Source organism: Pyrus communis, chromosome 10 (genome assembly GCF_041283825.1).
Source record: "Pyrus communis isolate YQ-2024b chromosome 10, ASM4128382v1, whole genome shotgun sequence".
Classification (NCBI taxonomy): domain Eukaryota; kingdom Viridiplantae; phylum Streptophyta; class Magnoliopsida; order Rosales; family Rosaceae; genus Pyrus; species Pyrus communis.
In genome coordinates this window covers 3259310-3324465 of record NC_142574.1, presented here as the reverse complement: position 1 = coordinate 3324465, position 65156 = coordinate 3259310, and the positions used below count along the sequence as shown (strand labels likewise).

General features: G+C 36.7%; 6 protein-coding genes across 15 annotated transcripts; 3 read left to right on the top strand and 3 right to left on the bottom strand.

Annotated features, from left to right (window-relative positions):
* The first annotated feature begins 5753 nt into the window (after positions 1-5753).
* Positions 5754-14287, top strand: LOC137729260 (truncated transcription factor CAULIFLOWER D-like). 2 transcript variants are annotated; one of them, XM_068468133.2, is made up of 7 exons: positions 5754-6145; positions 12197-12278; positions 12463-12527; positions 12596-12695; positions 13312-13353; positions 13810-13851; positions 13971-14287. In XM_068468133.2, exons 1-7 carry the CDS (start codon positions 5961-5963, stop codon positions 14055-14057), a joined length of 603 nt encoding a protein of 200 aa, XP_068324234.2. In that variant the 5' UTR covers positions 5754-5960; the 3' UTR covers positions 14058-14287. The 2 variants fall into 2 exon arrangements, with proteins under 2 accessions (XP_068324234.2, XP_068324235.2); XM_068468134.2 differs by lacking the exon at positions 13312-13353 and having other exon boundaries at positions 5760-6145.
* A 956-nt stretch (positions 14288-15243) lies between these two features.
* LOC137729259 (F-actin-capping protein subunit beta) lies at positions 15244-18322 on the bottom strand. Its single transcript, XM_068468130.2, has 8 exons — positions 18050-18322; positions 17811-17881; positions 17373-17486; positions 17056-17138; positions 16887-16960; positions 16637-16756; positions 15832-15927; positions 15244-15602 (listed from the first exon to the last, which is right to left on the bottom strand). The coding sequence occupies exons 1-8, from the start codon at positions 18176-18178 to the stop codon at positions 15522-15524; spliced, it is 768 nt and encodes a 255-aa protein (XP_068324231.2). The 5' UTR covers positions 18179-18322; the 3' UTR covers positions 15244-15521.
* Positions 18323-28580: 10258 nt separating this feature from the next.
* On the bottom strand, positions 28581-33312 carry LOC137729060 (TMV resistance protein N). The gene is made up of 6 exons (XM_068467882.2): positions 32724-33312; positions 31240-32335; positions 30717-30992; positions 30180-30602; positions 29469-30087; positions 28581-29059 (listed from the first exon to the last, which is right to left on the bottom strand). Exons 1-6 carry the CDS (start codon positions 33182-33184, stop codon positions 29043-29045), a joined length of 2892 nt encoding a protein of 963 aa, XP_068323983.2. The 5' UTR covers positions 33185-33312; the 3' UTR covers positions 28581-29042.
* Positions 33313-38916: 5604 nt separating this feature from the next.
* LOC137727789 (TMV resistance protein N) lies at positions 38917-50111 on the top strand. 3 transcript variants are annotated; one of them, XM_088678367.1, is made up of 11 exons: positions 38917-39057; positions 39153-39685; positions 42009-43104; positions 43565-43843; positions 43959-44786; positions 44909-45405; positions 45939-47196; positions 47245-47792; positions 48433-48522; positions 48623-48857; positions 49543-50111. In XM_088678367.1, the coding sequence occupies exons 2-8, from the start codon at positions 39201-39203 to the stop codon at positions 47389-47391; spliced, it is 4590 nt and encodes a 1529-aa protein (XP_088534493.1). In that variant the 5' UTR covers positions 38917-39057; positions 39153-39200; the 3' UTR covers positions 47392-47792; positions 48433-48522; positions 48623-48857; positions 49543-50111. The 3 variants fall into 3 exon arrangements, with proteins under 3 accessions (XP_088534493.1, XP_088534492.1, XP_088534491.1); XM_088678366.1 differs by having other exon boundaries at positions 45939-47792; positions 49543-49648; positions 49780-50111; XM_088678365.1 differs by having other exon boundaries at positions 45939-47792.
* A 392-nt stretch (positions 50112-50503) lies between these two features.
* LOC137727658 (F-actin-capping protein subunit beta-like) lies at positions 50504-55900 on the bottom strand. Of its 7 annotated transcripts, none has more exons than XM_088678393.1 (7): positions 55604-55900; positions 55363-55433; positions 54934-55012; positions 54666-54748; positions 54458-54577; positions 51696-53942; positions 50504-50903 (listed from the first exon to the last, which is right to left on the bottom strand). In XM_088678393.1, the coding sequence occupies exons 2-5, from the start codon at positions 55376-55378 to the stop codon at positions 54507-54509; spliced, it is 249 nt and encodes an 82-aa protein (XP_088534519.1). In that variant the 5' UTR covers positions 55379-55433; positions 55604-55900; the 3' UTR covers positions 50504-50903; positions 51696-53942; positions 54458-54506. The 7 variants fall into 7 exon arrangements, 2 of the variants coding, with proteins under 2 accessions (XP_088534519.1, XP_088534520.1); XM_088678394.1 differs by having other exon boundaries at positions 54934-55009; XR_015952559.1 differs by lacking the exon at positions 54934-55012 and having other exon boundaries at positions 55604-55891.
* A 3233-nt stretch (positions 55901-59133) lies between these two features.
* Positions 59134-63289, top strand: LOC137729087 (TMV resistance protein N). Its single transcript, XM_068467913.2, has 5 exons — positions 59134-59834; positions 60709-61810; positions 62031-62309; positions 62428-62850; positions 62939-63289. Exons 1-5 carry the CDS (start codon positions 59374-59376, stop codon positions 63041-63043), a joined length of 2370 nt encoding a protein of 789 aa, XP_068324014.2. The 5' UTR covers positions 59134-59373; the 3' UTR covers positions 63044-63289.
* Positions 63290-65156: the final 1867 nt, after the last annotated feature.

Sequence of the window (65156 nt, the reverse complement as noted above, 5' to 3'; positions counted from 1 at the left end):
ACATCCCAGCCCGGGGCGAATCACTTACCAGGTCCGCTCCACCACCGTAGCACGATATCGTCCGTTTTGGGCTTACCATTCCCTCACAGTTTTGTTTTTGGAAACTCACAAGCAACTTCCCAGTGGGTCACCCATCTTGAAAGTGCTCTAGCCCCCTTCTTGCTTAACTTCGGAGTTCTTAAGCCAGTGAGCTCCCAAAAGGCCTCGTGCTAGGTAGGGATGAGAATATACATATAAGGATCACTCCCCTAGGCGATGTGGGATGTCACACTAAGACCATCTCCAATGATGACTTATAACCTAAAATTTCCCCTTCCCCCCCCCCACCCACCCCAATCCCAAAAATCCACTCCAACCCATGACCCAAAATTAACCTAAAATCTAAAACTCATTTGAGGGTCAAATACCAGCCCAGTTTTAAGCCACAAACCAAAATGGGCCCCACCAACTGAGATTGAAACTGGGGCTGTGAAGCCCAGTTCCCTTTCCTGACTCGCCCATGCACGAGGCATCTTCAGCCAACCGACAGCCCCACGTGAGGGTGTTCCCTCAGTAGTCAATGCAAAAAGCAGCCCAACGGCTACTTTTTATAATCCAACGGTGACATTTAAATGGGCCGTTGGTTAATCCAACGGTCCAGGTTCAATTTTTTTTTTTTAGTTTTATATTTATATATTTATTGAATCCAACGGCTTAGATCAAATATAATTAAATATAACGGTAAAAAAAAGATCTAACGGTCCGAATTTAAATCCAACGGCTAGAATAATTTTAAAAAATTATTTAACTTAAAATTCAACCAAAAACTCTATAAATACCTATGTATTTGTTCAAACATCCACACAAAACTCACTTTTCTCCTACAATTCTTCCAATTTTTCTTTATACCATTTATTCTCATTTCTAGAATTTTCAAGATGGCAAAAGAGCATGTTAGAGGTCATAATTGGACCTTTGACGAAGATATTGCTTTATGTTTGACATGGATTTCGATTAGCGAAGATGGTGCTGTCCGCACCAATCAAAATAGAAAGGTTTTATGGGGTAAAATCGTTGATAAGTTCCAGGAAAACTCCAACGCCGGTCGAAGGGAAGTTGGTGGTGTTTATGATCGGTGGAAGATTATCAACAAAGTGTGCACTTTGTGGAAAGGAAGCTTGGAGAGAGCCATGGTTGACATGCCTAGTAGAAGGGGCGCTTCAAAAATTGTGAGTTTATTTGTTGATATTTTAGTTGTCATGTACATAATAGCATTTTGCAACTAATTGTTTTTATGTATTTGTTGCATAGGGTGACAAAACAATGGCAATTTACAAGACAAGAACTACACCAAAAAATCAAGCTTTTAAGTTGCATCATGCTTGGAACATCCTCAAGGATTGTCCGAGGTGGGGAACCGATGCGAACCAACAATGTGGAAGATTATTTCATAATGAAGCCCCACCCCTAAACGATGTCAATGAAGGTGTGAATTTTGTCGACAATGAAGGTGTCAAATAAATGACCCCAACTTCTTCTTTTGCAAGGCCCCCGGGTAGAGATAAGCAAAAGGAAGTAAAGAGAAAAGGGAAGTCCTAAGATCCGACACGTGCACAATTTGCTAGCAAAATGGCAATAATGAACGAAAACCAGTGTCGTCGGCAAGAAGAATCGGCCCAAATGCTTTTGGCCATGAAGGAAGAAGGGGATAGGGAGCAAGAAAGGTACGAAACTAATTTGATAATGGAGGACCTCGACAAATACACTCCAGAGAGGAAGAGATACTTACATGGTAAGCAAAAGGAAATTTTACGAAGGAATGGCACAAGGAGTATATTTCAAGATGATGATTCATCTCAAGACTATCACCCAAGTCTATCACCAAGTCAAGATGGTGGATATCATTATTAAGTTTATTTAGTCTATGAGTTTTCGATTGTATTAAGTTTATATGGTTTATTAATTGTCTTTTTTATTTTTTAAGTTTATGTGGTTTATTAAATGTCGTTGGTATTAAGTTTATGTGGTTTATCTTGATTTTCATGTATTGATTTAGTGATTTTTCAAAATTTATCGGAATTTAAATATTTTTAGGTTAAAATGTTCATAAAATTAATTTATGATAGTCTACATAATTTTTTTTTTTTAAAGTTAATTTAAAAAAATAGCCTTAATTCATTATTTGATAATCTAGGGCTAAAATTTTAGGTCAGAAAAGTTGGAGTAGAAAAGTTGTTTTTGGGCTAAAACCTAAATTTTATGGGCTAAATATTTTTAGGTTTTAGGTTATCATTAGAGATGGTCTAAGACCTACTCCAACCCCCTGAAGTAAAAGTCAAATTTTAGGTTCTAAACTTACCCCAACTTGCTTTAACGCTTAGAGAAAATATGAGTTTTAACCCAAAACTCATTTCTAGAGCAAATTTAGCCCAGGATTCCCCTGAGTTAGTGGAGCTGGGCCACCATATACGTGTAATTTTTTTAGTTTTATATTTATAAATTTATTGAATATAACGGATAAGATTTAATATGATCAAATCCAACGGTAAAACAAAAGATCTAATGGTCTAAGTTTAACTCTAACGGCTAAACTAATTAAAAAATATATATTTTATATGTTTCATATTATTTCATAGTGTTCCATGATTTTCATAGTGCCAGTTTAGAGATTTTTGAATATTTATCGGAATTTAAATATTTTTAGGTTTAAATGTTCATAAAATTAAATTAGGATAGTCCACATAATTTTTTTATAAGTTACTTTAAGAAAAAATTATTCTAAATTCATTATTTAATACTGTCGGGCTAAAAATTTAACCCATAAATGTTGAAGGAGAAAAACTGTTTTTGTGTTGAAACCTAAAGTTTTTAGGTTAAAAATTTTAGGTTTTGGCCCAAGGATTGGAGATGGTGTAAGTGTTTTTTTTGGAAGAAGCACTATATTTAGTGCTTATTGCAGGAAACACTATATATGTACTTTTTGCAAAAACATGTGTTTCTTATAGTAAACACTTAAAATATTTTTCAAAATCTATTGAAATTTTTACTAAGAATTTATTTTAAAAATATTTTCACTAAAAATATTTTTAATCATTTTTAAAATACATCAAAGCGATCTAAGAATTTTTAATCCCAGGAATTCAAGTGGGGTGGTTCCCAACATTGGATAAATTTTTAGTTGAGACGGGAATACGGATAGTACACCATGTGTTTTTAAGAAATTAGTGTGTGAACACGAAAGATTCCTTGAAACAAGAAACCAGAATAACGTGTACAAAATAATATTTTTGTGTTTATGATTTTGGGGTTACGATCTCTCTCTAATTTGGTCCTCTGATTCTATCTTCGTAGGGTGTAGGTTTGTGGATGAGTTGTTGATCCAAAGGGCCGTCGGGGCTTGATCTAAGGATGAACAATTGATGAACGGTTGAACACTTTCTTCAAGGGCCGTCGGGGCTTGATCTTGAATAATGGTTGTGTGGATTTCTTCAAGGGCTTTTGGGCTTGATCTTGAAGGTTGATGGATGAGCGGATCTTCAAGGGCTTTTGGGCTTAGTCTTGAAGAACGATTGGATGTGTGGATTTGTTGAGGTTGTTGATCCAAAGGGCCGTTGGGGCTTGATCTTAGGATGAACAGTTGATGAACAATGAACACTTTCTTCAAGGGCCGTCGGGGCTTGATCTTGAGTTGGTTGTGTGGATTTCTTCAAGGGCTTTTGGGCTTGATCTTGAAGGTTGATGGATGAGCGGATCTTCAAGGGCTTTTGGGCTTAATCTTGAAGAACGATTGGATGTGTGGATTTGTTGAGGTTGTTGATCCAAAGGGCCGTTGGGGCTTGATCTTAGGATGAACAGTTGATGAACAATGAACACTTTCTTCAAGGGCCGTCGAGGCTTGATCTTGAGTTGGTTGTGTGGATTTCTTCAAGGGCTTTTGGGCTTGATCTTGAAGGAGGATTTGACGAAGAAACGAAGAGTGCTTTCTTGATCCTTCGGGATTTTCTTGAGAGCTTTAGAACTTTAAGGCTTCAAGGTTTTGGTGTGTAGAGAAATGTATTTGTGAATTGGTTTTGGTGTGTGTTGGCTTTTCTTGGGAATTTGGATGGTTGGAAGCTTTGGAGTTTCAAAGCTTCAAGGATTTGGGGAATTCTCTTCCAATTTGGGAGTAGAGAAATGTATTTGTGAATTGGTTGATGCTTGATACCTTGATGGAGAAGCCTATTTATAGGCTTTGAGAATGAATCACCACCACAAAATATTTTTTTCCTTTCCAAGCACCATTGCCTAATTTTCCCACTTAATGCAATATTGAAATTGAAGTGGTGTAACTTATGGCCTAATTTCCCACTTAATACCATTTTAAACTTGAAGTGGTCTAACTTATGGCCTAATTTCCCACTTAATGCAATATTGAAATTGAAGTGGTGTAACTTATGGCCTAATTTCCCACTTAACACCATTTTAAACTTGAAATGTGTATGCTTTGTCATTGCCCAAATGAGAAAAACTTGTTTTGATCCGTAATGGATTGAAGTGTGCTTGCCTTGTCATTGCCCAAAATGAGAAGAAAAACTTGTTTAATCCTTCAAGGGTATTTCTTCCTATTTTGTTGAGTCACACGCCATGTGTACAATTTGTACAACACGTGGCGTATGCCATGTATGCCTTGACACGTCAAAACTTTAATGCATTGGTGAACATTTTTTTTTTACTGAAATTTCGATGTCTACATAGTGAAATTTTTTAATTTTTAAGTTATTAACCTTTTAACACATATAATTCAATATTTATATAAAAACACATGATGTACCACTTCGTGTAACGATCACATTGAAAGATGTCTTCCAACTCCGCCAATATGGATGGTTCAGGAAGGCAGACGTGCTCTGCGAGGAGCCGCACATCCAACGTCAATCCTAAAAGAGGATAGGTTTCCATAAAATAATGATGTGGACATGGTTGATGCGACAAAAGCAAAAGTGGCCTACTGATTACCCTAAACGTTCAGACAGGATAAACTCTTCTGGATGTGTGGTCCCCAATATTACCAAATTAGGGCAGAGCGTTAAGTACTATTTATAGAAAATAAATAAATTTCTATAAATAAATTTTAGTTACCTAATTTTGGAATCAAAGTGAAAATGTAAGAAACAAAAGCGTTTAATTGATTGAACTAAGAATGGATTGAAAATTAAGTACTAATTTTATACGTCGCTTAATATTATAGTTTAATGAATTTTTTTTTTATTATAGTTTAATGATTTATTTTTAAATGAAAATCTTATAAACGATCATTCATCGTAATAATAAAAAATAATTATCTCTACATTTTAATACAAAATTTGAACTTATTTAACATTGATAAGTAAATGATTAACATTACATCACCATCTCTTGGGGCGTTGTGAGCAAAAACATATCTACTAAAACCAAAATACAGGGTTTACATTTTAATAGAATAATCTTATTTTGTTTTGAAAATGGCTGAAAAATATGGAAAAGGATTCAAAAAGGGGATGGTAAGAATTCCGTGATTATGACTATTCATCGTACAATCATTTCATTTAAAATTTAAAATTAAATAAAATAATACCTAACAAAAACTGACTGCATCATGTACAATGAACTATTACGACCAAGGATTCTTAGGATCCCCCGAAAATGGATCCCGCCTTTTCCGAAAATTATGTCTTGCTGACGTGTGCACCAAAAGTAAAACGATTCTCTTTGGTTCTGATACATTTCCTATTTTGTCCTATAAGCAAAATTAGTAATATCCATAAATAAAAAAAAGTAAATTCCTTAAATGGTAGTGGGGTGAGAGGAGTCGCCGACGACTGAGAAACCCCTCATTTGGTTGTCTTTCGAATTCGCTGCTGCTGCTTCTAGGTTAGGGTTTTACAGTCGCTCCCGGAAACTAGAGTGAGAAACAAGAGAGAGAGAGAGAGAGAGAGAAATTGAGATCAAGCAAGAGCAAGTAAATGGGGCGAGGGAAGGTAGAGCTGAAGCTAATCGACAACAAGCTCAGGCGGCAAGTGACGTTTTCCAAGCGGAGAAGCGGGCTGATCAAGAAGGCACGTGAGCTGTCCGTGCTCTGCGGGGTGGAGGTCGGCCTCGTCATCTTCTCCGCCAAAGGGAGGCTTTACGAGTTCTGTAGCGGCGAGAGGTACGCCCCCCTGTAATTTCTTCTTCCTTTAGCTACGTTTTAGCTTAATAGGAACCGGGATCTCGACCCAAAAAAAAAAAAAAAAGGCTTAATAGGAACCGGGGCTGGGTACAGTAAAGTGTGGTTGGGGTAAAATCGGAACTGAATTTATTGTGGTGCAGTTCGATTTGAGGGTGGAAACCGTAGTAAAATCGAACCATTCGGTTTTAGTTCAGTTCGATTTTAAATTATTTTGATTTCGATTTGAGTCTAACAAGTAGGCCCGTTAAAAAATTGCGCTTACCTTACAAGTTTTTTTCGGTTTGGGATTCTGGATTTTTATTTTATTTTATTTTTAAGTAATTGTTATTAGTATTTTAAAATTTTTATTTTATACTCGTATTTTTTTTTAATAATAAAAAATTTGAAATTCCAAATAAGATTTTTAGAATGTTAATAACAATTTCATACTTTTATAATTGTTTTCCGTTTATTTTGGTTCCATACAGGAGAAAGAACAGTTTAAGCGGTAAGTAAAATCATAATTGATAAACATCGTACTAAAATCTAAGGAAATTCTTTTTAAGTTTGTTTCAAAATAAAATAGAAAAACAAATCGCAACAACGAATAACTGCTACACTAAAATTTAAGGATCCAAATTTAAATCCACGTATGAACTTCACCAAATAACCAATTATACGCCAACATTTAATTTGCTAACTAAATTAAATATTTTGTATATATTGTTGTCCGGTTTAGGATCGGTTTCAAATATTAAGAAGAGAAATTAAACTGTTATTTAATTTGCGCTTCGGTTCACATTAAAACCGTTAAAATTGAAATGACTGAATCATTCGGTGCGATCGAAGTTGATTTATGTTTAATTTCGATTTTATATCCCAAGTGCCCGCCATATTAACTGGACAGCTGGCTCCCGAAATTTCGTTTCTTCCTCCTTTTTGTTTGTTTGTCTTTGCATTGCTAGGCTGCTAGCTGGCTACCATCTTGTAATTAAAAGTTGGAAAATGATTCGTGTTGGATTTTTTTTCTGGGATATTTTTGGAATATTAGGATTGTAACCGTTTATCATATATTTTACGATCATAAATTATTTTAAAATTTAAAATTAAATATAAATAATAACTGATTGCATGATACGATAAATGATTATGATTACGAATTTTTTCTAAGATCTTCAAGAAAAAGATCCGATGCTTTTCCTTAAAAGTTCCATTTATTTTATTTTATTTATTTTTAGTTGATGTATGTGCTATCTTTTCACATCTTTTGTATAATTTTAAGGGGTTTATAGATCGAGGTCTAAAATTGCAGGCTACTTTTGAAGTGATAATTTTTATGCTTCTTTCGCCTTTTGAGGTAAAAAAAAATATATATATTTGAATTACTTTACATAATTTTGAACTTTAATTATTTAAACACATTGAAACTTAGTATTAACTAGGAAATTATTTGTTTCTAAAAATTAAAATAAAATAGTTAAAAGAAAACTCGTATGTGGTTTTATACCTCAGGTTGAAAACAATGAAAACATAAATGAAATCTCCAATTTAGCGTTGAAAGACAACATGTATAAATACGTTTAGCTCTCGATATTCTTTGTCCTTTGCTTACAAAGAGGAGGGTTTCGAATTTTGAGTTTCCAGCCTTCTCCTACCCATTACGCTTCCAACGCTCGACATTGGACCAAATTTCCCATTGACTTATTATTATTACACAATGCAAGAGATTAATTGGAGTGACTACTTCCATCATCCACCGTTACTGACGAACGAACACCTTAAGACAACCTTTAGCATCAATCTCTTCAAAGGGCATGGGGAGGACCCGAGTTGTTGTATATGAATACTATATACATATTTATATATTATTCCTTTTCTTCGTCGATATTGTTAGTATTTGATGGGAAAAAAGTGGATGCTGTTTTCCCTAACTTAGGAGAATATGTAAGTATAGATGCCTCCAATAAGATAAAAACGCCTCCCTTCTCTCTCCCCTGCCATTTTGCTCCATCACTCACTGATGGTAGGCTGGTAGCTTACCCTATCTCTCCAAGGATGATAGCTCGCCTGAATCCTCGAATTTCGGTGGTAGTGGGCCTGAGCTCGGTCTCGGGTGCATTGTCCCTATTCTTTTGGTTTTCCGCTCACCTCTTCTAGATATTTAGCTTGTTGCACCAGATTTAAGTTAGCCCTAAAATTATCTATAATCCCTAACCGTAACAACTACTTGGATACCCTTCCTCTGTGCATCACACAAATGCTCTCCTATACCCTCCCACTCCGCAGCCCACAAATCCTGCATTTGTTTGTTGGATAACCTGCTTTCGATTGAGAAGCCTCTTCTAGCCATTGTGTTTGCTACCCACTTCAAGAGCGAGTCGTAGCTCACTTAGATGAATGTGTGCAAAACCGCTGTGCAGCTAATTTGGGTATCCGCACCGCCTCCTTCAACGGTTCTGATGGTGTTTTGTCTTCTTGTTTGGTTGGCATTACCAGTTTTCCCTTGCTGGTGCTGGCTGCTTTGCTGAGTATTTTAGAGGCAAATTTGTGTATTCTTTGTGCATCTTTGTTGGTGTGAAAATGGGGATTAGATATGTTCTTCAATTAGGACTTATTTGCGTATGTGGTTTGTTTTTTGGCCCTTATGTTTTGTTGGTGCTGACCGCATATCAACTGATCTGAACGGAGGATTGGTGAGGTATATGGTGGTTGTGGCGAAGACAACTTGCGTCAACATAGTCTAATTGGGCATCATGTGCCTTGTGCTTCTTGGTCCACTTGGCCTACTAGCAGCTTTTCTTTAAGTTTATCTCATCTCATGTAACATTTTCTTCTATTAATGAAGTTTATGTTTGATAAAAAAAATCCAACTTATGTTCGATATATATTTACTTGACGTGAAATGTATTATTGCCAAACCATTTGGCAACATAAGATACCAAACATTGAATTGATCAAGTTCTGACCTGAATAACATGTGATTCATATGCACAGTTTGATTGTCGGGTTCAGTAGGAAAATAGAACATTGCACCTCAACTTGAGAAACAATCACATACCTTATCTTATCATCCACTAGCTTATGTTTGAAGTTTATGTTCGATATATATTTACTTGACTTGAAATCAATATAATCACCATTTGATCCGATAGAGTTGTGTGTGACGGTTGCTATTGTTGTCGAGATTTTGGTACGCACTCATGTATATCAATAGTTGCACGCATTGTATTGCGAGTGAGTTTGTGAGTGAATTTGTAACACCACGTTAACTTGTCAAGCAGTGTTTCCATCCCATGAAAGAATTTCTTAAAGAATTCAGTGAAAAATAGTATAGCACGATAAGTTGAGATGGTAAGGAAAAGTTTCCATGCATAAGGAGTGATATGGTCCTAGTTAGAGTAATATTGGTTAAATTTCCATGCATGTCTGAGATGAAGTTTTGTTTGGCGAAGCACTATATATAGAGTAGACTATATATTGGATCATCAGAGTCCCAAAGTATTTGCATGATTATTTGGTGATTTTTGCGTCTAAGAACTAATTAATTAGCTTGCTCGGGTTTGTGTCTTCAACTTAAAAAAAAAAAAAAAAAAAAAAAAAAAAAAAGAGGAAAAAAAAATATCAGTAGTTCCCTGTAGTCAGTATATTTGTATTTGTATCATCACTCCATGGGAAGGACCATGTTAATTACAAGAATTTAACACCCTGAACTCTTACTGCAGAAAGAAGAAAGGTGTAGTCTGCTCCATAAAGGGCGAAGGTACATAAGTTTATAAAGTTCAATAAAATCTAATGTGGTATTATATATAATTAAATATAGGAAAGAAAGGACCAAGATCAAAATATTCGTAATAATATACCTAAAAGAAGGACCAAGGTCAAAATCTATGGCATCGCAGATGGCGTTTTATCGCAATGTCCAAAAGTAATCATGCATATGTACTCTAGTGTGAATTCCCCTTCACCCTAACAATTAACAATCTAATGACTAACATTATCATTTGCTAAAATAAAAACATCTATCGCATCATTGTTAAAAAAAATTCACCTCTATAAGAAAATTATGTTGTTATAATTCCTTTTGAAATTTTGTTCATTTATTCCATATGATCTGACTATAAATGTGAAATTAACTAGTATTGATATGAGAGAACGTTACGATATATGCTTCATAAAATAAAATAAATATGTAGATAAGTTCTGCATGCATGTAAATAAAATATGCGTATGATAATCCACTGACATACTTACAGTCCTAGGTTAACCTCCTAGTTTGCCATCTGGCTTCGAGTTAAACAAAATCGGGAGAAGTCCAACTCCTTCGAAGCCCTTACAAAGTTTATTAAATTTCTGATGCGAGACATACAATGCTTCACACCCTCAACGATAATCAATTGCATATCATGCACATCCTTTTGTCTACTATGTATGTTACATTATTGTTGTCCCGACTTAGGGTCATTTTAAAATGCTTCTCTGGAAAGTACTTCTGGTTATAAACACTTTAATTAGCAACAATCAAAATGTCTATAAATTCAATTGTTTCTTGATAAAGCACTTGGAACTCTTTAAGAAGCACTTGCTAGATATTTTTCATGAACGCACTTAAAAATGCTTTTACAATTTTGAAGGATTTTAATTTTTTACGTTAAACATTGTCAACACTGGTTAGTTTTTTGAAAGAGGTTTTAGCTATTCCTAAAACTCTTCCAAACATGCATTTTAGCTGCAATAAGAAGTTTAACTTTGATGTTTATTTCTAGTAGTGGTGCAGTATATAAGGGTAAGGCCCAACTATTTGATCCATCAGTTCTCTCTTGTGTCAAGTTTTCATCGATCCTTGAGCGTCCATCTTGAAGTGTTGTCGAACTAGGAATAGGATCCTAAGGATCCCGGGAATCACTTCATCGTACCCGTTCATCTGTCATCATGCGGTCAGAAATTATTTTGAATTTTTTTTATTTAAAATTGAAATAAATAAATAAATAATTCAAAAAGATTTTTGACAGCAAACTGACGGCACAATGTATGATGAACGGACACGATGAAGTAATCCCCAAGATCCTAGGATCCGAAGAGAATCCTCATCCGTTGAAATAACCATGGCATGCATCTTACATTGAGAGTAAAATAGTAAATGTCACTCGTTTAACCTTCTAGGGGGATTTATTCTTCTATTGGTTTGGCTTTCCTATAAGTTCATAACTTGGGGTGAAAGGGTTATATATCTTAGTAGTTTAAATTTATGGGTGCATTTTTGCTCATCATCTTATTTATCACCGTTAGATAAGTTTAAATTTAAAATTTGTGTACATCCACTACACAGATTTCAAAATGTAAACATATTGAACAATGATAAATAAGTCGATAAGCATCACAATCACTTGGGGATGGTGAGCAAAAACATTCTCAAAATCCAGAGAGAGAAAGCTAGCTGCCCCCAGGAGGACAACTTTAAGCCTACATCAACAAGAATACAAAAAAGAGCTCCCATTAAAAAAAAAAAAAAAAAAAAAAAAGGGAAGGTGTATGAAAAACAAAATGCCATTCTTTCGGGGACAAAATTCTACTTCTATCCCTGTAGTTTCAATTTTATTCAGTTTTTGGTCCCTATTGTTTTCTATTGTGTTTCAGTTCAAGGATATGTATTAACTTTAGCTCTGATACCATGTTAGATTACGAATGTTCAATGAAAAATCAATTGGAAATACGTGGAAACGCCAAGTTCTTTTAAGCCCTTAATGAAAAATCAATTGGTACTTGAGTATGCTATTATGAAGTCCTATCATCACCCAATACGTTTTTCACGTGTTAGATAGACTCTTAATCTCCACACGAGAGGAGCCGCTTTGATTTTTTTTTTTTTTAACAATAGAAAGAGGGACCTTTGCCCTAGTTTTTTAAATTTTCTAAGCCCCTACCTCCTATTTCCAGTTTAATCTAATTTTCTAGATGAATTATATTCGTACAAATGGCATCTTTTCTACTGTAAGTATATCATGGATGGTTTATTTCTTTCACACAATTAATGCACATAATTATCTACTTCAGTTTGGGAAAGCTTCTGGAGCGTTACCAGATGCATAGTGAAGAGGAAATTAGTGCTTCCAAGAATGCTGGTGGTACTGACAAGGTTAGCATCAAAGGCACCTGCCAGGCACCATCTGGGCTACCCCGAGAAGATTGGATTTATAACTTCAATTTACTGTATTTGTTAGGACTTCATGTTTTGTATCAGTGTCGAAATAATTACAAACACCAGTAGCAATACTAGCAGCCTATCGTCTCTTCTCACATTCTGCTAATCTCGGGTGCAGAAGCATAATGCGGAATGTAGTGATCTCCGCGCAGGCGCTAACCTCTCTCTGAAAATGAGTCAAAGGTAAGTATCATGTACAGAAGCTTCGTTACATTCACCCACGTGACCGGGATCTGATTATGTGTTTGCAGTGGTATGGAGGCACAAGACATTGATAATCTAGATGTTCCAGAGCTCACCCAGCTTGAGAAGGAATTGGATGCACTTTTAAGACAAACAAGATCAAGAAAGGTTGTTTCTTTATGCGCAGACCATTATTAATTAGTTCATATTCTGGTTTCACTTAGACTGGTTTCAATGGATCTTTTAATTAAGTGAAGTACCTATTTTCGGAATATAAACCTGCATATATAGTTTCTTTTTCTAGCTGTGATTGCGTTGAAGATCAATAATGTTTGAAACGTCTGTTCTCTTTTGTTATGTTTTTGTCCTTGAGTTTTGGAAGTTGGCAAGTTCTGTTGTTTCCATGATATCAAGGTATTTTCTTCATGTTTTGAGTGAAGTTTAAGCTACAAAATATATGATTCGTCTATGAAACTGCAATTTCATGTGTAACAATATCGACAAGTGTTTTACGACACAAGTTTACTGATATTTGATCATTTCAGTAATTCCTGAGATTAACATATATGTGCACTAATATAAATTCGATGGTGTTCCTGTGTCACAAATAACTAGGAATATGAAGAAAGAAAAAATGGGTTCGAGTCACTCAACTATCATTGAAATAACCACACAGTAGTAACAGATGCAGGAAGCGTTTATATAGTTTGTGTAGTGTATTGGAAGTACAGTAAGTCTAATAGATTGGTGGTAAAAACTCACTTGAGTACTACTGATAATGCAGACGCAGCTGATGATGGAAACCCGTACAGCTCTTATCGAGACGGTATACATTCTTTCTCTGTTAATGGAAGGGGTTCTAATTCTATTCTATTGCCAAATGCGTTCTGTTTGAGGGCATATCCACGTTACACATATGCTGATCGGTGGTCATGTGTACTGTGAGATGCCCTCCCTCGAACTCACGGTTCTTGCAGGGACTTGCATTTTTGTTCTTTCATTATTTTTGGGGTTTGGGAGAAGGGGAGGGGAAAGTGTAGATTAAAATCGACTATAGTGTTTCACTAATATTTTTCTTATGTACTCAGTTGTCTGATCACTTGATCACTGTAAGTTGTCTGATCACTCGATCACTGTATTTCTGCTGGTGCCATATACATGTTCTATGTTACTGAATTTTAATTTGATGCGGTTGATAAGTTGGTTTAAATATTTGTGGAGTGATTTGGACACAGTTTTGATTTGAATTTGGTGTATTATGCATGGCTCTAATTCTGAACAGGAAAAACAGCTGAAAGAAGAGAAGCGTCTCATAAAAAATGAGGTATATACGTATATAATTATGTATTTGTTGAGTTATTGGAGAAATGAAGGTTGAAATGGTGATAGAAAAGCAGGTGAAAAACAAGTACTCACAGTCACTTGATGGCTTTAATTTATCAGATTGCAGCACTGAAGCTGAAGGAGCAAGCAGAGCAAGCACTGACCTGCCGACTAGGAACCGGATCAGCAGAGCACTTCCTCCGCTAATAACACCAACAACAACAACAGCTGCAGCAGCGACTATGTTCCGGCCACCAAACTTCATTTAATTGTTTTTCAAAAAGTAAAAAATGGCGAGACACAGTACAAACCAACTCAGTTCAAGCCCAGGATGTGAGACAAATAGTCCATGCAGGGCAGGGTGATCATTAAAACAACAAATAATTATTGTCCTTAATTAAAACACAACCAAAAACTGATTCACAGAGATTTCAAACGGTAGTACTTGCAACAAAAAACAAGAGATATACTTCCCCGTTACGAAACATTTACAGATTGCCATCACATGAATGAATTACTCATCCGGATATATTTCAAGATTCCAGAAATTGACCATTCTTAGAAAGAGAAGAAAAGGAAGAGATGGGGGCGACGACGGAGGGAAACATCGTTGTTGGCCATGCCAAAAGATTTCACTACAAGAGCAGCGAGAATCGACTTCTTGGCAAGAGGGTTCCTGGATTATGTATGAATGCAGCCTCAAAGACTATCCATATCTGCTGTTGGCAATGATGGTGATGAGCTGCCAACTCCGAAAGAGCGATAGGACCACGGAAAAGAGGAAGGGAAAGTTTAAGGCTACTGTCGTTGCTTCTGCTGGCGGTGACTGTGATGATACTGCAGCGCAATCAAGAGCTAAAAAGAAGATTCCAAGAAAAACTGATGATAAATTGGTGGCTGCTGATTCGATTTCTACTCCCCCTTCCATGTCATTTCATGATGTTACGGATGATCCATACAGTTTCAGTAATAGGATCAATGTTCAGCATCATTCATCGTTCTTCCACTTTTTCCATCTGCGAAAGACTTTACGAACGAGCCATTAATCCTTAGATTCCATTACAAGTTAACAAAACTAAAAACAATCGATAACGAGAGGTTTAATTTGTTAAGATCCTAAATTATTTCCAACTAAACTTCTTTCCCGGCAAGAGGCGCCTCGAACTCTTCCGGGAGCAACAATTTGCATTGCCATAGCCGGAGACGGTGCCTCCAGCTCTCTAGCCGTGCTTGTGGAAATGTTAATATGACGTTGGTCGCTGTATGGTTACAGTAGCAATCTAGTTGATTGATCTAGCTAGGGTTTGTTATTTTGGCTTGGCCTATTAGACATGGTTTAGGGTTAATGGGCTAATATGATTTTGCCTAATATCAAATAACTTGGCACATAAGGTTAATGGCTAATGTGATTTTACTAACTCGAGAACACAATTGATAATGAGTATGAAAATACAAAATCCACGAGGCGTTTTCGATTCACAAACCAGCCATCTTCTCTACTGTGCAATGGCACAAGGCCACCTAGTGGTGCAATTCAAAACAAAAGAACATTTCAAAAACTAGATAATGACATAAAGTACAGCAGAATCCTAATCGTTTAAGTTTGACAACCAACACCTGGTGAGTGACTGGTATTCTCCCTTGTTGATAGGCCATAGAATATATGCCTCATCAGCTGTCAGGCAGTCTCATCACTATTTCAGATGGTGGTCGTAAAGTGCAAACCATCTCTTTCGTCTTCCCAAAATAAACCTGCAATAAGCAGATCAATTGACAATTTAAATTCCAAAGATAAATATACGAAGCCCTTTGTAAACCTTACTGTTTGGTTCGAGTGCCAGTGAGACATCTAGTACGTGGTAACCCAATGCTTTCAGCGGTCATGGATGGCTCTTAGTTCCATAACTTGACAAAACATTGTGTAGTCGGAACTGTAGAGCAGGATGTAGAAACGTAAGTGTGCATGTAAGGAAGCACATACCTGATCGAGTGAATTTCTCAGCTTGCTCTCCATTTCTTCGATCATTCTTCCCATGTTACAAATATGGCCTTCTTGAATTGAGAGGTGCATATTCATCTACAAAGCCAAAAAGAATGAGTACTTTATCCATCCCAGTATATCATACAAGTAGTACATGCAGGGCATCACAGCAAAACAGATTTTGAGTGATCATTCAAACAGCAAATTTTGTGCTCAATTAATTTAAACCATATCAGCTCCAACAATATAACACAATCAATCAAAAATTGATTCACAGAGATTTCACAGCACTTTCATTGGCGTGCATCAAGTTCTTCTCTCATAACTATCAAAAGGGAGAACAGTAGTTTACTATTACTTTCAATAGCTACTAAGTGTTTTCCTTTTTCGGTCAGCACTAAATAAATTAGGGTATTTACAACAAAGACAAGAGCAATAGTTCCCCGGTAAAAATTCCTTCTCTTAGAAACACGCTTATCGCTAAAATGTTGAAGCCCCAAGAGCCAATTAGATGCTAGAGCCTAGACCATGCCAGTCCATCTCAAAGCATATACAGATTACAATCACATGGATGAATTACTCAACCAGATATATATGGTGCTCACAATTTGAAATTTCCAGAAAATGCAAAAATAAAATTGAATACATTTACAAAAGAAGCGAAGAGGAAGCGATGCGGGTGACAAAGGGGAAAAACATCTCTCTCTGAACTGACTTCTTTGTACCTCTCAAAAAAATGTTCCCACAAGCAAAAATTGTACCGAAGGTCAAATTCCTTAATTGAAAAAGAATAAAGTACGATCACCTGTCGTCTAATTGATCCAGACAAACAGAATGTGCCTGATGACTCATTATCTGTAGTCAAAGACAGCATGACAGTGCTGGTTAAACGGTATTGGGCTGTCCCTTCCTCCTCCGGACCCACCTATGTAAAAAAAAAAAAAAAGTTCCGGAATGACAATTGGTGGAAGTGTGAAAGGGGGGAGAGTGTTAGGACTACATGAACACCTTCACCACAGACCTACATTGTTCCTACCATGACAAATAGAGTTTACCTCAATCACATGTATAGCATCCCATGCCCCCTCCTGCAGATAACCCCTCCGGCCTTGCCCTGTCTTGGAGCCATCTGAATCCCCTCAAAAAATAAAAATCAGCAAATATACATATAACAGAACATAAATTGAATTTTGCATCTCCTAGAAGAAAGTTCAGGCAGTATACCTTTCTTGATTAAAAAGCAGCCGACAAAACCTTCGTTATCATCCTCCCACATATAAACTGAAGAAATGCCACCTTCATAGTACCTACCAAATTACCGGTTAATCAAAGCTGTATCAAATCTTCAGAAGGAAACAAAGAACTAAACCACTATGCTAAAACAAATTGCAAGAGGATACTTATGACACATTCTTGCCTTTTTCCTTTTTTTTCGAAAATTAGCTAATGGAAAAAAAAAATCATTTTGGAAGTGTTTTATACTGTTCAACCAAAACCAATGCAAAGAATAACAGAAGAACGAGGTAAGTAAAGGACCTCACTGGTCACGATATACGGCAAAGATGTCATTTGCTTCAACTTCAAGTTTCCTCAACTCTAAAGATGGGAGGCTGCCGTCTTCTAGCAGCGGATGATATTTGTTTGACCAAGGTGATCTACATGGAAATATAGTAGTACAAAATTATCAATATCGACAATAGATATTCACAGAACACAAAAGATTATACGAAAAAAGAAACTGCTGGAGTACATAGTTATACATGCATTGCACTAATCACACCAATTAAATCTGCATATGAACCAAAACAATAAATTAAATTAAATTCAATTAATCAAAATATACCAAACATCCAGATTCATAAATCAAGGCCAGATCTGCTACCTCTAAAATGTCCTAAAAAAATGTAGCAATTAGTGTGTAAAATATCAGGAAACTAACACCAACCCATCAAATTTGACAAAAGATTTGAGGGTTTTACCTGTAAGAGTCTGCATCTCTGTTATATTCACACAAAATGAACTCCTTCCCGTATTCCATATCGCACAAAACCTGATTTTTGGGAAATCAGAGCAACACAGTGATTTTAAAATTTGAATTTCAAAAGAACGTTCTGTTTATTTTTTGGGGACTAAAATGAAACCCTATGAGAAAGAAAATGGAAAGTGAAAATAGGATTGGATTGGATTGGATTTTCTCGGGAAACAAACAGGGGAGAACCTGGAGAGGCTGATCGACTTGAGAGAGGAGATCGGAGGAGTGCCGGGGGAGAAGGGAGAGAAGGGCGGAGAGAGCCGTCTCAGTGTGCTTGGGAGGCATCCGACGCATCAGTCCCATCGCTGCTTCCATTTTCCCCTTGTTTTATTTTTCTTTTGTTTTTCTGGTTCGAAATTCGGATTTTGATTTCTTTCGTTTCACGAGTCTCTAATTATTTTTTGGGTTGTGTGTTTGTTCGGGTTGTTATAAACTCCGAGAAGCAAAAAGAAAAGAGGCGCCTTGTTTTGTTTGACCCGAGTTTCCCTCGCGGGAACTCCCCACTCACGCACACACTTACTTGTGACTATATTATTATTTATTGATTTTAATTTTCTTATTGACATTTCGAATTTAAGCTGTCTTTCTTACATTATATTTATTAGGCTAAATTTTTGTAATTGAAACTAATAAGTATTAAGTAATTTAGTTATACTCATCATTTTTTAAACAAAAAATATAAATTCGTTCAGACGTGTTTTTTTAAATAAATGGAAGCGTTTTAGGTTTTAAAAACACTTAAAGTGCATTTTAAAATAAACACCAGTTATGTAGTTTTATGCCAAAAAACACTTCAAGTAATTTTCTAAAATTCACTTGCAATTTTTTAAGATTTGGTTCCAAAAATCACTTTCATATCAAAGGGACCGTTACATTCATATACTTGGATCCAAAACTAGTGACCGGTTGCGTTGATTTGTTTTAATATTTAAGACATTCCTCTTCACTTATAAATGAGAAATCTCATATTCGATACCTAGTAAGTGGTTGACCTGTTATGTGGTATGGTTTAATTTCACCTATGCCCACACACAAAATGTGTGAATTTTTTTACTTTGGTTATTAATGTGAATCTTTGGAAGTAACGGATCGAAAATCCGTGATGCAGATCTTCCGAAGTGAATTACGTAGGGATGTGTTTTATGTAAATTATGTATTCTATCGGTAAGAACTCTGAGACGTGATTTGATCATTGATGCGACATTGGTTCGTGATGTCTCAATATGCGTGCTAGGGAGTCGTAGCGTGGACCTCAAGTGAGTGGGTCTTTTCCTGTTTATCGTGTGTGTGTGTATATATATATATGATTGATAATTCCACAAACGTTTATAAATTGATTATTACTTATGATTACTGTGAATGCTTTGAAGTACTAATGTGAACTACGAATGGCTTCCTCCCTGTTTAGGGTATGTAGGCAGTCTAACGAGATGTTAGATGCAGCCATACAAGAAGTGAGATTAAATAATTGAGACAATAGCCTTATTTAGGGAATTGAGTAATGTGAGGGACATTGGTGGAAAATGTGAGATTTAACCTTATGATTTGGCGGTTAAATGTTGGTCATAAATCAATGTGTGAAGAATCAAGAATTTGAAGTAAGGAAACGTAAGTAAAGATGGTTAATTAAACTAGTGTCTAATTGGACTTATCACCGATAATTATTCCCAAAAATAAATAGTTCGGGAGTAGGGCGTTACGACTTATGCATTTTTATGCCATATTATATATATATATATATGTATATAATTGAAAATGCGATGTCATGGTTGAGTATTAGATTGCATCATGGTATATCCATATGTATATTACCTGCACATAATTATTGTGAGCACTTTGAAGTGCAAAGGTGAACGCAGGACACCCAAGTAAGTTCAGGTGAGTTTATGGTATTAGTTGAAATGATTGAGTTATGGCATGACTACATGTATGTTTTAGGCAACTTCGACCTTATCGTACATGTTGCAATGGTAGGCAACTCCGACACTGTCGTACAGGTTGCCCATAAGTTGTATATATTACAATAGATACAGCTATAGCCTGGTGTTAATGCTCCCGCCCGTGGCCAGGGCACAATCCTTCACGTGATATTCACCTCCCGCACCTTACGTTCACCTTGGATCCAAGGTAGGTACACAGTCCTGTCATACATACTACTATAGATGGTTCCGACTTGTAGGTGACCCGCGATTATTTGCACAGTCTTCACGTGATCGTAGTACCGAGCGTACTTATTTACACTCAGTCCTATCGTACAGACCACTAGAGGTGGTTCCGACCCGTGTGCAGGGATATGTGATGAGCTATGGGTTCAGCCGTACAGGGCACAAGAGGTGGATTTGGCTGACATATTACTTTTCATGGATTAGTCCTACAGGTCACTATAGGTGACTCCAACTTATGTGCTAGTATTGATTAATGAGATATGGAGAAGTCGTACAGGTCACTATAGGTGACTCCAACTTATGTGCTAGCATTGGTCGACGAGATATGGGTGAAGTCGTACAGGTAACCATGGGTGATTCTGGCTTGCGTACTAGTATAGGTTATTAAGCACATGATTATTTATATTGATAATGAGATGCTGAGTAGTGGTATACTTCTGGATTTACTGTTAGTATACATTTGATTTCATACTTCTACGTAGTATGATTTTCTGGAAACTATACAAGTTTTACGGCGAGGGGTTACTACCTTTGATTATTGAAATGATTTTGAAAATCTTTGTTTGCCCACTCACACTTTCTATTTTGCACCCCTCCAGGTTCTAATAGCAAATTTCCGTATCGATGAGGACTTGTGGCACTCCCAATTCAGGTGGCTCCTTATGATGGTATAATTATTATCTTACCTCACTGTACTTTTCTTATGCTCTGTATCACGTGTGAAATAGGTCCATACCTGCTCACCACGCACTTGTGGATATAGGCACTTTTAGTTTTAAATTTATTCACATTTTACACATTATCACATTCTATGGCTTCGTCACCTTCCAGGTGTCGGCTAGCACAGCTTGATTCGGAGTTCTAGTGGACATTCCGGGTCGGGATGTGTCAAGAAGAGAGTGAGAGAGAAAGTGGGAGTGAGGAGAGAGGGAGAGAGGTTGTTTATTTATTTTTTTTATTTTTATTTTTTTAAATTAGAGATGATAAACTTACATGTAGGTGAGGTTTAAAAAAAAGCAAAATTTTGTTTTGTGAAATTACGTTACTGTCCTTAATTTTTTTGTTGTGATAAAAGATATAGATGTATTGTCACATCCTGGTCCGGGCCCCCGCCACATCTCGAGCTCAACTTCGCCGTAGCACGATATTATCTACTTTGGGCCCCGACCATGCCCTCACAGTTTTGTTTCTGGAACTCACGCGAGCAAAACTTCTCAGAGGGTCCCAACCAAAATCATGGCGTGCTAGCCATCACGCCTTAATTTTGGTCAGGGTGTGCCATGTATTTTCACTCTCTTTTGGTTGACAAAAGGAGTTTCATTAATATAGTTTTATATTATACCTCTCCTCTAAAATGTAGAATATCATTATAACAAAAAAATGTGGTATAAACATTTGAGGATGCCATGGAGAGAGGATATTTTGCATCCAAAATAGGTGTGGCCTTTTTGTGATTTCAATCATTGATTGATACATATTAAATTTTAAATAATAAATTAAAAATAAAAATTAAATTTATAAATACGTATTAACCAATAATTAGAGTTACAAACACACCACATCAAAAAATGAACTCTGCTTTTGGAATCGGACTCAGAAGCAAAAGCAGCCCCAAGTTGTCGGTAGAAAATGACTTTTGTGGTCAAAAAGTCAGTAAAATGATTGGGGGTTTGGGAGGTCTACACGCTGTACACTCTTTGCCCATGTGCTTTTAGGTAGCGTTTGGTACGCAGACGGGACGGGACGGAACGGGACGGGACGGGACGAAACAGATGTTCTGTGTTATGTTTGGTACGCGCAGGACGGAACAAGACGGTTGTTCCGTCCTGCGTTTGGTAGCACATGGACGGAACGGAACCAAAAGATTAAAATGACTAAAATACCCATGTTCCGCTGTTGTTTGGTACAATTTTATGGGCGGAACGGGACATGACTCTTTTTTTTTTTTTTTTTTTTTTTTTTAAGTTGTTCAAATTTGAACACTATTATCCATTATTTGTTTTTCTTGGTCCAAATTTTAATAGGTATATGTTGTGTTTCACATGCAAACCCCTTTAAAATTTGTAATTTTTCCCGTTTTCTACACCTCCAGTCGAATTTTCACCACAAACCCATCAAATTTTATTGTGCAAATTGCAAAACCCACACCCCAATTCAATTTTTAGTCCCTAATTTTGGTCCTTTCAATTGTGGGTTGTTGTTTAGGGAGTTTAGGTTCTACAGCACCGACATCGACACCGATTGTGACTTTGAAGTTATAAAAAAAACAAACATAGATTCGATTCTAAACTGCTTATTATAATTTCCAAACCAATGTCTAGATTACTGCTTACCCATCTTAGTTTATAATCTTTACAGAATATAGCATAAACGCTGATGGTATAATTCTGGTCAGAATTGACCAATCGTAAAGCCTTCCTGGCAAAAGGGGTCACACTGTACATATATTCTCCTATGGATTGGCAGGTGCATCACCAAGACACATCAAAGGAAAAAACAATTTGAAGCAGAATAATTTCATTGAATTTCCGTGTGGTATTAGTTGAAGTGACCCCTTATGTTGAAAATGGTTGTGTGTGTTTGGTTGCATCACAACTGGTTCGTATCAAATGGAGACGACGTCGTTGACGGTGTACTACGACAACACAACTGGTTCGTATCAAAGCGGGCTCACCTGCTGCACCGTCAGCTGAACCGCCCAATCCCAAACCGAATAAAAGTATGAGCCATGTCCTCATCCACCCCCAAAGCCCTTAACACATATGAGGGCTCCAAACTCGCACTGGTACAGGCACTCCCACTCAACACCGCCACTTCCTTCAACCCCATCAACAAGTTCTCCCCTTCCACATAAGCAAACGAAAGATTCAAATTTCCGGGGTAACGTCTCTCCTCGCTACCATTCACCACAACCATATCAAGGTTCTTCCTGATTCCCTTCAACATTCGATCCTGCAACGCTCTTACCCTCTTCTCATCATACTCCATTTCCTTCTTCGCAATTTCGCAGGCCGCACCAAACCCTACCACCAATGGAGTCGGAACAGTTCCGCTCCGAATCCCTCTCTCTTGTCCACCTCCATTCATGGCGTCGACGACCCTGGGGTCCACCGGCGACGTGGCCTGCATGTCCAGGTACAGAGGCCAGCCAGAAATTTTGACCCCCTTCATTGAAACTCCATCTGGGTGGTCGTAGGTTTCGGCGACGGCGGCGGCGATGGAGAGGGTGCGGACGAAGTCGGAGGCGGTGGAGGCGGGTTTTGTGGTTAGGGTTTGGCGGCGGATGAGCAGGAAGGTTGCGAAGGGGAAAGGGATGAAGATGAGCAGGAAGGTTGCGAAGGGATGCAGAGGTGAAGAGAAACGGCTGAGAAGAAGAGATTTTGTTTTTAGGGTTTGTTAACTGATTTTGAAGTTGTAAATTTTGAAAAAGACCAAGGGCATTTTTGTCTAAAAATATTGGAAATTTCTGTCCCACAGACGTGGAACAACCCGTTCCAGGGTGGGGGTGTGGAACCAAAAATCATCCAAAATCTGTTCCGTGGAACAGCGCGTTCCACTCATTTTAGGTGCACCAAACGTGGGACGGAACGGCTCGTCCCACTCTGTTCCGTCCCGTCCCGCGTACCAAACGCTACCTTAGGTTTTTATGTTACATATGCAATATCCAACAACATTTTGTTGGTAGCCGTTTGGAGTGGAGTAGAATCCCGCCAACAAATGGCAGACCCACTCAACAAAATTGTGATTTGGAAATCGAATATAGTTAGTAAATTTGCATATAATATATGTATGGATATGTTTTTTTTTAAAATACTCTGTTTTTTATACACTTTTTGTTGATTTGTTAAATTGCATGTATTTTAAAATTTCAAATTTTCATGTTTAACACACGTTATTTTGCAACATTTTTTAGTAATACATATAAAATTCACATATTCTATTCGTAACCTTAACATATTATTGAAAAACAAAAATAAATAAGTATTAAAAATATATAAGAATTGCCGAATTTTTTAAAATACCTTTTAGCAAAGTTGCGGAATAATACACATACATATTTTTCATGTCCTATAGCTAATCCGTATTTTAATTTAACCCTTGTAATACTTTTAGCTAGTGGGATATTGTTTTGATGTGGTGGTACCATAAAGCATATCGTAAGATGTTTTAACTATTTAACGAGGATGTAATATGCAAAGACATTCCCATTTTTCCTGTAATAAACGGTTATATGTGGTTTATACAAAGAGATGGCAGCACTTAGGCTCGGTTCGCCGTGGCACTGGAGGGGCATGGGAACATTTCTTCTTGATTGTGGCCAAATTATTGCGCCAATTTTCTTTGATTTTTTCCTTTCCCCAAGTTCCCACTCCTGTTTACTAGAAATGAAACAAATAATAAGCTCTTTTCCTTTTTTGCCAAGAAGTTGCCATTTACTACACCCTTCCTCGTTAAGCGACTTCCCCTCTTTTTCGATACCCAAACCCCTCAACGTCTCAACTCTCCTGGTTTTATTTTCCTCTGGCATAACTCCTAATGTTACTTTCATCCCCACAACATATGACATTACTCTGTGGTCTCTATCCGGGACTTCCATGGACATGGTCATCAAGCGAATGGTCTCGGTGGTTCGTTCCTCTGCGGTTTTTGCTCGTTTCTACTTCCCGGAGAGAGAGAGATGAGTAGGTGGTGATGGAGCCTGGTATGGAGAAGGTCGGGGGATGGTGGCGGCTGGTATGGGGAGCGCCGGGGGTGGCTTGATATGGTTGGGTTTTCAACTTTCCTTTATATCCACCTTTTCTATTATTTTTATAATTTTCATGTGCCTTGCTTTATTAACACCTTAGGGGTGTGTTTGTTTGACCGGATTAGGGGGGGACTGGACTGGACTAGACTAATTGCTAGTGTAGTCCCTTATTTGGTCTGGACAAGGATTAGGTTTAATGAGCTTAGATCGGACTCGCTCGGATTATATACTTCGCTAAGTGTTCTTAACAAAGATCCCCAATTTCGACTGGATTACTAAGACCGTCTCATTCTCTGTCGTCTTCTCCTCGTCTAAGTCCCAGAGCCCCCTCTTCCGTTTTCCTTCTCTACCAATCTTCCACCTATTCCTCCTCCGACAAGACCCATAACCTCTATCGCCTCCGACCGTCGTGGGCACATATCACCGCAGATGGTTTCACGAGATCTTTGTGAACCCAGTAATGGGTGAGGAACATGACTTCGATGGAGGAATCTGAAAAGCCAAGAACATCGGCGTCCACAATAGTGAAGACGGCGAAACAGCTTGGGGTTGCCGCCTAAGATGCTAGGACGCTGGGATTGGTGAAGAAGATGGAGGCAGGAGCCTGAGAAGCTCTGATTTGCGGAATTGGAGTTGGTTTTGAGACACTATTTCGACAACAGGACACTCTGCAATTGTGAAATTGGAGTTGTTTTGATCTGATCTCAAATTGTGGTCTCAAATTGTGGAATTGGTTTTCAAAGAGGAAAGTTTTCAGACAAAAAAAAACAAGAGATAGTTAATAATAAAATATTAATAAAAAGGGATTAAATAATATAATATTAGAATTTATTAATTATCCTGTTTTTAGTCCGACGCTGCCACAAACGCTTCACTAAGTTAGTCCAGGTTAGTCTAGTCTAAGCCAGTCCAGCTTAGTCCCTAAAGCTAGTCTAGTCCGAGATAGTATGATGCAACAAATGCACCCATATAGTTTTCAAGATCATACTACAAGTATGAAAACCATAGTAATAGTATAAAAACAATTATGTTAAGGACACAATAAATCACAAATATCTAAACTATTGTAACATCATATGCTCATCAATGATATCTAGACACACAAGTTCACGTAGAAAGTAGCTACATGGAACAAGATATTTGTGATAAATCTACACTCAAGTACTACATACGTGTGAAGCTAGCGCTAAGCACATCGCATACAAGTTATAGATGCAAAAGCAACTAGTACAGGCTAGCACCTACAATGGATCTAAGGTGAGCGTAACATTGTGATGTAAACATACGCATAAAGCTAGTCCTGACTCGGACGAGTACTAGACACTAGTGTAAGCATGCATGATGAGCAGATTAAATAAGTATAATCATGCCATAATAATTTCATAAATCTCAAATCAACCTCAACAGGTAACATTTCTAAGTAATAGCGTGACATGATGTAAAACATTCATAAAACTATTGTGAAAATTATATAAATATAATATAAGTGTTGGAATCAAACTCGCACACCGACGCGAGGGGAGGAGATTCACAAATTCCACTACTTGTAAAATAATAAACAACCTTAGGATTGGTGGGGTGGCAGCCATAGGCTATCCAACGGTCAAGTTAATACGCACTGTTTGAGACTCAAACAGTATGTAAGAGAAGAGAATAGAGTATGCGACATTGCATTACCCGTGTTAAACTGCAAGAATCTCAGATGATATCTAGGAGTAGATATTACATCTTCTTAGAAGTGTGATTATTTGCAGCGCATGCCAAATCCCTAGATTGTACAAATCTCCAAGAATATAGGAAACCTAGATGATTTCATATCATATCATGTTCCCATATCTTGTGAAATAAGAATGGTCAATCTCAGTGAAGTTGACAGACTTTGTCCACTAATCCAGAATAGGATCATGGTGACAACATTGATCCGAAACAGGAAAATCATGGTCACACAAAAGGTTAGAAAACAAAGTCCACCCACTGATACATCATCGCGTCATAGCCGCCTTGCTTGGCCTCTAAAATCCTCAGGATAATTCTCCCCTATATGTGAAATCACTATAGTAATCATTAAACTACTCAAAGTTCATAAATACTAAGGAAAAGACTTAAACCCTTTGTTTGCTCAAAACGACGCTTGAAAGTGATACTGAAGTGCTGTCGTACATTGTCACGTGTCGGTAGGTAGTCAGCATGCACCCTCAGGTGCAACCACACACCGCCACACACTTGTCGTTAATGTTAACGAATTATGTTGACATCGTTAGGAAAAATTTCGTCAACTTGAAGGAATATTAGCTCACCTTCCTCTTTGCGCTAGCCCCTGTCCGTCACCATCTGGTTCGCCGAATTTTGGGTTTTTCTCCGGTAAATTTTTACCATTTTTCATAAAATTCATAACCTAGACTAATTTGAGGGTGTAGAGTTCGAATCTCACATTGGTTTGGACAAAAAGTGGCTGAAAAACTAATTTGAGTTTTTGAGCAGATAGTTCCCACATAAAGGAAGAACAAGTAAAACCAACTCAAACTGTATGCCTTTATTTTGTGAATCCTCGTCGTCGATGTCTGTTTTTTTTTCTTCTAACAACTACAAACATCATACAGAGAGAGAGAGAGAGAGAGAGAGAATATATTTGAGTGGATATTTAATGCTGGGCTTGGTGAGAATGAAAGCCTAAGAATACAAAAAGCAAAGGAAAGATTAAGCTCGAACAAGCCAATAGCCCAAGAAGAATTAAAATTCATTTTTGCCAAGGACTAGGCAACAAGCCTATGTTAGAAGTGATGGGCGACAAAGGGCAACTCACCCTAACAAAAAAGTACTTTTCAAAGGCATGGATGGGTAAATAAGTGGTGACTCACCGCATTCCGGATAACATCACCAAAAGGCAGAGCTTGGACAGTCGGGCTAGAAGGTGTATAAAAGCAGCAAGGGACACCAAAGGCAAGGACACTCAACCAATTGATCAAAAGACATCCTACTTTGCTCTTAGATAAGCAAGAAACAAGAAAGATTTAGTTTGTCTAGACTATGTTCTTTTAATCATAGATTCACCATAGAAAACCATCTTTTGTCAAGTTTTAGAAGCTCTACTACTTTTCCCAGTATTGTAGTGTCGAATCCCTATAGTAAACCTGCTTTACCTCTCATTCTACAAAGATTACAACCCTTGTAAAATTCAAAGAGAAATGGCTGCAAGAGGATGAACCTTATCCGACAAGGTTATAATCTTGCCCGAGTCTCTTTTGTTTGTGCTTATATAAAGTAGATCTGTTGTTTATTGCATCTACCTTTGTGTTTTAAACCATTTTCAACTGAATTTCGTTCAAAATTATGATTAATTTGGCTAAGCTAATTAACCTTGCTTCTTTAGTGTTAACTATAATCAAAGAAATGGTTGGAAAGACCCTGAACTCCCTTTATCTTGACATATGTTATCATGAGTAAATGTTTACAAGGCAAGAAAAAGAACCTTATACAGACTTAACTTATCTGTAATAATCCAGGAAGATCAAGAAGTCTAAGTAACTTGTGGCACAAGTAATCAACCCAATTCATAACTAAAAAAGAACAATTTGTTATACAAAGATAACAATAGCATGCTCAGATCCACGTTAGTTTTGATTGTGAGCCTAAGGCCTAGCAAGGGCCCCACAAAGGCGCCATTCAAACTAACAGCAAACTCAAATTGCAGCACACCAAGCAGTAAACATTGCCCAACATGCAAAACCCCAAAGAGCTGTGTGAGGGACAGATCTGGCCTGAACAAAGTCTAGATAGAGAAAGTAGAAAACCTGTAACAGGTAAATTGAATTGTAGAAGCTGTAGCACAAATTCATTCATTTGACAACATATAAATACATTGGATTACAAAGAGTCCTACTGAGATACAAAGTATTCCCATCTATATCTTACAGACAAGATGACATATATAAATATGATTTGGTTTGTTTACAAAGGTGGCGGATTGGATTGGGACAAAGACTCTTGTTTAACAGAAAGAGACCCAACTTCAAAAGTGGTAAGACAAAGATACCCATTTTAGATTCTATGCTACTTTTGGCTCTCTGCCCTAATGGAATTTGGGCTTTGTGTACATGAGAGAGAAGGTGAGGGAGAGACCGCATGCGACGAATCCGTCAAATTTCTGACTTTCAATAGCGTTGGTAAGGTCTGAGCTTTACCGATCGGACATTGACGAGAAAATGCGGTGTCCAGATTGCACCACCAGCAGACACTCTTCTATTCAATCTTTTGCTTGATTTCAGCTTTATAGCTTTTCAATTGCTGCTTCAAAAATCAAAATTTGAATTACAAAGAGCGAAGAGAGAGTGAGGATGGGTATGGGAAGAGAAGATGAAGAAAATGGAGAGAGAGTGCGTCCACATGTAGAAAGGAGATAGTTTGTAGAAAATAAGAAATATTAAAAATAATAATGAACAGTGTGTCATCTTTGTTCTTATTCACAATACTTTTATATAAAATTACTTTTGCAAATTTAATTTACTAAACATCTAATTACTTTATTTAACAACTAATTATTTCTACAACACAGTGAAAATAGGTTTTTATTTTTATTTTTATTTTTAACACAACAATATAACCAAACGAGCCTTTAATCTTGAAAGAATCAAATTCAATTGCTCAATTTCATTAAAAATAAAAAATCTAACGGCTGTAGCTCGGTATTACGCACCTTTTTGTTTCTCCTTGTCCATGCAGCTGTTTATGAGGGCATCAATTTCTTGCATTTCTTTCAACCCTGGGATAGACCTCAGTCTTTTACGAGATCGATTCTCCTCAGATGAGAGTCCAACCTGGTCTTGCATAAGACTGACATCCTTGACATCCTCGTCATACTCACTTGAACGCGTGATAAAATTGGCTAATTCATTGACTAGTTTTTCCTGCTCCAGGTAAACCCCTATTTTCTGCACCCTCAGATGAATATCGTCGGTACTCCCGTGTTCTAAAAAGTGTGCACCAACATTTATCTTGTCCCCACCGTTCACTTTGAGCTCATTGTTTGATATATGTCCCAGCCAAATATAACTTTCATGGCGATTTATTACGGTGGCATACATTGGAGAGATGAAAAACTCAGTGTGCTTGGTACGATTTGCAACACGGATGCAAAGAGAATCACCGGATTGGGAGTCGTCTGAAGAATAAATAATGCACAGAGTCAATGCTTTTGCATCATAGCCAAAACATTGCGGCACTACTATTTCACCCTTAGGGTCAACGGATGTAAACCCTGGTGGAAAATCAGTTCCGGGGAGAAAAAGATCACCATTTCCCCTCGCGCTCCATTCCTATACCATGAAGTAATTAAGATTTGTACAAAAAGTTAATACATGCATGTATGTATAAGCTGTATACAGATGGGTGCAGAGAGAGAGATGACCTGTAGGATTGTTTTTTTAAAAGCAGCAGTGAGATTGGTGCACCCTTCCATACGAATCCTTCTCACAGTGTTAAACGACTTATGCAAGCCTAGAATCTCAGTGAGTTTGGGGGAGTGATTCAGATGCAGTTCTACCATACTTGACATTTCTGAAAAATTTGGCATCTTTTCCAATGCAATGCACTCATCTGCTTTCAGGATTTCCAAATTTGTTGGTAAATCTGGGATTTCCTGAAGGTTTTTGCAATTCGCAACAGAGAAATACTTAAGGTTCTTCAATTGTACTACGGAGTGGTGAATCTTGGACAAACTCTTACAGGCTTCGAGTATCAATCTCTCAATATTTGGGATTCTTGTAAAGTCTGGTGATTCTTTCAGGTGATCACAATAACCAAGATTGAGAAACTTCAACTTTTCAAGTGACTGTGAGACAAAAGGGAACAAATATCAAAATTCAAATAGAAGAAGAAAGCATGATGTTGGTATTTAAACAACCTGGTGGAAAGAATTGATAGTTTGGTTGGGTTTGTATTGTACCACGTTGGAGTTCTTCCAGACTTGTATATTGCTACAACTCAGGTCAATGTCAACTACGTTTGGTTGATTAAAATCTTCTGGTATGGCCTGCAGAGGAAACTCAGACAAACTTAACCATCTTAACTCTTCAGAAAGATGGTCGCAGTGTCCAGTGAAATTTACGCCTTTTATTTTGAGTAATCTCAGGCTCCGCATATTTCTGAATGCTTCTGTACTGAAGCTAAGCTTGTCAGCTTCTGGAAAATCTAAAGCAATTCCTTCAATTTCTTCCGTTCCCTGTTTGAAAGGAAAAGAAACTAAAGTAAGACAAGGGTTATTTGCTTAGATTTTAACCGGTGCAGAGCACCAGTACTGGATCAATGCCATAGAGTTTGCTTAGACATCAGTTCTGTTTTAACAATCTACATTAGTCACATGTGTTACAGGGTTAATTTTCAAATAATTCAGTAAACAAAATCAGTATAACTTTTTCTCCCTTATTACGGAAATGTATTAAATGCAATTTGATTGAGGATGTACTTACACATTGCTTCCTCAATACGTGTTTTACATCTTCATGATCCCACAATCTACAACGACTTCCAAGCTTCTTAGGGGATTTTGCACGTACGATTTCTCTGCCCGTGTCTCGAGTCAAAGGATGCATCATCAGATTGCTTTCTAGATCAACAGTTACAAGGCATCGCTCATGGAGTTCTCTAATGCCTATTGCTGGATTACAGTCACACCCATCCAATATTGCCATGACACGGTCCTTGTTCATTCCAACAAAGAAACAGGATATATCAAGGAATATATCCTTCACCTGGCCATCAGTAAGCCCGTCATAACTTACCTTCAGAATTTTGTGAATTTCCTGACAAGGCTGTGATCTTTTCCATTTGGTCAATGCACTTGTCCATTCTCTTGTGGTTTTTGTACGTAGGTAAGAACCTACAGCTTCAAGTGCAAGTGGTAAACCCCCACAATAATCAACAGCTTCTCTTGAGACTTCGAGATATTCTTCATTAGGATAATTCTTTCTAAAGGCACACCGACTAAGGAGCTCAAAAGCTTCATCTTTATTCATTGCCAGCAGAGAACATATCTTATCCACTTCAAGCGTCTGTAACAAATGCTCATCTCTTGTTGTTATAACAATTCTACTTCCTGGACCAAACGAGTCACGTTTTATAGCTAATGTATTTATGTGTGTCACACAGTCTATATCATCAATTATGACAAGAACCCTTATGTTTCCAAGTCTTGTTTTTATCTCCTCGGTCCCTTCATCGACCGTACTCACCTTTATGTTGCCCGATCTCAAGATATTAGACAGAAGTATGTTTTGCGAATCAACCAGTTTCTTATGTTCTCTCACATTTCGAAGAAAACATGTACCATCAAACATGTGCTGGTAATTGTTGAAAATAGCTTTTGCAATTGTTGTCTTACCTAGTCCGCCCATCCCCCAAATTCCAATTATGCGAACGTCATTGGATCCTCCAACATCTAAATAATTACTGATTTCTTGCACGCGAGAATCTATTCCAACTGGATTTCTGGCTACATTTAAGCATGCTTTCTTCAGTTTTCTAGCGATCTGGCCAACAACTTTCCTGATAAACGTTCCTTCATGCCTGGAATTAAAATCCATAATTAAGGAAAATTAAGATTTACTATGAGACTGAAGGATTAAAATGTACCAACATATACCTTAATCCTTACGAATGCAGAATTTAATTAAGAGTGTGTAAGATTCGAATATACTAAGTTAAAGGGGGAGTTTTAAAGAAAATCTCACGGTACTATTTACTTTAACAGAAAAACCATATTTTTACATTAAAAAGTCAAACCTGATACTATTCACTTTACCCTTTATTTTATCCTTATCATTAAAACTCAAAATTTTCGAACATTTTTCATTAGTTTTCGTAAAACTTCTACAAACAGCCATCACTGAACACTCTGATATCTAGTAAGATAGTATATTAATCCTCAAATTAAAGGAAATAAGCAAGTTATTACCCATCAGTCACTCGAAAATCCTCGCCGCTCAACTCTGCAGCTGCATTAAGAGCATTTCTCCACTTCCGGACCTTTTCTTCCTCAAACTTTTGTTCATGGTTCTGAAACGCTGTCGCAAAACTACCAGTTTGATGCCTCACATCTGAAGGAGCAACATCGTAGAAAATCGGAAAAACAAGTTGACCCGATCTTCTTCTGCACTCCACGATCTCCACCAGCTCCTCAAGACACCATCTGGACTCCGCATACCCCTTTGAGAACATGATGGCAGCAAGCCTGGACTCGCTGATTGCTTGCTTCAGTTTTTGTGTTATAGCATCCCCTCTAGACAATTCGTCCTCGTCCAGAAAGACATTGAACTTATTGTCTTTTAATGCACAGTAGAGGTGGTCCGTGATGCCCTTGCGTGTTTCGCCTCTAAAGCTCAAGAACACGTCGTACTTGCTGCACGGGGTATACATCGTGCTGTTGGCAAGTCAGCGATTCTCTGACGTCTGACCGGAACTGCAAATTGGCACCGGGGGCAGATGGTTTTTAATCGAACTAGCAAAGTCAAGTCAACTACACATCGTTTCAAGTCCACAAAAATTAATTGGCCAAAAAGAAATTCGACCAAAAAAAAAAAAAAATTGGCCAAAAAGAAAAAGCTACTGGTTAGATCGTCTCCAATAGTTGAGCTAAAAATCAAATATTTTAGGCCTGAAAATTTAGCTTTTAGCCCAGAAATAACTTTTCTACTCCAACCGTTCTAGCCTAAAATTTTAGCCCGAGATTATTAAAGAATGAACTTAGACTATTTTTTTTTGTTAAGTTAAATTTTTTTTTAAAAAATAAATATGTAGACTATCATAAATTAATTTATGCACATTTTAATTTTGAAAATTTTTAAATTCCGATAAATATTGGGTGAAGTCCACTCCGATTTCTGGGCTAAATTTTGGAAGGAATTTGACATTGGTTTAGCATTTAGCATTTAGCCCAAATTTCCCTCTTGGATTGGAGTGGGTTTGGGGGGTAATTTGGTTTTTAGCCTACTATTGAAGTTGGTCTTAAGAAACGCGGGTATATTTAACAACACCTAGGGGGCGTTTGTTTGCCCTCACTAACTGGGACTGGACTGGACTGGACTAGCTATTAGTCTAATACTGTGTTTGTTCCATGCTGGGACTAACATTAATGAGAATAAAGGGGACTAGCATGGACAAAACCCTTCACTAAGAGGTCTTAGTGAGACCCCCCAATAACCATGGGACTAGCTAAGACTATCCTCTATTTCTCGTCCTTGTCATGCTCAACGACCACTCCCGACAGACTTCTCGTCATCGCCGGTCACCTAGATCAATCATTAACTTCCCGACTCTCTTTCAGATCCATTTCACAACCAATTTTCATATAAAATATACCAAATTGAAGCTGGGAGTGACAAGATTACGATTTTACTTCAATCGAGGCCAAAATGTGGTCGAATGTGGCCGGAAAATGGCCTGGAAGTCTCGGCCTGTTTGGGCTTCTTCAAATCCATGACAAATTCGAGCGTGCAAAGCTAAGATCTCGGTCCAAGGATGGTGATGAATTTTTTGGCGGTGCTAACTTCATCCAATTTAATGAGGGTTGGCCAAAAAACACATCGGGAAACCTGCAACTCGTCGGGAAAATTGGAGCCGTGAGATTCTGTTCGAACAACGCATAGCTAGAGAGGGAGGGAGGACAAAGAAATAGAGACTGGAATCAATAAGGAGTTTGACCAGGAATGAGAAAGAGACATGAATTGAGAGGTCTGAGAGGAAAAAAAGAGGGAGAGGGTGGGACGATGAGAGAAGAGGAAAAGAGTGGGACGGAAATGGTATGAAAAGATGGAGAAAAAGATAAGATCATAATAAAATATTAATAATTTATATATTAAATAAAATAATATTAGAATTTGTTATTATCCAGCTTCTTAGTCCAATACTGCACCAAACGCTTCACTAAGTTAGTCCAGTTTAGTCTAGTCTAAGCCAGTCCAGCTTAGTCCTTTAAGCTAATCCAGTCCGAGATAGTCCGGCGCCACAAACGCCCCCTTTATGTTTTATGCCTCTCCAAGACTTAGTATCTGGATTCAGTGGTGACGAGAAATCATTGGTGGTTCTGATATTCGCATATAATAATATATGAATTTTACCTCCTATTAGTTGTATAACATTCATCCTACCTAGGATGAGAATATTCTCTTTTTCTACTGAAATGTTAACTATTTTGTGACGCTGCATGGACTGTAATATGGGTTCCTTCTGGCACTGTGCACTCTAGTTAATTTAGTTTTAAGTATGCTTTGACACTGCATGTTATGGCTTTCGTCACTCGTCCAAGTATCCGCCAACATGCATCGATTTCAGTGTCTGCTTGGATATCTGGGTCGGAATGTGTTAATATTACCTTCCCAAAACTTCTTAAATATGTACTTATAGGTTTGATTTCTCAAAACTTAATAAGCATAATAGTACACTGCCCGCAGGGACTCAAGTTCATACATTACTTCTCAAACTTCCCAAATATATGTGTATGTATATAAATGGGTTAGGAAAATTCTGATGCACACCTTATTGACACACTTTATTGACACACATTTTGACACACATTTTGACACATCTTTTTGTGGGGTTTACTCTGCAATGTATTTCTATGATTTAACCATCTATCTTTTATGTCTCCACTTTAAATATCATGTCACACCTCGATCCCGACATATGTCTAGGATTGACACGTGACGTCACCCAAATACTCGTATAACTCACATACTCCGTCTCAGGAATATGACAATCACAATTCGAGAATCAAATTGCAAAGAAATTTCTCGTTTACCTTATGGCTGCATCTAACCCCTCGTTAGACTGCCTACGTACCCTCAACTAGGGATCAAACCATTCGTAGTTCATTAACACAAAATCGAATGTCTACTCCACTAAGTTCCAATTGAAAAGTACTAATGCCTCCATCATTCAATATAACTTGACAACATGTAACTCCTAGACTCATCATGTTACATAACCAATCCCCATGAAAACATGGTTTCTCTCCCATCCCACATATAAATCATTATGTCTCATCATGATATCGCAATTCACAACACACATCATAATTAAGGGCCGACGAAACACAAATCCATTCTCTAGCCGCATTAATTAATTAATTTGATCAAAGTAATAACAATCATTCCCATATCTTATAAATTCATATTTTATGAAATCATAATCGAATCATAGAAAATCCCGAAGGAGTCATTCAGACGTCCAACATCTTTTCTACTCAATTCACAAGACTCTCGAAACCATTGACACAAATATATATATATATATATATGGCTAGAGTGACATAGTTAGGCCAAGCCTACTTCTCCAAACAATGGAATTTTAGGCCACTCTATGAAATTCAACAACCTCGGGTTCCGGACCACTCAACGAAACCAAACCAATATGATCGCCAAAAATGTACCATGTACAACTAATCCTCATCACCTCTAGAATGTGTATGGTCCCCCATCGCGGATATACCAAGCAGGACCATCCATGTACCAACTACTACGTAGTGCAATCTCACCATCACACATTAAACATAATTACATGCATACATGCTATCGATTCCACATATCAACCAGCATCAAGTCAGATGGAGCACAACACAAGGAATTCCCTTAATTACTATTTCTACTAAAAATCTAATAAAGTACCTAACTCATCTCCTGATTTCCATCTCCATCCCATGCTATATAATAGTGCCAAGTTCAAATAGGTATCCAATTGGCAAGCATATCCAAATAATTATCAAACAATAATTATCTCCCATAATTGTCATAACATTCATCATAATTATTATTCACATTAATAAAAAGTTAATCAAACACACCTATATCACAACATCATCAATACACAAGCCAAATCATAGTTAATTAGCATAGGTCTATGGCTAAATATACAAAATTCACATTTCAATAGAAATCATAATTATAATACCAATTTATATTCACAAATGATACTAATATAAGAAATTAAGATAATAACCTTATCATCTATGTCATACAATTACCAAAACTGAGCTCAAGGCATCTAATGTAGCCTAAGAGTGACATCGACAGCCCCCCGGCCACGCGCCACCGCGGGTGGCGGTCGGCCGCCCTGACTAGCCAAAAAAATCCAACTATTTCCAAAAATTACCAAAATTTACAGGAATGAAGATCTCAATGAGTAGAGTAAACTTTATATCTGCGGCCAAGGCCAATTTGGCCGAAAAACACCCTAAACTGGCCACGAACCACCAGAAACCCTAAGGTGGGTGTGCTTCGATTCAGCATCCAATCGCACTCTGACACCTCCAACACCGTTTGGGCTTTGTTTCTGGGGTTGAGGGGAGTCTATTGGTGGTGGTAATTGGAGGAAGTCATTTCACATTTGATGGATTTCGTCATGGTTCCTCGCGGCACCCACGGTGTAAACCTTGAAGAAATCGAACTAATTCTTGTTGATTTTTAGGTGATCAACGAAGGAGGAGGGGCGTAATGATGTTTGCAGGTGTTGATTGGGTGAAAACCGCCTGAAAATATGGTGGAGGTGGCCGGAAATTCAACCGGGTTAGGTGCTCCTCACCCCTCTCCTTTCTCTCCTTATTCTCACCCCCAATTGGCCATTCTTCTTCCTCTCTCCTCTCCCCATTCGCCACCATCTCCCCCTTCTCCTCTCCGGTTCCCCTTTCCCTTTTTCCTGTTCCTCCCTTTTCTTTTCTTTCTTTTTTTTTTTTCAAACTAATTAGGACCCCCATAATAATAAATTCCCAAAAATAAAATGTAAATTATAAAAACTCCTTAATAAGAAAGCGTAGTTTGCAATAGTGAAGTCCAAGAACGGGATTTCGCATATCATCTCTACAGAAAGTCACCTAAATCCATTTTCTTCACTACATTTGAATGTCTTAATCGTTTTGAATTTATCTAACTTTTTGTAAGAATGATTTATTAATAATGAATTAAAATACAGACGATTCGGATCCTTAAAAAATATTAAGAAATGAGAACTACGTGTAAACATGTGTCCCCACATTTTGACCTCATTAGACCATCTCCAACCCTTGGGGATAAAGCTTTAAAAATTTAAGTCATAAAATTTTAAAACATAACCCAGAAACTGCATTTCTGCTTCAACCTTTATGGCTTAAAATTTTAGCATGAGATTATTAAATGATGATTTTAGACTATTTTTTATTTTTGGTAACCTTTTTGAAAATAAAATTTATATAGATTATCCTAATTTATTTTTATGAACATTTCAATCTAAAAATATTTAAATTCTGTTGTGGTTACGGTTGAACGGGTACGCGGTTATGGGTATAGGTGTATTGGTTTATGCAATTACCCAACGGGTAAACGGTTATGCAGGTAAGAGCTTAAAAGGTTATGAATAAATAATCGCGGTTACCCGTTCGTCATAACCATTGCCCATTCCTACTTGAGACTACATGGGATATTGCCCGTGAAAAAGATAATTACACTTATTCGTGTTGATATAAATAACCCATGATGTGTTTTGTATTGAATTGCAAGTTATACAATATTCTTTATATTTTTATATATGCATGTCTAATAAACAATAGAAGAAACCCACATTGAGATTCAAGTCTTCAGAGTCCAAATTTGAAAGAAAAAAATGCTAGTAAACGATAGTATCATCTTAATCGGTTTCAAAATTAGTAGCAGAGCGCTGATTTTTTTCTTTGTTTTTTTTTTTTTTTTTTTTTTTTTTTTTTGCTAGTACTGAACTAAAGTGCTAATAAACGATAATATCATTTTAAACGGTTTCAAGATTAGAAGCAGAACGCAGACTTTTTTGTTGAATTAAATAACAAAAGAGATTATATTCACATTCTAAATTACTTTTTTTCACATCTTTTTAATTTTTAATATTTTTTTATCAAATGTTAGTGATGTATAGAAAATATTAAAAAATTAAAATAATGTAAGAAAAATAATTTAAGATGTGTGAATATAATTTCTGAATAACAATTGAGACAAGGGCTGGGTTTAGCTGGCACCATTCCACATAATTGACTTAGTTCTTTAAAAAAAAAAAAAAAAAAAAAAAAAGGGCTGGGTTTAGCTGGCACCATTCCACATAATTGACTTAGTTCTTTGAAAAAAAAAAAAAAAAAAAAACACTTAGCACGAATGGTTGTGGAACAGGTCGGCATCATTTTCTTCCTTTTGTCTTGGGAGACAGCTGTTATTTTGTCTTCAACAAACATTTGGTTAACCAGAACATTTTCTTCCTTGCTGAACTTTTTGATACCGTTGGATCAAAAAGAAAAATCGGTGGGTGGATTGATCGTAATTGACTCATTACTTCCCAGTTCCCACTTTTCTTTTTCGGAGTTTGAGTTTGACTTTGCCTTTACGGTTGTCTGTAGATCTCAAATTTGATCTGTGCTGCCAAGAAATCCCTGGAGTATCAATTAATGGATTCATCCTCCAAAGACGATCGGATGTACGACGTGTTCTTGAGTTCTGGAGGTGAAGACACACGCAGGACCTTCACGGACCACCTCTACTGCGCATTACAAGACCACCAATTCAACGTCTTCAGGTACCCATACGAATATGACTACAAACTAGAAAAAAATGATGGAGATATACCTGAACATCTGATTGAAGCAATCGAAAAGTCTAAGGTTGCCGTCGTCGTCTTCTCAAGAAGGTATCCAGAGTCCATGTGCTGTCTGGAGGAGCTGGTGAAGATCATAGAGTGCATAAAAACGCTGGGTCACATGTTTTTTCCAATTTTCTATGATGTCGATCCCTTAGATGTCTGGAACCAGACTGGTAGTTTTGCACAGGTGTTTCAGAAATATGAACAGGACATTAAAGAAGAAAAGGTACATCTCTGGAGAAACGCTCTGAAGGAAGCTAGAGATTTGGCCGCATTTAATTTTCGTACTTTCTGGTAATTACATTCTTATTTCCTTTTAATTTTCCTTACTTTGCTGTGTGTTTTAAATTTCCAATCCATTATTTATTTATTTATATTTAATAATTAAATCACGCTTATAACTTTAAAGTTAATTTCAGCTTATTACTCAAAAATATTTTAGATTTTAATATTTAATATAGACTAAATTGTCGATTTACCCCTTGAACTATCACTTATTTTTTAATTTCCTCTTGAATTTTTCTATTGAAAAATTAAGGACCCAAACTAATTTTTTTTGCTGATTTGCGCCCTGTCGTTAGTTTTTCATATATTCTATTCATATTTCTGTTAAGTGAGGCCATATGCATAACATGTGATGGTAGTTAAGTCATTTTACTCTTAAAAATGATTAAAAAACTAAAAATAAATAAATAAAACAAAACTTTCCCTCTATTTTTTCCCATTAATTCCTATCCTCAATTTTATTTTTCCTCTCATTCCTATGTATGAGAAATGACATATGCTGTTATTGCCTTCATAAGTAGTTAAGTTAGTCTTTTTCTTGAAGCATGTACTACCGTTTTTATTTTCTCTAACAAATTAATAATTTGACAAATGTTTATAGTGTTATTGTCTCCAAAGCAGTGTATTAATATAAAAAACATGGTCATAATACTCATAAAAAAAGGCTCAAGATAATTACATACTTTTGATAATGTCATAATAATCCTCATACAATTCCACAAAATGATCCTTAAGAAGTTGGAAAACATGAAACCCTTAACCTTACTTAGCCATAAAAAATGAAAATAAGTTTACGTACAAGATTCCAACCAAACAAGGAAGGCCATGGAAGTGTAGTTTATCTCCACGTGTCATGTGCGTTTCAAGCAGAATGTTTGTGCTCTTATTTTGATAACTAAAACCTTATTTTGCTTGTGTTTGGTTAAGTGGAATGTCCAAATTTTGTAATCAAGATTCTATGGGTTATATACCTTATGGATGGTAAAATTTCTTATGTTTTCCAACTTCTTAAGGATCATTTTGTGGAATTGTAGTGGGATTATTATGACATTATGAAAAGTATGTAATTATCTTGAGCATTTTTTATGAGTATTATGAACATGTTTCTTATTTATTGCACTGCTTTGGAGACAATAACACCATGAGCATTTGTCAAATTATTAATTTGTTAGAGAAAATAAAAATGGTAGTACATGCTTCAAGAAAAAGACTAACTTAGCTACTTATAAAGACAATAACACCATATGTCATTTCTCATGCATAGGAATGAGAGGGAAAAATAAAATTGAGGATATGAATTAGCGGGAAAAAATAGAGGGAAAGTTTTGTTTTTTTATTTATTTTCAGTTTTTAATCATTTTTAAGAGTGAAATGAATTAACTACCCTTACATGTTGTGCACATAGTCTCACTTAACGGAAATATGGATGGAATATATGAAAAACTAATGGTAGGTGGCAAATCGGCTAAAAAAATTAGTTTTGAGTCCTTAATTTTCCAATAGAAAAGTTTAGGGGGTAAATCGATAATTTACTCATTTAATTTTAGAAAATCGCCCAAATCCAAGCCCCTTCAAAGCCAAATCCAAATCGGGGAAGAGAAGAGGGAGGGGAAGAAAAAAACTTTTATTTATTTATTTTTATTTAGTTTTTTAATAACCATATGGGCTCATATTGACACGCAGTAGCTAGTTATTGTCAACGTGGACGCATTGACGGAAAATTTAACAGATGTAAGAAAGTATTTCAAAATTGAGACTTTAGCTATCAAACTGGGACAAAAAAACCTTTATGGATGAAATGTTAAAAATCAAAAAACTTCATAGTAGTAAACTGAAATTAACCTTAACTTTAAGTAACTATTTCGTTTTCAATATTACTTTTTGGTTTTCAGTTTTTACTTTTTTGAAAACTAAAAATTAAAATCTTGTTTGACAACACTTTCAGTTTTGACTTAAAAAAAAAGAAAACCAAAAAATGAAGTTTTTCTATTTTTGGTTTTCAATTTTCGGCTTTTAGTTTTTACGTTTTTGTTTACAGTTCTCAGTTTAATAAAAAGTGAAAACTAAAACAAAAACTAAATAAAAAGTGAATTGAAAACTGAAAGTAGTTACTAAATAAGATTTTAGTTTTCAGTTTTATAAAAACTGAAAACGAAATGGTTGGGCCTTAAGTTTTCATTTTTGCTTTGTTGAATTTTAGCAACCAAGATTTCAGTTTAAGAAATTGTAATGGTATCTGGAGATTTTGACTCATCAATTTCTGAAAGATTAATGTAATCTTGAAGTTGCATAATAAATTTGTACTTTTGCTTTGTTGAATTTTAACCACCAGGCATGATGGAGCCTTTATCAGGAACGTTATTGCTAGGATCACTATACAACTGGGCAGAACCACATGCTTAGAGGTACCCACCAGCCTAGTTGGAATAGATTCTCGCGTGCGAGAAATTAGTAAGCATTTAGACGTTGGAGGATCAAATGATGTTTGCATAATTGGAATTTTGGGTATGTGTGGACTGGGTAAGACAACGGTTGCAAAAGCCATTTTCAACAAACATCATCATAGTTTTGGTGGTGCAAGTTTCCTTCAAAACGTGAGGGAAAAGAAACTAGTTGATTTGCAAGAACAACTTCTTTCTGATATCTTGAAACCGGCCTACGTAGTGGTCAGTAGTATGGATGAAGGGACCAAGGAGATCGAACAAAGGTTAGGCAACATAAGGGTACTTGTCGTAATTGATGATTTAGACAGTGTAGAACAATTACATGCTTTGGCTATAAAACCTGACTCCTTTGGTCTGGGGAGCAGAATCATTATAACATCAAGAAACGAACATTTGCTAAAGATACTTGACGTGGATAAGATATGTCCTCTGCCAGCAATGAATGACAAAGAAGCTCTTGAGCTACTTAGTTGGCATGCCTTTAGAAAGAATTATCCTAATGAAGAGTATGTTGAGCTCTCAAGAAAAGCTGTTGGCTGCTGTGGAGGTTTGCCACTAGCACTTGAAGTCTTAGGTTCTTATCTACGTACAAAAAGCACAAGTGAATGGGAAACTGTACTGGATAAATGGAAAAGATCACAGCCTTATCGGGAAATTCACGGAAGACTTGAAATAAGCTATGATAGGCTAACTGATGATGACGTGAAGGCTATATTCCTTGATATCTCTTGTTTCTTTACTGGAATGAACAAGGACTATGTTATGACAGTACTTGACGGCTGTCAGTTTTATCCGGAAATAGGGATTCGAGAACTCCAAGATCAGTGCCTTGTAACTGTTGATAAAGAAGGCAATCTCATGATGCATGATTTGATTCAAGGCATGGGCAGAGAAATCGTGCATGCAGAATCCCCTGACAATCCTGGAAAACGTAGTAGATTGTGGCATAATGAAGATATAACAGACGTTTTGACGAAGGAATCTGTAAGTACTTTTGCAATTAAATTAGATGTTAAAATGTGCGTACTAATGTAGCAGGAACTTGTAAGAGACAACAAAGGATCCGATTGTATTGAATTATCTCAAATTAAATAACAGAATCACACATGTCCTGCTCTTGTTAAGTACTATTTGTTATACCTAACTAATGTAGACAGTTTTAAAGTACAACTCTTAAGGTTATTATCCAGACATATATGCACATTATGGCAGATGTATAATAAAAGTTGGCTATGAGAGGCCCATGTTCTAAATTGTCTAATTGTCTACCTCCCATTTGGTTCATCCATCCAATTCATGGCTTTGTGGTTCTGATATATAAATTAATCACCTTTCCCGTGCAAATAATCCTTTTCTTAGTTCCTCAGTTGCTGCTGTTGTTGGTTTGTTTTTATTTATTTATTTTTAATTTTTAGTTGTTTATTTTTAATTTTTTTTGTAATAGGGAACAGAAGACGTTGAAGGACTTGCTTTAGATATGCAAGAGTCTGGCGAGCCTAGCTTCAGTTCAGAATCATTTCGAAACATGCAGAGTCTGAGACTGCTCAAACTCAATAACGTAAAGCTCACTGGAAGTTACCACAATCTTTCCAAAGAGTTAAGATGGTTGTGTTGGCATGGTTTTCCTCTGGAGGTCTTACCAAAAGATTTTGATCAACCAAACTTAGTTGCTATTGACCTGAGCTATAGCAAACTCATACGAGTTTGGGAGGATTCTGATTTGGTATGATATGGCCTCAACCAAATTATTATTTCTTTTTGTCAGGTTTTATAAACACCAACTTCATGCTTTCTCTTTTCCGTTTGTGTTTATTTTGGTTTTTCCTTTTGTCTAACAGTTGCTCGAGAAGTTGAAGCTTCTTATTCTCAGTCATTCCCATAACCTGGCACAAACACCAGACTTTTCAAAACTCCCAAATCTCGAGGAATTGATTTTGAATGATTGTGAGAGTTTGTCTGAGGTTCACTCATCCATTGGGAATCTTGAAAGGCTGACTTTGGTAAATCTTGAAGGCTGCAAAAATCTCAAGGATCTCCCACTGAATTTCTTTAATTCCAAGTCTATTGAAACTCTTCTTCTTAATGGCTGTTCAAGATTTGAAAACTTGGCTGAAGGCTTGGGACAGACCTACCATAAGACAGCAGATGGCACACCCATAAGACAAATTCTAAAGCTGAGTTTTTCATCTCAATATGGTGTGAAAGAGTCACCATCAACTAGTCTTTTGCCCCCTTCTTTACATTGCTTAAACTCTTTACGGAAATTAGATCTTGGATGCTGCACTTTAGCCGATGACGAAATCCCGAAGGATCTTGGGAGTCTAATTTCTTTAGAAGATTTAGATCTTCGAAAAAATAGTTTTTGTAGCCTACCAAGCCTCAGCGGTCTTTCTAAGCTTGAAACATTGTGTTTAGATGATTGCACAAACCTACATGCAATCCCAAATTTACCAACAACTTTGAAAGTCTTGCGAGCGGGTTTGTGCACTGCATTAGAAACAATGCCAGATTTTTCAGAATTGTCGAATATGAGAGAGTTGTATCTAAGTCATTCATGCAAACTCACAGAGATTCCGGGCTTGGATATGTCATTAAACTCGATGACAAGAATTCATATGGAAGGGTGCATCAATCTCACTGCTGATTTTAGGAAGAACATCCTTCAGGTCTCTCTTTCTATCTAGCCTGTTCTCTTTCTCTTTCTACCACACACACAGCAGCACATATAGATGACACATGCATACATAACAATGTATTTTTGTTACAAAACTGACTCTACATCGTACAGGGATGGACTTCTTGCGGATGTGGTGGCATTTTTCTCAATGGAAATTATATTCCTAACTGGTTTGATTTTGTCAAGGGTGATCTGGTCAGTTTTCACATACCTCTAATTTTTGGTCGCAATTTTAGCGGGTTGACTCTGTACTGCATATACTCTTCAAGGAAACAACGTGAAGGTCCTCTCGGCATTATCGTTATCAATAAAACCAAGCGTACTTCTTTGCTCGCCCGGATAACATACGCTTCGGTACCAACTTCATGTGCACTTGATGACCATTATCTTTGGCAGGGACAGATATCGAATTATGTGCTCAGTCTGCAAGGAGGGGACAAGGTCGATATGGTTGTAATGCCTGTTGAAACTGCAGATGCTTCTGTGAGTGTGAAGAAATTAGGGGTTAATCTAGTATGGGACAAATTTATGAAGGAAAATATGCATGATTCAGACTTTCGTCTATACGATTTTGGCCTACATCCGGATTGGTTATTGGGAGCTGATGGGTACTTTCTTATTTCATTTTTCCTTTCCTGTATTTTGTATTTTTTTTTTTTTTAATTTCTCGGTCCATTTTTTATGCACAAGCATGCAGTACTACCTTGGTTCTTTCTAACAAAAGTTATTAATTGGCTACATAAGGTATTGGTCTTTTTAACTCTCATATTTATCAAATGTCGAACAAACAATGAAATTATTATTACTGCGGCTTGGAGTATATGATTTTACACATTGCAATGTAGAGCTTCCAGACTCTTCCATGAGAATTTATGAACACATTCTGTGTGTCATGTGTGGTCAGATATTGAGCTAACCACATGAATCAAATATTTGAATTTACACATTTATGCATATATAAATATAAGTTCTGAAGTTTATAATGCTTTAATGGTTTTCGAAGATTTTGATTCATCTTTGGCCTTTCAAATCTTCCACTCCCAAGCTCTCTAGTCATAATGAGTAAGATTTTAGTTCAATTTAATTGTACCGTTTATTAGTAAATCTTTTGCTTAATTTTGAATTGAATTTTACCTACCAGGTATGAAGGAATTAGTAGAGAACTGAGAAGCAATTACTTGGACGTAGCCATACACCCAGTTGGAATGGATTCTCGCGTGCAAAAAATCAGTAATTATTTAGATGTTGGAGGATCAAACGATGTCCGTATCATTGGAATCTGGGGTATGGGCGGACTGGGTAAAACAATGGTTGCAAAAGTAATTTTCAACAAATATCAGCACATGTTTGATGGTAGAAGTTTTCTTCCAAATGTGAGAAAAGATAAGGTACTGGTTGATTCACAAAACAAACTTCTTTCTGATATCTTGAGATCGGGAAACATGAAGGTTAGTAGGGTCGATGAAGGGACCAAGGAGATTAAAAGAAGACTTGGCAACAAAAGAGTACTTGTCATAGTAGATGATGTAGACAGCGATGCACAATTAGATGCATTAGCTATAAAGCATGACTCATTTGGTCCAGGAAGTAGAATTATTATAACAACAAGGGATCAACATCTGCTAAAGATGCTTAATGTGGAGGCGACATGTACTGTGCAAGAAATGAATAAAGAAGAAGCTCTTGAGCTACTTAGTTGGCATGCCTTTGGAAAGAATTATCCTAATGAAGAGTATGTTGAGCTCTCAAGAAAAGCTGTTGGCTACTGTGGAGGTTTGCCACTAGCACTTGAAGTCTTAGGTTCTTGTCTGCATACAAAAAGCAGAAGTGAATGGAAAACTGAACTGGATAAATGGAAAAGATTACAGCCTTATTTCACCTTCAACGGCATGTATTATTCAATAGAAAAATATCCGAGAAGAAAGCTTCAACTCAAAGGTCCACGTCCAACGCCTCTCAACATAAACAAAGACTCAGTCAAGATCAAGAAACCTCCAGTTGTACGCTCAAGTCCCCGAAGGTCATACGCTCAAGATTACAGCCTTATTTCACCGTCACCGGTCGTAATCTACTCAGTGTCCCCGAAGGTCATACGTTCAAGTCCTAGCGGGCTCATGGACCTTGTCCAAAGCCTCACTGGCTTACCACCATCAAATTATTCCACTACATCTTCTTCCCTGCCCAGTAATATTAATCCTCCGAATTACGATAACTTTAATAAACCTCCGGCTCATGATCAAGGGATAAATAAAAGCAGTACTGCTCGAGATGTTGTGGAAGGAATGGAAATAATGGATGATGGTGGTGATGGTTGTGTGAGGCAAAAGGGTGTGTTTCGGGGGATCTTGTCGCCTGGGCCCGCTTCGATTACTCCGATTCCTTCAAACTTCTTCTCGCAGGCTGGGCCCGCTTCGATTACTCCGATTCCTTCAAACTTCTTCTCGCAGGCTGGGCCCGCTTCGATTACTCCGACTCCTTCAAACTTCTTCTCTCCGCCGGCGGGAGTCATACCTTTAGAAACAAAGAATGAAGATTATGTTGAGCACTCAGGAAAAGCTGTTGGCTACCGTGGAGGTTTGCCAAAAGCACTTTAAGTCCTAGGTTCTTGTCTACATAAAAGAAGCACAAGTGAACGGGAAACTGTACTGGATAAATGGAAAGATCACAGCCCTGCCGGGTAATTCTCGCAAATATTAAGACAAGCTATGATAGGCTAAATGATGACCTCTTGAAGGATGTAATCCTGGATATAGGCTGTTTCTTCATTGGAATGAACAAGAACTATGCACGACAATATTTGGGGGCTGTGACTTATATCCAGAAAAAAGGAATTCTAGAACTCCAAAATCAATGCCTTGTAACTGTTGATACAGAAGGCAATCTGATTCGAGACATGGCCAGAGAAATCGTACATGCACAATGCCCTGACCATCCTGAAGAACATAGCAGATTGTGGCATCAAGTGGATGTAATAGACGTATTGGGGAAACAATCTGTAAGTACTTCGGCAATCAAATCTTATGTTAAATATGAAATTCATTCTGGGATAAGTACTTGCCTCCAACCTATTATTTCAAATAATTAATTTTCAAAGTTAAAAACCCCATATCCACGCAGTAGATGTTGAAGCAGTTACCCCCCTCACCCCTCCAACCCTCCATCCATTTTTTCCCCTTTTAAATTCAAAAATAGAAGTCCAAAAAAGTTATTAAGGGCGCACACGTGTGTGCCGAGGGGTTTGTAATAGGTTTAGTAACACCGTGTAACAGATGCCGACTAAGATATATGTGGCATAGTATGTGCATATGTCGTATTTTGCATAGGCTGATGTTGTTGTAGGAATGACTCTCTAGCTGAGTTGGTTGTAACATCTCCCTCAACAAGAAGGAACCAAACATACTTGATTCTTATCAAACAATGCAATTTTATAAGATTTCATGAGTGTTGAAGTTTGTCCTCAATGTCCTCATATTGTCAAAACTATTATGCATGTTACGAATGGTCTGATAGTATTCATATAGGGTTTAGGGTTCAGTGCTCACCTTCTTTCTTCGTGTGTTTTTAATCTTTTCTGACCAACTACTATGTTCTGATTCATTATCCTGTTAGTTAACTCTCTATGTACTTTTGTGTAGCCATGGGTAATGAAAAGGGAAACAGTTACTGTGAAAAGAATTGCCACCAAATTTTGACAGAAGTGGGACCGAGAAAGTTATTCGTGAGAAGTAAGTTGTATTCTAAAATTAATTATGAGCTTTATGTGCAACGTGGAGAATGTGTGGGTTATTATTTCTTTCTGCTATTAACTTTCTTGGGAACTTTCAGGTATGAGGGAAGACTGGGTTGCAAAAAATGCAAAACAGCCAGCTCCTAAACCAGTAGATATGAGCGTCAGTTCCAACAATTTGGTAAAGGATGGAGCGAGAGGAAGCGATGCTTTTTACGGTGGCGGAAGCTGCTCCTCCAGTGGCAAGATCCCGTGAGGTAGATTTTAACTGTTGCAAAATAATGGTCAGTTGGTGGGACGATATTGACTTCACCAAGGGACAAAGGAGACATGGTATAGTAAATATGAAGTACAACTTTTTTTGTTACGTATTAGACCGAACTGGTTTGAGCATGATAGAGTTGATTGGTATGAGTATGAATGGTTTTAAAATTTTTGATGTAAAGGTATTGTTTGAGACGTATGATGGCTAGAAGATAAACAATGGGTTTTAATAGAAAACATAGACAGTTCAAATTTCAGATTTATATTAGTGAATTTTGTTCGAAAATTGGATTTATATTTGCAATTCACATTTATATTAGATTTTTCTTCGTAAGTGGTCTTCTCCAATTTTGAAACTACATTCTCCTACCCTCTATATCTGCTAAATGAATGATATGCATACCCAGTATCTAACAATGTTCATTAGCCTCCGCATCCATGAACATGCCTTAATATATTCTTCATCTTACAAATAAGTGGCCAACTTTTTTTACACATTTGTTCTCAGCTGGACGATGCTTGTAATTTTATAGTGGCTTGCTTCTTCTTTTCCCTCCACTCTACCATGACTATTCAATCCTTTTTTTAGGTTTTGAACAATACTATTAAATGGGTTTCAACATTTGATTTATTAAACCTCTAATACAGGTTTATAGTTTTGGTTTGGCTTTTATGTTTTCCACCATCACAGATTTTCCCTGATTCTTTCTATTATTTTTTATACTTATAAATGAAATGGTTCCTTGGATTGCAGTTACTTTCAGCATCCGACAACACTGATATAGCATTTAGTGTACACTTCGCTTTTGAAACCCACTCAGAATTATGGCCCGGTCAGTTTGAGGATCCGATAATTCCAGGTCTCTCTTTTCTCTCTTCTCTCTCTTTCCCCCTCCCTATATGTAGTTTAATATAATTGAACAACTCTATTTAATTTAAGATTTAGTTGGAAGTGTTTGAGATTTAATTAAGTGATAGTTTGGTTTCATAGATCAATAGTAGAAAAGAAATGTAAGATTCAAATGGTGGAGAAAGAAAGGCCTTTTACGATTTTAGAAGATGCGGTCCATGAAGATGATTCACTGGATAGGAGCATTGCGATTTGTGAGTTTTCATATTTGAATTAGTTCCATTATGTTTGCAATGCGAGTTCTTGAAATGGTTTGGTTCTTCTTGGACCCTGCAATGAAAGAAGGTTATTGAAAATATTTTAGTAAGTTTGGGGCGTTCGTAATTACTAAAATTTGTTGCAAGAAATTGGAGGATGAAGAATGAATTATCAAGCAATAGATGCACCCACCTATGACTACAGTTTACCATTTTTATTACTTTCGGATTTAAATTGCATTTGAAAGACAAAATATACAATTTGTAGTGTATTTCATGCATATTTTTATTTTACTTGACAACTTAGATGCTCAAACTAGGGCTAGGCGCGGGCCGGGCTAGGCCTCATTTTGAAGGAATCGGAGCTTAAATGAAACGGGCCGGACCGGGCTAGGTACATCATATTTCATTACAGGAATTGAACCGAATCCGGCCCATTTCAAATGGGCCGGTCCTGGCCGGGTCCACGGTTCACCGTTTTTTTTTTATTATTTTTTTATTTTTTTGTTGGTTAAAATAAAAATAAAAATAAAAATATTTGCACAGAGTGCGGCAATTGCAGAGATTGCAATTGTACAGATTCTATGATTCTACCACGGCACTACCAATGTCCAAAATAACGACATATCCAAATTCCGAGAGTCCAAAATAACAATATTACATGACATCGTCCAAAATAACAACACATCGTTCAAGACTCCAAATTCATAGATTAACAATACATCCAAAATAACAACATTACATCATCCAACATCTAAAAATAACAACATTACATCGCAATCAGATTTTATGGTCTAACAATTCCCATTTTCCCAGCGCTTGTGCTTCCATCTTGAATCACTTACCCAAAAAAGTCAACAAAATGATGAATGATTCAAATTCAAATCCATTGTGCTAAAGTAGAATTGCTTATACGGTTCACAAAAACTGAAATAGAACGAGCAAATATTCACCCTTTCATCCATAATTTCCAGTCCATAAAATGACTCCCCGTTATGATCACGACGCCTGCAACAAAAAAAATATAAGACATTGCATGGACAAGTCAAATGTAAAAAGAGCCAATGAAACATAATAACAATAATGCCAAATATTCGACAAATCCTACTGATAAACGTGATCTGGAGCTTCAACTTTAGTGTGTATCTAACATACAAAGAGACAAGCAACTAATGGGGGAAGCACGTTCACTGTTTTCAAAACACACACAGCTAAGCTCAGCACAGAACACATAAATGCACACCACACAGAAATGCACATTGCACAACACAGCAGAAGCAAAAACTGCAGTTCTGCACAGATTCAAAAACTGCACAAAACTGCACAGCATCAAAACTGCACAGATTCAAAAACTGCACAGATTCAAAACTGCACATATATATATATCCAACAACAGAATATATATATGTGCAGATTCAAAACTGCATATATATATATATATATGTATTCAAAAACTGCACAAATTCAAAACTGCACATATATATATATTCAAAACTGCACAGATTCATTCATCTGAAGATCTCTACCATATTCCAAGTTTCCAACTATATGGACAAACAATGAACTGTAGTTTTATGACATACATACCTAATCCAACTAGATTGTTTGTCTGATCACATAACTCAAACCAATTAAAACTCAAACTAACTATTGAGCATACCATTCAATCAAAACTCAAACTAATATATTATATATATCAAATATTTCCCAGTAATCAGCTAGATAATCAAACCCAAATCAGAAAAACTAAAAATATAGAGAATACTGAGAGGAAAAAAGAAATAGGAGAAAAAATATCACCTTTCTTGGTCAGCAGTGTCCCAAATCTGAGCCTTGATGAGCTTGGAATCAACGGTCAAAGTCTTGGTGGCGAACTCGACGTCGACGCCAATGGTAGACTTGGATTCCGAATTAAACTCGTTCCTGGTGAACTTGGAAAGCAGGTTTGACTTTCCCACCCCAGAAAGTCTTGGTGGCAAACTCGACGCCGATGGTAGACACTACTAGACAGTAGCCGTCGAGGGAGTCGAGGCTCGAGGGAGTGACGGTGGAAAGGTGGGGCGTGGGAGTGAGAGAGTGAGTAGCAGGGTGCGTGTGCTTGTCTATGTGTGTGGCTTGCTTGTGGCTGGCCGGAGTCATGTCAGAGAAGGTGGACGGAGGAGCAGCGCCGCGAATTCGAGAGAGGGTTGGAGTGTTGGAGAGATCGAGACTGAACACTGAAGTCTGAACTGATTTGGGAACCTAGGTTACAAATTAACGGTTCAGATTGAATGATAGGTTATCATTCAATCTCGACCGTTGATTAAAGTTAGAAATGGACCGGTCCGGGGTCCCATTTTTCTAAGGTTTAGGAACCGGCCCGCCCCATAAATAACCATGCCCCGGCCCACCCCGCCCTGTTTGTTCCCAAAAAAAAAAAGGACCCGGCCCGTACCCGCCCCGAACCTACACTACCCGCCCCTACCCGCGGTTTCTCTACCTGTTTGCCCACCCCTAGCTCGAACAAGAACGGAACACTTTTTCTGTTTTTTGTTAATTGCTAAAACAGGTGTTTAGCCTGCAGGACATATATTTTGCCGTCTTAATTGCAGGGGTAAAAAATGTGTGAATTGCACGTTGCTTCTGTTTCATATGGAAACAAGGGTTATGCAGGAAAATTAGCTACTTGAACAAGTATTGAACACTTTCTATGTTTTTTATTAACTGCTGAAATAGGTGTCTGCCCTACAGGACACATATTTTGCCATCTTAACTACAAGGGCAAAATATGTGTGAACTACATGTTGCTTATATTTATTCTGTTTCTTAAGGAAACAGAACTTTTTTGGAAACCATCTCTTTCTAATCAAAGACGTTCAGTTTCTTCCCCCTCATTGTACAATGTATTTATATGCCAACTCACTTGAATGTATATAAAAGTAAAATTGCTTATCTTATCGATCTCATTCACTCATGTATGCCTTTGTTTGTTCATAATTGTGTTGAATTTATTCGACTTAAAAATGTTTTATTCATCCGATTATGTCTAAAACAGCTGGTTCCTGTGGCAACGTCCAGGCCTAATTTCTAGTGAATTCTAATTTAGGGCTTGTAGTTCATACATCCAATTCATGGCTTTCTTCACGTGTATAAATTCCCTTTTCATGTCAAAATAATTCTATCTTATTTTGTTCCTTTTTTTACCTTGAATAGGGAACTGTAGCTGATAGGGATTTTACCACACACGCAAAAGGGTTAAAAACTCTTATAATACTTGCAAGAATGACAAGGTTATTGTAGTATAAACGAATCTCGCAAGATCGTTTTCCACAAGGATTATTAAATAATTCGAAGCAAACCAAATTCCAACTAATTATTGTAAAACATAAATTGAGATGATTGATTTTAGGACCTAATTTAAATTAAAACGAAATTGATTAATAAAAGTAAACTAATCTGCAATATTAAAGATGAGGAAAAAGAAAATAGTTTTGTAGAAATCAAATTAAGAAAGCACTAGGGATCTGCCGTTACCTTAACAATCCTATATAGTTCTCTCAATTACTTATAAGTTATACGTGCATATTTTGAAGGTTAGGTTTTCCTAATATATGCCTACTTGGACCCCCAACATAGAACATATATCAAACATGCAATCCGTTTGTGCTATTTTTGATATAGATGTCTCAAATTTGATTTTTTTTAATCAAACATTTATAACTTTTAAACTTTTGATCAAACATTCTTCTACTAATGTTTAATTAAAAATTATGATTTTTATTGTATTTAATTAACCAACTAGTTCAGAAAATAATATCACAAATATTCTAAAATCACCACAAACATCCTATCTTATCTTATCATAATTCGTTCAAAATGAATTTTTCTTATTGAAATAATTTGTTGTTTTAAATTCTATAAACACATAAACATCCTATTAACATACAATTTTGAAATATAACATGCACAGTACCTGATCGAGTGAATTTCTCAGCTTTCTCTCCATTTCTTCGATCATTCTTCCCATGTTACAAATATGCCTTCTTGAATTGAGAGGTGCATATTCATCTACAAAGCCAAAAAGAAAGAGTACTTGATCCATCCCAGTATATCATACAAATAGTACATGCAGGGCAGCACAGAAAAACAGTTTTTGAGTGATCATTCAAACAGAAATCTTGTGCTTAATTAAATTAAACCATATCAGCTCCAACAATATAACACAATCAATAAAAAATTGATTCACAGAGCAATAGCTCCCTGTAAAAACTCCTTCTCTTGAAACATGCTTATCACTAAAATGTCGAAGCCCCAAGAGTCATTTAGATGCTAGACCATGTCGGTCCATCTCAAAACATATACAGATTACGATCACATGGATGAATTTGAAAATTCCAGACAATGCAAAAAGAAAAAATGAATATTTTTGGCACAGAAGCGAAGAGGAAAAGATGCAGGTGACGAAGGGGAAAAACATTTCTCTCTGAACTGACTTCTTTGTACCTCTCAAAAAAATGTTTCCAAAAGCAAAAATTGTCCAGAAGATCACATTCCTCAATTGAAAAAGAATAAAGTATCATTACCTGTCATCTAATTGATCCAGACAAATTGAATGTGCCTGATGACTCATTATCAGTAGTCAAAGACAGTACGATAGTGCTGGTTAAACGGTAATGAGATGTTCCTTCCTCCTCCGGACCCACCTACGTAAAAAAAAAAATCAGCAAATATACATATAAGAGGACATAAATTGAATTTTGCATCTCCTAGGAGAAAGTTCAGGCAGTATACCTTTCTTGATTAAAAAACAGCCTACAAAACCTTCGTTATCATCCTCCCACAGATAAACCGACGAAATGCCACCTTCATGGTACCTACCAAATTACCAGTTAATCAAGCTGTATGAAATCTTCAGAATGCATGAGGTTACTTTCGACACATTTTAGCCTCTCTTTTTTTTGAAAATTAACTAACGGAAGAAAAATCCTTTTGGAAGTGTTTTATACAGTTCAACCAATGCCAAGAATGACAGAAGAACAAAGTAAGTAAAGGACCTCACTGGTCACGATAAACGGCAAAGATGTCGTTTGCTTCAACTTCAAGTTTCCTCAACTCTAAAGATGGGAGGCTGCCGTCTTCTAGCGGCGGATGATATTTGTTTAACCAAGGCGATCAACATGGAAATATGGTAGCACAAAAAATATCAACATGGACAATCGATATTCACAGAACAGAAACGATTATACGAAAAAAGAAACTACTGGATTACATAGTTATACATGTATTGCACTAATCACACCAATTAAATCAGCATATGAACCCAAACAATAAATTAAATTAATCAAAATATACCAAACATCCAGACTCACAAATCAAGGCAAGATCTGCTACCTCTAAAATGTCCCCAAAAAATGTAGCAATGAGTGTGTAAAATATCAGAAAACTAACACCAACCCATCAAATTTGACAAAAGATTTGAGGGTTTTACCTGTAAGAGTCTGCATCTCTGTTATATTCACACCAAATGAACTCCTTCCCGTATTCCATATCGCACAAAACCTGATTTTCGGGAAATCAGAGCAACACAGTGACTTTAAAATTTGATTTTCAAAATAACGTTTTGTTTTTTTTTTTTTTTTTTGGGACTAAAATGAAACCCTATGAGAAAGAAAATGGAAAGTGAAAATTGGATTGGATTGGATTCTCTCGGGAAACAAACAGGGGAGAACCTGGAGAGGCTGAATGATTTGAGAGAGGAGATCAGAGGAGTGCTGGGCGAGAAGGGAGAGAAGGGCGGAGAGAGCGCTTGGGAGGCATCCGACGCATCAGTCCCATCGATGCTTCCATTTTGCCCTTATTTTTCTTTTTCTTTTTCTTTTTCTGGTTCGAAATTCGGATTTTGATTTCTTTCGTTTCACGAGTCTCTAACTATATCTTGGGTTGCTTGCTTGTTGGGGTTGATTAAACTCCGAGAAGCGAGAAAAAAATGAGGCGCCTTGTTTTGTTTGACCCGAGTTTCCCTCGCGGGAACTTCCCCATTCACACCCATTTGTGACTGTATAATTATTTGGTAAGTGTTATTAGCACTTTAAAAATCTCATTCTACATTCCTCACAAGTATATTTTTCTTTCTTTCTAAATATAGTAAGTTTGGAATGTAAAATGAGATTTTGGGAGTGTCAATAACAATTCCTTATTATTTTTTTGATTTTAATTTTCTCATCAAGATTCAAAATTGTGTTTGGGCAAAATTTTTCTTGGATCAAAATTTTGTTTCTGGAACTAATGAGTCTTAAGTAATTTAGTTACATTTAATTTTTTTTTTTAAACAAAAAATATAAACTTGTTTGAAAGTCTTTTTAAATGATTGGAGTTGGTTTTAGTGAAGGTGTTCTTAAGTTTCAAAAGCAATTGAAGTGCATTTTAAAAGAAACACTAGTTATGTGTTTCTTACAGAAATCACTTCAAGTGCTTTTATATAATTCACTTGCTTTTTTCTAAGAATTAGATTCAAAAAACACTTTCATCAAAAGTGCATTGATTAATTATTTTGAAATACACTTCCAAATACACCCAATATATCAAAGAGACGGTCACATTCTTACTTGGATGCAAAACTAGTGACAGGTTGAGTTGATTTGTTTTAATATTTCAAGTATTTTTCCTTATTTGTAAATGAGAAGTTTCAAATTAGATACCTAGTAAATGGTTAATCCATTATGTGGCCTGGTTCAATTTCCCCTTTAAATATAGAATATCATTATAAAAACGAAAAACGATTATTTAGATAAATGTAGTAGAAGAGAAAAAATTGGAGTCAAGAATGTTCATTGGAAAGAAAATATTGGATTCAAAACTTATAATTAAACTATTAGAGGTGGTTAAAATAAAACTCAAATATTATTTTTCTTGTTGGATTAACTGTTTCAAAACAATAATGAAAGAAAGCGTTTTCGGTACTCATTTTTATTTTCGAGATTGGAATTGAGTAAATTAAAAGAAAATTAATTGCAAATATAAACATGGATTATAACCAAAAAGTGTGGTAAAAACATTTCCCTGAAAAGAGTTGAGGATGCCATGACTCTGCCTTTGGAATCGGACCCCGGAAGCAAAAGCAGGCCTAAGTCGTCGGTAAAAATTGACTTTTGTGGTAAGAAAAAATTGGTGCTAAAATGATTGGGGGTTTGTGGGGTCTACACACACTACACATTTTCTCCATGTGCTTTTAGCCTTTTATGCATCCTATTCCTACAACATTTTGTCAGTAGCCGTTTTAGAGCAGAGTAGATTAGAATCCTACCGACAAATGGCATGGCAGACCCACTTGACAAACTTGTAATTCGAATATTCTTAAAGGGAAGTTATATTCATCTATCTTAAATTACTTCTTCTATATTTTTTTAATTTTTTATATTCTCCTATCAAGTGTTAGTGATGTGTAAAAAATATTAAAAAATTAAGTGTTAGTCCAAGAAGTAATTTAGAATATGTAAATATAATATCTCATTCCTAAATCCTAGTTAGTAAATTCGAGTATAGTACGTGTGTGCATATTTTTATTAAAAAATATTTCTCTTTCTTGTTATATATGCATAGATGTCTTTTCCGTTTAATACACATTATTTTGATACATTTTTTAATAATACATATAATGTATTAAAAATTGTTATTGGCACATAAAAAAATTTCATTTTGCATTTCAAATTTTTTATAATTAGAAAGAAAAATACACTTGTGAGAAGTGTAAAATGAGTTTTTTGAAGTGCTAGTAACAGTTTCCAAATTATTCTATAAAAAATAAGGATAAATAAATATGAAAATTTACAAGAATTGTGGGATTTTTTTTCAATATCTTCTAGCCAAGTTGCCGAATAGTATACGTACGTATATTTGACATTCTATACTTATTGTGTGCTTTAATTTAAGCCTTGTAAATTTTTTATTCTTTTGATACAATTTACTTTAAACTAATTTAGATTGTGAGGAGAAAATTTCAAATTTAGAGTATAAGGCATAACATATCGGTATGGCCAATATAGCCACGTTCATGTTTGCAACTCTTGTACGAATAATATTACATATGTGTAAATGCTTAAGAAAGTAAATACAACTGAACCACAACAATCTTTATGGATTGGTTTGGTTTGGTTACTTCTGAACCAATTCGAAGGCTACGTGTAAATAGCGATTGTCAATTTCCAAACAGGTAAAACAAAATTATAAGCTTAGGGATTGTTTGATAATCATCTCATCTTTATATTTCAATCTTTGTTTTCATTTTTGAAAAATAAAAATTAAAAATAATTACCAAACAAGTTCAGTTTTACGATAACAAAAAAAAAACCATTTGAATAACGAAATCGTTGAACAACATTTTTTAATGGAACAATTAATTTATTAATACAACGCATTAATATAAATCCCAGAATAAGCTCTACTGTTATAATCTCCAAGAGTTGGACTCTCCCATAAATCATCCACCTCCCAAGCTAAACTGAAATCATCCATTTTTTTTATTGGTTTTGAAACTATAACTGAACTACAACACTACAACTTTTCATAAAGTGGTTCCAATAATATAGTTTCATATATAATACCCTTACACTCTCTTTTATTAATTTTTGTTACACAATCAATCACTCACAGATCATGCTATCCATAGAGTGGTTCAAAGAATTCCAAAAGCTTCATTCACCTAATTTCTGCTTTTCATGTAAAAATTCTTTAAAAAAACTCAAACATCTTTCAATTTAAATAACATTAATCTTTTGTAACAATCTCTTATAGCTTCAAAACATATTTTTTTCATATGGTTTCTAATCACACAACAATGCGCGGATTATACTTCTAGTGAAAGCTATGATATTTCATAGTTCGAAATAAAAACTTGAGCAAATTGATAGGAGCACAATGACATTTGCGAGGATTCTTTGTATTTGTATCATTTTTTTCCTTCTATACATTTTTTCAACCAAAAAATCAATTGTGCTACAACATTCTACGATTACATTGAAATAAGAGTTCAGTCCTGATTTTTACTATTTATTAAGAAATTCAAAGTTCAAATAGTGGAACAATTACCTGGTTTATCATATAGGAGAACAGTGGAAAAGTTACTAAGAAATTGATAACAAGCCTCAGGGCAGCGACAATTTGCAGGTTGAGATGACAACTTGGCATTCACAGCCTGTAATTCCTGGATTTTTATTTTCAAATAAGTTATTAAAACTATACATACGTTCAAAAAATGTAAATACTTTGAAATAAATCTGATATTATAGGATGGGTTAGAGGTAAAACTGGATGTGGTTAGCAATAATCTTTGAAGATATATATATTTTTTTTTTAACAAGGTACATTTGTATGGTCAGCATTTTCTTTTGTGGACTTAGAAACGAGGTGTAGTGGACTTTGCCAGTTGGATTAAAAATCCATCTGCCAATGTGCCATTTTGCAGTTCCGATCAGACATCAGAGAATCGGTGACTTGCCAACAGATGGATAACCAGGGGAGCAAGTACGACGTGTTCTTGAGCTTTAGAGGCGAAACACGCAGGGGCATCACGGACCATCTCTACCATAGATTAAACGACTACAAGTTCAATGTCTTTCGGGACAAGGACAAATTGATTTGTGGGGATGTTATAGAAGAAAGTCTGAATCAAGCAATCAAAGAGTCCAGGCTTGCTGCCATCATGTTCTCAAAGGGGTATGCGGAGTCCAGATGGTGTCTTGACGAGCTGGTGGAGATCATGGAGTGCAGAAGAACACTGGGTCAACTTGTTTTTCCGATTTTCTTCGATGTTGCTCCTTCAGATGTCAGGCATCAGGCCGGTAGTTTTGCAACCGCGTTTCGGAACCATCGACAAAGGTTTGAGGTTGGAAAAGTCCAGCAGTGGAGCAATGCTCTCCAAGCAGCTGCAAACTTGAACGGCAAGGATTTTTCAGAGACTGACAGGTAATAACTTTGCTCATTTCCTTTAATCATTGCAAAGCTTAGAAACTCTAATATATAAACCCTTGATCTATCTCACTAGATATTAGTTTATAAGATTCAAATCTTATACTTTGTAATTAAATTCTGTACCCATCGGAATTAAGAGCAAGTCCACTCCTCCCAAATTGCCCAAATAATTGGGTGATTGAATTTCCCAAGACCCACAAAATTCTCTCCACCCCAACCCAAACAAGTCGGGATATAGGTGGGCGCAACACCTCCCGACTGGGCAGTCGGTGTGATGTCTTGCTAACGTCAGCATGACGTCATCGTCTCCAAACGTTGATTTACCCTCGTCCCAGGCCGCCAAACTGTGGTTTGCAGAAATTCATTGATGTTTGGCAGTCGGATTTGCGGTCTGGGAGAACGGCTCAGCATGTAGGTGCTGGATTGAAGGATGGATTTGATAAGTTTGAGGGACGAGGACTCTGAGTGGACGATCGAGAGAAGATGGCGAAGATTTTACTTGGTGTTGAAAGGGTACTGAAAATGGCAGAAAGGAAGTCGAGTGAAGGTGGTTATATGGAGATCATGGCTCTGTGATTCGGGGCAGGGAGAAGCTGCAGAAGGATTTGGTCTCCACGGCAGAAAAGAAGGATCAGGAAAGAGACAAAAAATGTTTTTATTAATTTTTTAATATTATTTGTCTGGGCGAACCATTTACGGGATGGAGATGTAGTGGGGCAGTTATTGTCCACTAAGACAGTAACCTCCCAGTGCCCAATTGCCTGGGCAGTTATTGTCCGGAGTTGCTCTAAGGTATATATTGGTACATTTTAATCCTTCAGTCTCATAGTAAATCTTACTTTTCCTTAATTACGAATTTTAATTCCAGGTATGAAGCAGAGTTTATCACGGAAGTTGCTCGCCAGATCACTAGACAACTGAAGAAACCACGCCTTCATGTAGCCAAGTATAAAGTTGGAATAGATTCTCGCGTGCAAAAAATCAGTAATTATTTAAATGTTGGAGGATCAGAGGGTGTTCGCATAATTGGAATTTGGGGGATGGGCGGACTAGGTAAGTCCACGATCGCAAAAGCTATTTTCAACAAATACTACTACGAGTTTGATGGTGCATGTTTTCTTGAAAATGTGAGAGAAGATGAGAAACTGGTTAATTCGCAAAACAAACTTCTGTATGATGTTTTGGGACCGGACCACATAAGGGTGCGTACGGTCAATGAAGGGATCAGGGAGATAGAAACAAGACTTAGCAACAAAAACGTTCTTGTCGTAGTTGATGATATTGACTCTGAGTCACAGACATCTGCATTAGCTATAAGACATGACTTGTTTGGTCCAGGAAGTAGAATTGTTATAACAACAAGAGATAAACATTTGTTACATATACTTGGAGTGGTGGTTGAGGTATGTTCTCTGCCGGCAATGAATAACGATGAAGCTCTTGAGCTCCTTAGTTGGCATGCCTTTGGAAAGAGTTCTCCTAATGAAGGATATCTCGAAGTCTCAAGAAAAGCTGTTGATTATTGTGGGGGTTTACCATTTGCACTTGAAGCCGTAGGTTCTTACCTATGTAAAAGAGACACAGAGAGATGGACAAGTGCACTGGAGAAATGGAATGAATCACAGCATAATCCGAAAATTCACGAAATTCTTAAGATAAGTTATGACAGGCTTGAGGATAGCGAGTGGGGGGATATATTCCTTGATATATCCTGTTTCTTTACTGGAATGGGCAAGGACCGTGTCATGGCAATATTGAATGGGTGTTACCCTGATCCAGCAACATGTATTGAAGTACTCCAGCAGCGATGCCTTGTAACTGATGATCCAAATGGCAATCTGATGATGATGCACCGTTTGATTCGGGACATGGGCAGAGAAATCGTACGTGCTAAATCCCCTAAGAAGCTTGAAAGTCGTTGTAGATTGTGGAATCATCGAGATGTAATAAAAGTATTGAGGAAAAAACATGTAAGTACATCCTCAATCAAAATGCATTCGAAAAAAGATACTGATCTTATTTACTGAATTATTTGAAAATTATCCCTGTAACACAGATGACTAATTTAGATTTTTAAAACAAAACTGATGACTTAGCTCTATGGCATGGATCCAGTACTGGTGCTCTGCACCGGTTAAAGTCTGAGCAAATAACCCTTGTCTTACTTTATTTTCTTTTCCTTTCTAACAGGGAACGGAAGAAATCGAAGGAATCGCTTTAGATTCTCCAGAATCTGACATGCTTAGCTTCGATACAGAAACATTCAGAAATATGTGGAACCTGAGATTACTCAATATAAAAGGCGTAAAGATCACTGGAGACTGCAAAAATCTTCCCGAAGAGTTAAGATGGTTAAGTTTGTCTTACTTTCCTCTGCAGGTGCAGGTCAGACCAGAAGATTTTAATCAACCAAACTTAGTTGACATCGACCTGAGTGGTAGCAATATAGAACTCTGGAATGACAACGTGGTACAATACAAACCCAACCAAACTATTAATTTTTTCCACCGGGCTTTTTAAATACCAACATCATGCTTTCTCTCTTCCATTTGAATTTTGATATTTGTTTTCCCTTTTTGTCTCACAGTCACTTGAAAAGTTGAAGTTTCTCAATCTTGGTTATTGTGCTCAACTGAAACAATCACCAGACTTTTCAAGAATCCCAAATATTGAGATATTGATACTCGAAGCCTGTAAGAGTTTGTCAAAGATTCACCACTCTGTTATACTATTGAAGAACCTTAAGTATTTTTCTGTTGATCATTGCAAAAGCCTTCAGGAAATTCCAAATTTACCAACAAATTTGGAAATCCTGAAAGCCAATGAGTGCATCGCATTGGAAAAGATGCCAGATTTTTCAGCAATGTCGAGAATGAAAGAACTGCATCTGAATCACTCCCCCAAGCTCACTGAAATTCCAGGCTTGTGTAAGTCATTAGACTCCATGAAAAGGATTCGTATGGAAGGGTGTACCAATCTCACTGCTGCTTTTAAAAATGAAATCCTACAGGTTCTCTCTCTCTCTGCACCCATCCGTATACAGCTTATATATACATGCATGTATTAACTTTTTGTACAAATCTTACTCCATGGTATAGGGAATGAGCGCGAACAGAAATGGTGTTCTTTTTCCTCCCGAAATAGGGGTTTACCTGGAGCAGGAAAATTTAGTCAATCAATTTTCCAGTCTTACGACACGTTGAAGTGCGTAAAAGAAATTGATGTCACATATAGTGGAGACTTATACCGAGGATTTCAGAGGCCGGGCACCGCAAGGTGGTTACGAGTCGACGATGTATTATTGAGTGGGCTTTGTTTTCTAACCTATATTATGTTTATATAGTTTCCAGAGTGATTTTATGAATGTTTTACATCATGCCACGCTATTATTTAGAAATGTTATTTGTTGAGGTCGATTTGAGATTTATGAAATTATTTTGGCATGATAATACATATTTTATCTGCTCATCATGCATGTTGACATCAGTGTCTAGTACTTGTCCGGGATCAAGACTAGCTTCATGTATATGTTCACTTTGCACCGTTATGCTTACTTTAGATTCATTGTAGGTGACAATCTGTATTAGTTGCTTTTGTATCTTGAACTCGTGTGTGACACACTTAGCACCAACTTCACGTGTATGTAGTACTTGAGCGTAGATTTATTACACACAACTTGTTCCATGTAGCTCTTTCTCCATGAACTTGTGTGTGTGCATATCATTAATGAGCATATTACTTGTGTGTGTGCTTATCATTAATGAGCATATTATGTTACAATTGATGAGATATTTGTGATTTACCCATATTCTTAGCATATTCGCTTTTATACTATTACTGGGTTTTCATACTTACTTGTATGATTTTACAAGGGTTAAACTCTGTTGACTACCCTCATATTTCGTGGTTTTCAACATTTAGTACATCAAGTTTTTTTCGTCCCAGAGTCATAAGAAGAAAAAAAAAATCGAATCTGCAGCGCAAAAGAAGAAGAAGAAGAAGAAGAACAAAAAAAAACAGTAGCCCAAACCCAGTTCGTTCCACCCCCTGCCCCGCGACCGCGAACCCGAACCCAGACCATGAACTCCGTATTTTTGGGATTTTCAGTGTGGGTGAATTTCGAAAATACTTTGAGATGAGGAGTTTGAGTTTGAGATGATTTTTGGACTGGTTTTGTGGTAGATCTCCATTAATGTGGAAATGACGAACTGGGTTTTTGTTTTTTTTACTTCTTCTTCTTCTTCTTATGGGTTCTTCTGGGTTGGGGGCGGGACTGGGTTTTTTGTTTTTTTTCCTTCTTCTGGGTTCTTATTCTTGTTCTTGTTCTGTGTTGGGGACCCCCCGGGGGGGAGTGATGGGTTTTTTTTTTAAAAACTTTTATTTAATTAATTATTTTAATATTTTTAATGACACGTGGTGCCCAGTCATTGTCCACCTGAGCGCCACGTTATCACTTAACGGGAGAATTAACAGTTTGACTAACGGATGTATGAGACTGTCCCAAAATTAACACTTTAGGAATGACTCTGGGATGAAAAAAACTTGATGTACTAAATGTTGAAAACCACGAAACATGAGGATAGTAAACAGAGTTTAACCCATTTTACAAACTATAAGGGTTTGATAGCGAGGGGTTATTATGTTACGAAAAGCAAGGGTTTTAAAAACCCTTATTTTTGCCCATTCAAACTTTGTGTTTTGCACCTCTCTAGGACTTAGTAGTTGGATTTTGTGACGACGAGGGATCATTGGTGGTTCTGATATTCGGGTACAAAAATGTAGGAATTCTACCTCCTATTAGTTGTATAATATCCATCCTACCCAGTATGAGAATATTCTCTTTTCTACTGCAATGGTAACTATGCATTGACACAGCATGCATTGTAACAAGGGTTTATTCATGCGCTGCGCACTCTCACTCTTAGTTAATTTAGTTTTAGACTTTAATTTTAACTATGCTCTAACACTGCATGTTATAACTCTCACCATCTCTCCAGGTGTCAGCCAACATGCCCAATGGCAGAGCCACATAGACGCCAAAGTGAGCACCAGCCCATCCTGAAATGATTTACATTCGTTATCTGCTAGTCTCAAAACAACATGTAGCTTATTGATCCTTGACATTTTGATGTTCCTACAAGTCATAGGTTCGAACTTGCTGGGTCAACATACTTCATCTGTATTTTTGAACCAAAAAACAAAAACACCTTATAAAAACTAACCCTTTTCTTGGCTGGTTGATATGAAACAATCTTTTGAGCCATGATTTTAATTTTTTGTTTGATTCTAATGTTAACTTATTTATCAAAGCTTTTA

Excerpts from the sequence above, each read along its gene's own strand:
- LOC137729060 (XM_068467882.2), bottom strand. The coding sequence starts at position 33,184 with ATGTATACCCCGTGCAGCAAGTACGACGTGTTCTTGAGCTTTAGAGGC. Across the intron at positions 32,336-32,723 it reads GATTTTCGAGTGACTGATGG|GCATGAAGGAACGTTTATCA; the intron begins GTAATAACTTGC and ends TTTTAATTCCAG. Across the intron at positions 30,603-30,716 it reads TCTGGAAGAACTCCAACGTG|TCACTTGAAAAGTTGAAGTT; the intron begins GTACAATACAAA and ends TTTGTCTCACAG.
- LOC137727789 (XM_088678366.1), top strand. The coding sequence starts at position 39,201 with ATGGATTCATCCTCCAAAGACGATCGGATGTACGACGTGTTCTTGAGT. Across the intron at positions 39,686-42,008 it reads TTTAATTTTCGTACTTTCTG|GCATGATGGAGCCTTTATCA; the intron begins GTAATTACATTC and ends TTTAACCACCAG. Across the intron at positions 45,406-45,938 it reads TGGTTATTGGGAGCTGATGG|GTATGAAGGAATTAGTAGAG; the intron begins GTACTTTCTTAT and ends TTTACCTACCAG.
- LOC137727658 (XM_088678393.1), bottom strand. Across the intron at positions 54,749-54,933 it reads TTTGCCGTTTATCGTGACCA|GTACCATGAAGGTGGCATTT; the intron begins GTGAGGTCCTTT and ends GTAATTTGGTAG. Across the intron at positions 54,578-54,665 it reads CTGTTTTTTAATCAAGAAAG|GTGGGTCCGGAGGAGGAAGG; the intron begins GTATACTGCCTG and ends TTTTTTACGTAG.
- LOC137729259 (XM_068468130.2), bottom strand. The coding sequence starts at position 18,178 with ATGGAAGCAGCGATGGGACTGATGCGTCGGATGCCTCCCAAGCACACT. Across the intron at positions 17,139-17,372 it reads TTTGCCGTATATCGTGACCA|GTACTATGAAGGTGGCATTT; the intron begins GTGAGGTCCTTT and ends GTAATTTGGTAG. Across the intron at positions 16,757-16,886 it reads ATGCTATACATGTGATTGAG|GTGGGTCCGGAGGAGGAAGG; the intron begins GTAAACTCTATT and ends TTTTTTACATAG.
- LOC137729260 (XM_068468133.2), top strand. The coding sequence starts at position 5,961 with ATGGGGCGAGGGAAGGTAGAGCTGAAGCTAATCGACAACAAGCTCAGG. Across the intron at positions 12,696-13,311 it reads GACAAACAAGATCAAGAAAG|ACGCAGCTGATGATGGAAAC; the intron begins GTTGTTTCTTTA and ends CTGATAATGCAG. Across the intron at positions 13,354-13,809 it reads GTACAGCTCTTATCGAGACG|GAAAAACAGCTGAAAGAAGA; the intron begins GTATACATTCTT and ends AATTCTGAACAG.
- LOC137729087 (XM_068467913.2), top strand. The coding sequence starts at position 59,374 with ATGGATAACCAGGGGAGCAAGTACGACGTGTTCTTGAGCTTTAGAGGC. Across the intron at positions 61,811-62,030 it reads AAGTATTGAGGAAAAAACAT|GGAACGGAAGAAATCGAAGG; the intron begins GTAAGTACATCC and ends CCTTTCTAACAG. Across the intron at positions 62,851-62,938 it reads TTAAAAATGAAATCCTACAG|GGAATGAGCGCGAACAGAAA; the intron begins GTTCTCTCTCTC and ends TCCATGGTATAG.